This window comes from Mauremys mutica, chromosome 12 (genome assembly GCF_020497125.1).
Source record: "Mauremys mutica isolate MM-2020 ecotype Southern chromosome 12, ASM2049712v1, whole genome shotgun sequence".
Taxonomy (NCBI): Eukaryota; Metazoa; Chordata; order Testudines; family Geoemydidae; genus Mauremys; species Mauremys mutica.
This window is the reverse complement of record NC_059083.1, coordinates 28,647,396-28,718,068: the sequence shown is the minus strand read 5'-3', so window position 1 is coordinate 28,718,068 and position 70,673 is coordinate 28,647,396. Positions and strand designations below refer to the sequence as shown.

The window sequence follows — 70,673 nt, the reverse complement described above, 5'->3', positions numbered from 1 at the left end:
GCTGATTGTGTGAGCATGGGGCTATTGTGAGGGAAGAGACTCAGGTTACTCGCTTTTCAGACCAAGGAAATAAGCCATACCCAAACATGTGTTTGATTGCTCTTGCCACTTTTCTCCATTCATTGTCTTTGAGTAATTCATGATTCTCTCTCTAAGGGGCTAGCTCTTCTAAAATACTTACTGAATAATTAGGTTTTAATAAAGCCATAGGCAAACCCATACTTCCAGTCACAAAGGAGTCAGGCGCTACCCTACAGAATGGGGGACAGTCCGGTGGAAAGCAGTGACCCTGAAAAGGATTTTGGGGCCATAGTGGATGAGCTGCTCAACATAACCTGTCCATGTGAAACTGTGGTAAAAAAGATTAAAGCCATTCTTGGATGGATAGAGTGGTGAGTATGGAAAGGGAAGTGATCCAGCATTGGTGAGACTGATCTTGGAATGTTGAATCCAGTTCTTGTGTCCACATTTTGAAGATTATGTTAAAAAAATTGGAGAGGGTACAGAAAAGATTCATAATTGAGTGATGGGGATGATGCCTTGTAATGAGACATTGAAAATGCTCAGTCTGTTTAGTATGTACAAAAGAAGAATGAGAGGCGAGTTGCTTGAGTTCATGGAGAGAAAATGTTCAGTATAAAAGGGCTTTTATCTAGCAGAGACAGGCATGACAAGACCTCATGGATGGAAGCAGAAATCAGAAAAAATATAATGACAATCAGACACAGATTTGTAAGAGGGTGATTCATCACTGGAACAAACTACCAAGAGAAATGATGGCTTCTCCTTCTCCATCTCTTGATATCTTCTAATAAAGACTAGATGCCTTTCTGGAAAATGTTCGAGTAAAAGAAAAACCCAGCTCTTTTGACATATAGGAGACCTTAGGATACACAGAGGAATCAAATGCTCTAATGGTTCCTTCTGGCCATAAAGTCTACTAATTTATGAAAACCTGATTGCGGCCTGGGGAAGAGCCCCTCGTGTTCTACTGTGTAGTCGGTGTCATCCCCACAATGAAGAGTCATTGAGTGGGATGATCCAGGGGAAGCAGCTCAACCATTCAATGTGGCTGGACAGGGGCAGGACATCAGCACTGCAGGGGAGGGGTGGTGTGGCAGTGACATCACAAAGGCCTTTGGCAGGACGTCAGCCTATTGGACAAAGGTGGTAGGGAGGCGATGATCTCACAGAGAGATCTTGACATCAGCCAGGCAGGACAGGGGTGCAGGACAGGGGCAACCTTGGAGATCCCTGTGGCTTTGCTTCAGCACGTCTCCTTCTCGAGGTCTCTCCTTGAGGACAGAGAGAGAATTCACTTTCACGTACATGAGCGCAAGGAGGAGCCTCTTCGGAGTTTTCTCTTTTTCTTTTCTTGATTTTGTTAGAAAACAGATGTCCCTGTATAGAAGGTAAGAGCCTCTGAGAGGTTTGGAACCTGTTCAGTCTGATCCATCAGGTGCCGGCTGATTTTTAGGAAAAGAAAACACTAGATTGTGCGGGCAACATTTTATTTCTGACCTAGGACTTTGTCCCTTAGAATTATGGGGAACATTTGGGTTTCTCCTTTTTGTTTTCCCTTTTCCTCTGTCCCTCCTACCTTTCTCTTCTGGCTTCCTTTGTCCTTTTCCTCTATGCTATTGACAGGGAGGAAATGCTGGTCTTTGTCGCTCTCTTTTATGACCAAGCAAATAAGTCACAATCAGTGATATGTTTGACCAATGTTGATGCTGCTCTCCATTCATTGTCTCGGAGCAGTTCATGAGCCTCTCTAACATTCCAATTCTTCCAAAATATTTGCTGGACCAATAATTGTTGGTCTGTAGCTCATTTGAGAGCAACTCTGCTACTGACTGGCTGCATCAGCTAAGACAAGTCACTGCTCCTTAGTTTCTCCTTCTTTCAAGTATGAATAACAATCCTCTCCCACTTACCTCATGCTGGGTGGATGATGGGGATCCATTGAAGAGTGTCACTAGTAGCAGTGCAGAATAGGAGGTGTCCTATCACATTGAGCCATATCAGATTATGACATAATATTCTATTTGATTGGTATTTTATTCTTTTGAGACTGTTAAGAGCAGCAACTACTTAGCTCAGACTGAAGCATCTCATCTAACTTTCTAGATCACAGCATCTCCTCTTTGTGTACGACGAGACAGTTTAATGAACTGTGACAAACAGGAAATGCTCTTGTTTTGCAAACAAATATTTGTTTGCAAAGGTTTTTCATCCTACGTGTTATGATTTCAAGAAACAGTGGATTTTCTGACAGAAAAGGGTTTCCATGAAAATTTTCACCCCTTATTTCCTGGGCTCTATCCCTGCCTCCATGGGGGTTGTTGTCTGTTAGTTAGAACAGGAGTCAGGACTGTTGGCTTCTCTTTCTGGCTCTGTCACTGCTTTGCTGTGTGACACATTGGGTAGGTGCAATGGGAATAGGGTCAATTCTCTAACTCCAGGCAGCAGAGAGCCTGGGTGAGAAGGGAGGCTCAAGCTGTCTGTGATGGAGAAAGGGATGTTTCCAGGTGTTGAACGTCAAGAATTCTAAACTTTGCTAAAATGGCTGGTGGAGAGAAACAAGAAATAGTTGGGGCCAAACTTTAACCGTTGTCTTTTTTAAAGCCCATTCGGGGATGTGAGTCCCAGAGAGCCATAGAGAGGGGGAGCAACTTGCCCAGTCCCACAGATCAATAGGCAGCAATGGAAGCAGGAGTGACACTCCCTCTCAAAGGCAGGGGGACCGGACATTAGGGCCTGGTTGCAATTGCCAGCTGTGGGAGGGAGTGTGCAGCAGTGGTTAGTGAAGGGGCCCATCCTTGGCTCTGACACTCGGTGTGATCCTGAGCTGGTAGCTGATGCCCGTTTGCCATCAGTAGGGTTGGGGCTCCCATCGCTACAGCCCAGGGGAGTGGGGAGGCTCCAGGAAGGTGTGTAAAGTGCTGGGATGTCAGGATACTGGAGCCGCTGTCACCTCTGCACTAGGGCAGTGTTCTGCACCCCGCTGCTGCTAGCTGAGTTTCTCCATCCCTTGGCAATAAGACAGACTCTTGTTTTCACAGCCAGTCGATCGCCCTAGTATCATTACCCTGCCTGCTGGCTGGGCTGGGTAATTCCTCAGGTCACCACCCTCTCCAGCCTGCCTTGGGCTTGGGGAGTGAGGAGGCGGGTGAGGGACATCTGCTGACCCTGAACATCCACCATCCATCCTACCATCACCTACAGCAAGTGAGTGGCATTAGGGTTCCTCGGTGGCTTCCCCTGTCTGTCTGGAGAGAGGCAGAAAGAGGGGGAGAGAACATCTCCAAAGGGGGGATTTCATTTGCAAACAGCCCCCAAGAGCCCCTCACTCTCAGACTGGGCAGGGGCTTCTCCAGAGCCGTCTCCAGTGTGTTTGGAAAGGTCCCAGCAATGGGGCTCCCAGCCCTTCCCTTGTGGGACACTGTTCCCAGGCTGATAGTCTCTGAGCTGGGCCAGCCCCTGTGAGCTGCTGAGCATGGAAATCAATGGGGAATGAGGAGGGCCCTGGTCTTCCTGTGCCTCGGGTCTTTGTGACTTTGAGATGGGGAATGGTTTCCCTGGAGAGGTGCGGACTCCTGGGTTCTGTTCCTTCTCTAGCCTGGGCAGGGGAGTGTGGCCTGGGATGGCAGGAGGGGGCTGCTTGTCTAGAGTAACCGATGGTCTTTGGGACTGACCCCATTGTTCTAAAAGGATGAGACTTCCTGGATATTGCAGCAATAGCAGGGATTAGGAGGGGGAACTTTGGGAGCAGATCATGCAATGAACTCCTGCCAGTGTGTGTAGCTTGCACTCCCTGCACTCCTGTGGGGGGAGAAGGGGCTGCTCTAGTTGGAGCAGGGCTGAGGAGGGACCGAAAAGGCCCATGAGTGAAAGGCTCCCTTGACCCCAGACTCACACCTGCTCCCTGCTCGGTTCCAGGATGGCCGGGCTCCTGGGGATGTTCAGGAAGAAGGCTCTGCAGGTGGCCCCAGAGCCTGAGGGAAGCAGTTGCCATCTTCCCAAGGGGCAGAGCCACCTCTCCGTCCCCGCTGGCAGGGAAGCAGCTCCCGTCCAGGCCAGAAGGCGGAAGTGCCCAGCCTTCTGGTGAAAAAAAACCAGCTCCCGGCGCAGGCACCGAGCTGGGAAAGCCCCGACCAGGCCCAGATGGAGCTGGCTCAGGATGCGGTGTTGCAGACAGGACCCAGCCCAGGAGGGGCGCCAGGCAGGGAGGCTCTGGGGCTTGTTGTGTGGGCAGCAGCGGCCCCAGGAGCCCAGCCCTCATTCCCAGCAGGAGGCATCGCCCTGCCCAGCCACTGAGGATCTTCCAGCCCCCTCAGGCCAGAAGGGGAAGTGCCCAGCCTTCTGGTGAACAAACCCAGCTCCCGGCGCAGGCACCGAGCTGGGAGAGGCCCCAACCAGGCCCAGATGGAGCTGGCTCAGGATGTGATTTCGCAGACAGGACCCAGCCCAGGAGGGGCGGAGCCAGGGAGGCTCTGGGGCTTGTTGTGTGGGCAGCAGCAGCCCCAGGAGCCCAGCCCTCATTCCCAGCAGGAGGCATCGCCCTGCCCGGCCCTTGAGGATCTTCCAGCCCCCGCAGGCCAGGAGGTGGAAGATCCCTGTCCCAGCACCAGCAGCTCAGCATGGGACAGCAGCAGCACCTGGGACTCTGGCAGCAGCGACGCTGATGGATGCTGCTGTTTTGTTCCAGGTGAGGAGCCAGGCTGGGCTCGGGGAGGGGTGAGGACGGGGATGTGAACACCCTAGGCCCAGACAGTCTCCAAGTGACGTGGCGGGGGAGGGGTCCCCAGCCCAGGTGTCTGGCCTGAGCCACGTGAACCCCACTGACACCAGCAGCAGTCACACAGCTGCCCCTGCAGCAAGGGGAACTGGGGGTGGGGGCATCAAGAGCTGCTGCCACTTTGTCCCTTGGTGCTCCGGGGGTGGGGGAGTCGGCACCTCCCATGGAGTCCTGGACAGTGGAGGGGGGGCTCTGCTATGGGCTTCTGAAGCTGTTGGGGGCTGAAGGCATCCCTGAGAGGAAGGTGTGGGGCCTGATCTGCCCTGGGTGCCTGAGGTGGGAAGGGGGGGTCTTTAATCCTGCTCTCCCCATCACGCCCCTGTCCTTCCCCCAGTGGCAGCAGGCATCACCCTGTTCCCTTCTCTCCCTGGTGCAAGGACCCCCAGGGATTCAGAGGAGGAGGAATGGGTGTTCATGGCCACAGATGAAGCTGCTCTCAAGGTCATCAGAGAGCAGCTCCAGTGCAGAGAAAAGGTACAAATGTTCCCCACCTAGGCTGGAACCAAGATTGTCCTGTCCCTTCCCAGCATCCCCACCCCCTGCTGAGGGGCTTGTCCCTGATGATCCACCCCCCCTAATGGGGCCCTTTTACATCCATGATGTGGGACCCCCAAGATGGGGGTGTTTGTCCCACAACAGCCGAGGTCTCCTCCCCCCACAGGCACTGTCCCGATTCCTGATCCTGCTTGTGTAGGAGTCGTGGGGGATTTGGACACTAGGCGGGTCCCCACAATCTCCCATTGAGGCCTGAGCCCTGGAGCTGGTGTGGGTGGGGCAGGAAGGTCCCTAGCTAACAGGTTCTCTCTCACTATACCGCACTCCTGGTGGGTACAGGATGAGGGGCAGCAGCTCAGGTTCCTGCGTGTCTCACTGCACAGGACAGAGGGCAGGACACGCTGGAGCCGCGCTGCTGCAAGGCGGCTGTGGTGGAGAGGATTGTGGTGAGTGAGACCCGTCCTACGGCAGCTGGAGAGAGGAGACAGAGATGGGATTGGCAGGGGTGTCGCCGGGCTAATGGGTGGGGGCTGGGTGATGTTGGAGGGGGCAGCAGAGGGCAGGGATTGCTGGGGCTGAAGCCTGGGGAGAAGAGAAGGGAGAAATTGTGAGATTGGGCAGTGGGGGAATTGTGGGGCTGGAGGGCAGCTGAGACTGGGGGACGAGGAAGCACATGGTCCCAGCTCGGCAGTCGGGATGGCGCTGAATGGGGGCAGTTTTGACAGGGAGGAGGAAATAAGGGGATTGGGACTGAGCTGGGCAGGAATCCTGGAAGGGGGACAAGTTTGATGGGCAGGAAGAAATGGGAGGAGCAGGAAGTAGTGGGGGATCCTGCTGGCCATGTGGGACACTGGCTGTGTAATCTCCTCATTGGGAGGGGTCAGTAGGGCCCGAATCTCTCACGCTCCTTTGTCTCCTTCGCGTCTCACAGGAGCTCATTGAGGAGCCTTCTAAAGACTCTGCACCCAGCGCCATCCTCGCCAACTGCCTGGCTGCAGTGGGCAACCTCGGGTACCGAGACAGCCCCCTCCCCACGCTGGCTCCCCTAGCCCCAGTGCTGCTCAGGCCCAAGGCTGGGAGTCACTGTCCCTCCCACTCCCAGGTCACCTCCCAGGGGTGGCTCCTCTGGCAGAGCTGGTGGGGCAGGAAGGTTCACTCTCTCCTGGCTGGGCTCTTCTTTTCACTCCACTAACATTCCAGGGGCCTTGGGGAGGGGCTCACTCCCGGGCTCAGATACAGGAGGGCTGTGGTTGGGGCAAGAAGCCTGGGCTGATTGGGGAAAGTAGGCTCAGCTGTGGCCATGCCCCAATCAGGCCCAGCTGGCCCCTGTAACAGGCTGTCAGCCAGAATCCCAAACAGTCTCCTTCTGCTTGTAGAGGGAGAAGGCCTGGCTGCTTAGAAGCTAGGGACAAGGTACCTAGAGTGGAGCAGGGCTGGGGAAAGGCTGGGGAGCTCCTGTCTGGAAAGCCCCAGGCTGCAGCCTAGCATTAGGCTAAAAGGTACTGGGGGTTGCAGGGGGCAGCCCAGGGGTAGGCAAAGGCAGCGGGTCCAAACCCCTCCGCCTATGATGAGTGGCGGATACTGCAGTCTGCCCCAGTGAATAGGGGCAAGATGGAGACTGGGCAGTAGCCAATTCTGAGGCAAAGTGGGGATAGTGGGGGGGAGGGTTCCCCTGGGAGGGGGAGACCCAGTTGAAGGGGCACCGGGGTCCTGGGAGGGACACGGGGGGCCAGTAGCAGACAGATGGATCACCGGCCTGCAGAGGGCGCTCTGGGTAGTGAACTGAGCTAATTCCTGAGGCGGGACCAGTAGGAGGCACCACGGGGGTGAGTCACTCAGTCTACAGTCCCCCACATCCCACTCTGCAGGGAGCAGCTGCTGCAGACTTATCAGATGACATAGGCCACTTGGCAGCTGCATCAAATTTACTTGACCCTGTTCTCCTGCGCACACCCGTGTGAACCAGGAATAACAGGTTTAATTTCACGTCCTTGTTCCCATGAAAGTGCTGCCCTAACAGCAGCCGGCCATTTCCCTTCTGCCAGCTGCCTCCTGCTGTGGGCTGAGTTGGGAATAGTCATTAGGGACAAAGAGACACGTCCCATCCTCATGTCAGCCAGTTCCTGCAGCTTGGACTCTCCTCGGCTCCAGCCAGTCGCTCCATCTTCTCTTGGTGAGGACGCTGTACAGGGAACCATGGTGATATGTGAGCACAGTACATTGCTCTCCCTCAGACTGTGTCTACATTACAGTCTATGCCGGCACAACCCCGTTATGTAGATGCAGCCTGCAGCAACAGGGGTTTTTCCATTGGTGTAGAAACAGCACCTCTCTGAATGGTATTAGCCATGCCTACAAAAGCCCTCCTCCAGCCTTTACCCTCTAATATCTCCACAGAACTGGGGGCTGTGGCCCAGATCCACAAAGGGACTTAGATGTTGCAATGCCTAATTTTTAGGTGCTTGGAACAGCAATGGAACAGCCTTGTGGTCCACAAAGTCGGTGTTAGGTGCCTGGGCTCCTTATACAGTGCATGGGGAGAGAGATAGACACCTGAGAAGGGGATCCACAAAAGCCAGCATGTTGGGCCAGGAGCCTCCTGTGACTAAGTGGGAATTTTCTGTAATACTTTTATGAATCCGATGTGTGCCACAGTTTCCCCTATATGCTGCACTGTTACCCAGTGGGTGAGAAAGGACTGTTTGCTCTCAGGACAGGCTAAGAGGCATAGATGTGAATGTGATCTACATGTCTTGAGACTGAATGGGTCATTGGAAAAGGACTGACTGAGAGGCCAACCTCATATTAATGGAGAATCCTAGAAGACCATAGGAAACCATTACCTGGTGTGACAGGGTCCCTGGGGTGCAACCTGGACTGTGGGACCCCTGAGCCCTCCAAACCCACCAACTGGAGCTGCATCTCACACCGTGATACTGATGTGACGCTCCAAGCCTCTAGCAGGCACTGCACTTACACAGCCATGCACAGGCAGGGACACACCCAGCAGTGCTACATGAATGATCTCCCTGCCACTCATGAACCATCAATAGGGAGGCTCCAACCAATTCCCCCCAGGTCTGCAGTCTTGCACACCAGAACTGTACTATCTTGTGCTGGTCAGAAGCCTGGTCACTGCAAATTCATTACCTAGTTCGCCACTTCGTCAAAGGAAAGTGGACATGCACCAGCCTTTGTAACCTGAGCAGTTTCCCAAGCACTTTAGACAAACTTACTCAGGGCCGGCTCCAGGCACCAGCCTACCAAGTACGTGCTTGGGGCGGCACCTTGCAAGGGGGCGGCAATCGGGATTTGTTTTTGTTGTTTTTGGTTTGGCCAGGCGGCGCTGGGTGGGGGAGGGACTTGTACGCGATGCTGGGGGGGCGGGGACTTGGGCGGTGCGACGCGATGCTCAGGGAGGGGCGGGGAGGCAAAAATGTTAGAGCAGGTGTGGCACGTTGCTCGGAGGGGGAGCGGGGGCTTAGAGCAGCGCATCACTCGGAAGGGGGCGGGGGCTTGGCGCGTCACTCAGAGGGGTGGCGAGGGCTTAGAGCAGCGCGACGCTCGGAGGGGGGCGGGGGCTTGGTGCGGCGCTCGGGGGCTTGACACATCACTCGGGGGGGGAGGGGGCTTGGCACGGTGCCCAGGGGTGGGGGTTTAGAGCAGCGCGGCGCTCTGAAAGGGCGGAGGCTTGGCGTGGCGCAGTGCTCTGAGGGGGCGGGGCTTCGGGCGGCGTGATGCTCGGGAGGTGGGGTTTCGGCGATGTGGCGCTGGTCGGGAGGTACGGCGGGGCAGCGCTCTTCTTTTTTGCTTGGGGTGGCAAAAAAGTTAGAGCCAGCCCTGGTGTCAGTGATGCGGCCCTAGGGCCAATGCACTAGTCTTCATGCGAGCCTCGTGGTCATTTGAGTTTGCAACCCCTGTTTTAGAAGGTCTGTAGTCACCTAAAGATGTAGTTAGACTTAGACATCTAGTGGGATTTTCAAAAGCACCTAGGTGCCTAACTCCCATTGGAAGCGAGGTGCCCAGGCCAGCAGAATGACTCGGCCAGCAGAATGACTTTGAAAATTCCAGCAGAATGACTCGGCCAGCTCACCACAGGCTGCTTCCCCTGCACCCCACTCCCAACAGGGTCCCACATGGGCACTTACAATTTTTGGCCTCAACTTTTTTTATTATTGTATCAAATTCAGAAAATTGCAGCAGGATTTCAGAATGTTCTAGGGGAGGAGACCTAGGTCCCCTCATTTTAAAGCCTCCCCCACAGCCCCCCAGAGAGCCCCAGTGGGGTCAGCTCCAGGCCTGGCTTGGGGGGATTCCCAGGATTGTCCCCTCAGGGACAATAACTGCAGGGTCTGACTCCCAAAGAAAAGCCAAGCCCAGGACCCCAATGAGTGCGATGGGGCCAGTGAGCAACAGGGAATGTCCCGGCATTTACTTCCCTAGGGACTCATTGCTCATGGCGAGGAATGTAACAGCCACACGGGTTAAGAGTGAGAGTGTCAGGCCCTGCTGTATAAGCTGCTTTGTGCTGCCTACTCAGCTGTGTCAGGGAAACTGGTCCCAGTGCGATGGAGGGAGGGGTGGGGTTGGGGAGTGGGGAGAGCTGGGGAAGGGCAGTCGGTAGCTGGGCCATGGGAAGGGGAGGGAGAGCCCAGCCCCAGGGCTGTGTGAGTGAGGGGTCCAGGATGGGAGAATGGGACCTGGGAGCCCAGGAAGCTCTTCCCCCCTCTCCCCATGTGTTAGCTCCACCTCAGCCTCTTGCCTAGCCCACCCCCGTCCCATATCCTTGTATCTTTGCACCTGCCTCCATGCCTGGGACACCCACCCTGACCTACTGCCCAGGGCTTGCAGACTTCTCCTCCCATACACCCATTAGTGAGCCCCTGAGCCCAGCCCTGCGTGGGAGCTTCCAGGGCACTGAGGGAGCTACAGAAATAACCTGGAATAATAGTAACACCAGTAATTCTTCAGGCAGAGCAAAGGCATAAATAAAAGGCAAGAGACCGAGACCCAGGGTTGGGGGGAGGGGATGGCAGAGAGAGGACAGAAGGGCTGAAAGCAGAGCTGGGGGAATAATGTGCAGCATGTGATGTGTCCAGTGAGCTCAGCTTCTGTTCTAGTTGGTCAGCTGCCCACAAACTGATCACAATTTTCTCAGATTTATTTGTTGTTAAAAAATATTTGCTAAATACATTTGTCAAATACATTGATCTTTGAGGGGTTAGTTATGATTGGACACCCAGGTCACATGGGATTGTTTCTGTTTCTTGATTGGCTGAATTTAACTCTTAGAAACAGGGTTTTGGTGTAAGTATTTGTGATTAAGACTTTGGTGGGGTTGCTTGCATGCTCCAAGTTATACACATACTTAAGGACCTTGTTGGGTCAGGGCCTAAATGGTCAGACATTGCTTCCTAGGAATATTTTATAACATGCAGTAGAAATCCCTTGTTCGCATGGACATTCCTGCCAGCAAGCGCCTTCGATGGAACGTACACAGGATGAGTACAGAAGGTGCAGGAGCTAAAGGGAATTCATGGGGAGTCAGGCACCTAACTCATGCAGGCACTTTTGAAAATCCCACTAGGCTCCTGTCTGCATCTTTAAGAGCCTAAATAGCTTTTCAAATCTGGCACAGAGATTAAGGGGAAAATTTGTGAAGGTCTGTAGTCACCTAAAGATGTAGTTAGGCGTCTAGTGGGATTTTCAAAAGCACCTACGTGTCTAACTCCCATTGGAAGCTAAGTGCCCAAGCACCTTTGAAAATTCCACTAGGAGCCTATCTGCATCTTTAGACATCAAAACACCTTGGAAATTCTGGGCCTAAGTGACGTGCCTATGGCCACACAGCGAGTCTGTAGCAGAGCAGGGAATTATGCACCTTACCCTGGAACTCCCTTCAGAGCTGCACCTGAAGTGTCTAAGATCCCCTGAGCTCTCTCAGCACAGGCAGCGGAGTGTTTAATTATCATTCCCTATCAGTGTGTTCTGGGGCACACAGAGTCAGCATTGCTGTTACTCTGTTACCATCTTTCAGATAATAGTCCAATGGTGTGCAATAAAACAGGAGACTCTGCCCCCAGAGGCTTCCACTGGACACTGCTCCCCTCTGCAGCTCAATAAACTGCTGCTTATTGTTACCCTTTGTACCCCTCGCTCACCTCCTGCACCTTCCTGCTGCTGTTACGCAATGTCATCATCTCAGCAGGATCATAAACGATGAGGGAGGGGAGGTTTCATAGTGGTAGCTATGTTAGTCTGTAGCAGCAAAAACAACGAGTCCTTGTGGCACCTTAGAGACTAACAAATTTATTTGGGCATAAGCTTTTGTGGGCTTGAACCCACTTCATCAGATGCATGGAGTGGAAAATACAGGAGCGGGTATAAATACATGAAAAGATGGGAGTTGCCTTACCGAGTGTGAGGTCAGTCTAACGAGACAATTCAATTAACAGCAGGATACCAAGAGGAAAAATAACTTTTGTAGTGGTAATGAGTGGCCCATTTCAAATAGTTGACAAAAAGGTATGAGTAACAGTAAGGGGAAATTAGTAGGGGGGGAAATTAGGTTTAGGTTTTGTAATGACCCAACCAGCCCTAATTCAGTCTTTATTGAGGCCTAATTTGATGGTGTCCAGTTCGCAAACTAATTCCAGTTCTGCAGTTTCACACTGGAGTCCGTTTTTGAAGTTTTTTTGTTGAAGAATTGCCATTTAGGTCTGTTATCGAGTAACTAGGGAGATTGAAGTGCTCTCCTACTGGTTTTTGAATGTTACAATTCTTGATGTTTGATTTGTGTCCATTTATTCTTTTGAACGAGCCCCTGATGGTGTGGCTGATGTGGTTAGGTCCTATGATGGTATCCCTTGAATAGATATGTGGACAGAGTTGGCACTGGGGTTTGTTGTAGGGTTTGGTTCCTGGGTTGGTGTTTTTGTTGTGTGGTGTGTAGTTGCTGGTGAGTATTTGCTTCAGGCTGGGGGCGCTGTCTGTAAGCAAGGACTGGCCTATCTCCCAAGGTCTGTGAGAGTGAGGGATCGTCCTTCAGGATAGGTTGAAGATCCTTGATGATGCACTGGAGAGGTTTTTGTTGGGGGCTGAAGGTGATGGCTAGTGACATTCTGTTACTCTCTTTGTTGGGCCTGTCTTGTAGTAGGTGACTTCTGGGTACCCTTTTGGCTCTGACAGTCTGTTTCTTCACTTCACCAGGTGGGTATTGTAGTTTTAAGAATGCTTGATAGAGATCCTGTAGGTGTGTCTCTGTCTGAAGGATTGGAGCAAATGCGGTTGTATCTTAGAGCTTGGCTGTAGACAATGGATCGTGTGATGTGGTCTGGATGGAAGCTGGAGGCATGTAGGTAAGTATAGCAGTCAGTAGGTTTCCGGTATAGGGTGGTGTATATGTTGACCATCACTTATGAGCACTGTAGTGTCTAGGAAGTGGATCTCTTGTGAGGACTGGTCCAGGCTGAGGTTGATGGTGGGGTGGAAATTGTTGAAATCCCAATGGAATTCTTCAAGGGCCTCCTTCCCGTGGGTCCAGACGATGAAGATGTCATCAGTGTAGCGCAAGTAGAGGAGCGGCGCTAGGGGACAAGAACTGAGGAAGCGTTGTTCTAAGTCAGCCATAAAAATGTTGGCACACTGTGGGGCCTTGCAGGTACCCATAACGGTGCCGCTGACTTGAAGGTATAAATCATCCCCAAATCTGAAATGGTTGTGGGTGAGGACACAGTCACAAAGCTCACCCACCAGGTGTGCTGTGACATAATCGGGGATACTGTTCCTGACGGCTTGTAGTCCATCTTTGTGTGGAATGTTGGTGTAGAGAGCTTCTACATCCAGAGTGGCCAGGATGATGTTTTCAGGAAGATTACCAATGGATTGTAGTTTCCTCAGGAAGTCAGTGGTGTCTCAAAGATAGCTAGGAGTGCTGGTAGCGTAGGGCCTGAGGAGAGAGTCCACATAGCCAGACAATCCTGCTGTCAGGGTTCCAATGCCTGAGATGATGGGTTGTCCAGGTTTCCCAGGTTTATAGATCTTGGGAAGCAGATAGAATACCCCTGGTGTGTCAGTGTAGATTTGTTCCTGTGCTTCTTTAAGGAGTTTCTTGAGCACATGGTGTAGTTACTTTTGGTAATTCTCAGTAGGGTCAGAGGGTAATGGCCTGTAGAATGTGGTGTCGGAGTGTTGTCTAGCAGCCTCATGTTCATATTTCAACCTATTCACGATGACTACAGCACCTCCTTTGTCAGCCTTTTTTATTATAATGTCAGAGTTGTTTCTGAGGCTGTGGATGGCCTTGCGTTCTGCATGGCTGAGGTTAAGGGGCACGTGATGCTGCTTTTCCACAATTTCAGCCCGTGCACGTCGGCGGAAGCACTCTGTGTACAAGTCCAGTCTGTTGTTTTGACCTTCAGAAGGAGTCCATACAGAGTCCTTTTTGTAGTGTTGGTAGGAAGCTTTCTGTGGGTTAGTGTGTGGTTAAAATGCCCTGGGAATGGTGGGTAGAGCTAGACATTAACTAGGGTGTCTTGATAACTTTTCCCCCTAATTTTGAATTGCTATTTTTCTCCCTCGTCCTCACTGGACTGAGCCTATTTTCTTGGAAAAAAATAATGTGGCCACATGAAAGAACAGCCGATAAAATCACATTGCTAGTTTCCCTCTGCTCCTTCCTCTTCAGTTACCTGGGGTTTGCCACATTCAAACTGAAAGCTGCAGCCTGAGGCTTATCTGGCACCTGGCTTGGGCTGGGTTTGCACTTCAGCCTCTGGAGCAATAGAACTCGCGGTGTCTCTGCAGAGTCACTCAGAGCAGCCCCAGGGCTGTTGTTACTTTCTGACATTTTCATTCTCAGGGGCAGAATGGTGGGAACCCGGAGGAGATTTAATAGACAAGACAGAACTCTGTGAGCTCAGCTCAGTGCCCCCTGTAACAATAACCCAGGGGATTGCTAGGCCCTTAACAATGCACAGGGCAACACACAGGTGATGAGATGTGCGCTAAGCCAAGGTCCAATGGCCAATAGGAATCTGACCATTGACTGCAATGAGCACTGGCTCATTCTCCAAGGCCCGGAGAGTCTCAGACAGGCCAGAGGTAACTGACACAGAGGTAACTTATCTTTGAAAACTCTTGGTGATTGGGGGAGGTCCCAGATGACTAGAAAAAGGCTAATGTAGTGCCCTTCTTTTAAAAAGAGAAGAAGGAAGTTCCAGGGAACTACAGGTCAGTCAGCCTCACCTCAGTCCTGGAAAAATCATGGAGCAGGTCCTCAAGGAATCAATTCTAAAGCACTTAAAGGAGAGGAAAATGATCAGGAACAGTCAGCATGGATTCACCATTGACAAGTCATGACTGACTTACCTAATTGCCTTCTATGACGAGATAACTGGCTCTGTGGATCAGGGGAAAGCAGTGGACATGTTATTCCTTGACTTTAGCAAAGCTTTTGATATGGTCTCTCACAGTATTCTTGCCAGCAAGTTAAAGAAGTATGGGCTGGATGAATGGCCTATAAGGTGGATAGAAATCTGGCTAGATCGTCAGGCTCAACTGGTAGTGATCAACGGCTCCATGTCTAGTTGGCAGCCGGTATCAAGGGGAGTGCCCCAAGGGTTGGTCCGGGGGCTGGTTTTGTTCAATATCTTCATTAATGATCTGGAGGATGGCGTGGACTGCACTCTCAGCAAGTTTGGAGCTGACACTAAACTGGAAGGAGTGGTAGATATTCTGGAGGGAAGGGACAGAATACAGAGGGACCTAGACAAATTAGAGGATTGGGCCAAAAGAAATCTGATGAGGTTCAACAAGGACAAGTGCAGAATCCTGCACTTAGGATGGAAGAATCCCATGCACTGCTACAGACTAGGGACCGAATGGCTAGGCAGCAGTTCTGCAGAAAAGGACAGTGGATTAGAATCTGGATATGAGTCAACAATGTGTCCTTGTTGCCAGGAAGGCTAATGGCATTTTGGGATGTATAAGTAGGGGCATTGCCAGCAGATTGAGGGACGTGATCATTCCCCTCTCTTCGACATTGGTGAGGCCTCATCTGGAGCATTGTGTCCAGTTTTGGGCCCCGCACTAAAGAAGGATGTGGGTAAATTGGAAAGAGTCCAGCAGAGGGCAACAAAAATGATTAGGGAGCTGGAGCACATAAATACCATGCTCAAGTCACCTCTTGCTCTTCCTTTTGATACACTGAACAGATCGAGCTCTTTCATTCTGCCCCTAGAGGGCATTTTCTCCAGCCCTCGAATCACATTTGTGGCTCTTTTTTGCACCATCTGCTCTCATTTCGAACATCTTTTTCAAAATGTGGCCATTAGAACCGGGCGCAGTGTTCCAGGGTCTGTCTCACCAGTGCCAAAAACGGAGCTAAATCCCCTCCCTGCCCCTGCTCACTGGCGAGGGGGTGTCCAGCAGAGCTGCTTTCCCACCCTTTCTAACTGTCATTGCTCCTCCCCTCCCAGTCAGTTCCTCATCCCCTTTTTTCTGTTTCCCTTCTCCTCCTTCCCCTCCAGGCCACTCCCTTCTCTTCACCTCCCCCTGCCACCAAGCAGGGCAGAGGTCAGCAGCAGGCACCTCCCAGCAGTGACAGTAGAACACACCTTGCTGGGGAAGGAGAGACAGACAGACTGAGACTCCAGCAGCCATGGGGACACCTGGTCCACCAGGGAAGAGGAAACGTAAGGCTGAGGGTCAGGAACCTCCGACTCCAACATCTTTAGCTGGTAGAAAGCTAGATGATACCATTTGTCACATCTGTCGGGAGTATTTGACAGACCCAGTGACTATACAGTGTGGGCATGAATTCTGCCGGGTCTGCATCACCCAGCGCTGTGCGGGAGTGGAGACAGCCGCCTGTCCTCAGTGTGGAGAAACGTTCCAGAAAAGAGCCTTCAGGTCCAACATGCAGGTAGGCAGCATTCATCAAACAACTGGGGTTAAAGCCAGGACAAAGGGGAAGGGAAGGGAATGTCTGTGAGGAACATGGCAAAGAGCTCACATAGTTCTGTAGGGAGAATGTCAAAGCCCTTTGTGAGGATTGCAAAGAATCCCTGGCTCACTGCTCTCACACTGGGATTCCCATAGGAAGGGCTGCCCATGAGTCCCAGGTAGTAGTGTTTTTGTTTGCTAATTAAATCCCTTTTGGGCCCTGTGTCATCCCCTCTCTAGACAGTTACCAGTCTGTTGTGACCGGACCTAATCACAGAATCCCATATGCTTCTAAGACTTCAGCTCTGGGTCTCTCAACTGCACTCCCAGTTGCAGACCCCATGTCTGCCCCCCTTCTTTGGGATGTGGTTCTCTGCACCCTAGCTGTCTGAAACCCCAGACCCAGAGCCACAGCCCTGCCAAGCTCCCACTTGGTTACACACGCTCCGGCAGATTTCTAGCTCACTGTGGGTATGCTGAGTTCTCAATTGACCCCTGCAGGGACAATGTGTCAGGTGAGCCAGGAACACGGGCTTAACAAAGGGATTTCCTAACCACTGGCACTTGTATTTTTAAGAAAGCACAGAGAGAGTTACAGATCTACACAAAATAACAAACAGTCCTGAGACAAACTGCCCCCATCCTCTGTGTCTGGTGTCACCCCTTCTGTCACTATGGCTACACTACAGCCTATGTTGGCAAAACTTCTGTTGCTCAGGGGTGTGAATATTCCACCCCCATGAGCAAAGTAAGTTATGCCAACATAGGTACCGCAGCTCCCGAAGTTGGGTTTTTTATGCTAACAGGAGAGCTTTCTCCCATCGGCATAGAGCATCTTCACCACATGTGCTGCAGCAGCGCAGCTGTATCGGGAGAGCTGAGCGGCCGCAGCCCTTCTAGTGTAGATGTATGACTCTGAGATCTTGTGAGCATCTCAGGCAAGGCAGAGACCCTCCTGCTTTCTCTATCTCCAGCCTTGTCTTCTGGCATATGGTGGTTGATGGCCCCTCTTGCTCTGAGAGCATCCCTCCTTCAATATAGTCTCTGTCCCCTTTTGCCGCATGGAATTGTCTGAGCTCCACGGACCAATCTTAATTGTCAAATACATTCTTCACTAAGCTCCATCCCCATGCCAATAGCAGAGTCAGAGCTCCTTGGTTTAGTTACTAAAAGATGTTTTTTCTGCCTTTTAATCTTTTTAGCCTTGCAGGGGGAAGTCAGGTCTGGGAGAGGGCTCTTTAATCCAGCAGACAAAGGAAGTGAGATCTAATGGCTGGAAGTTAAAGTTGGACAGATTTAGGCTAGAAGTAAGGTGCCCATATTTTACCATGAGGGGGATTTACCACTGGAACAACTTACCAAGGGTTGTGGTGGGTCCCCAGGACTTTTGTCTTTAAATCATTACTGGGCATCTCTCAGAGGCCTGCTCTCGTTCTCAGCCACAAGCTGATGCTGCAGGAATCTCTGGGGGAGGTTCTTTAGCCTGTGCTCAAAAACAGGAGGTCAGACCAGATATTCAGAATGGCCCCTTCAGGCCTTATCAGCTGTGAATCTATCACTTATTCTAATTAATGCTGCTCCATACAAAAGCGTAACCCTTTGTGGTTGACAAAGGTGCATGGCGGTGTGTTTAGCAAACTGTAGCCATAGAGGGGTGAATAAGGTAGCTACATTATTTGCTCAGATGAATGAAATTAATAAATACCTAGGGAAGCAGGGATGGCTGGGAATTTACCCTTCTGAAATGGGATTGCTCTGATCAGGAGAAGGTTTTGTGCCTGAAAGTGTGTGGCACACCCATGGGGAATGGTCCCTGGATGTTTCTTCACCTGGTTTTATTAAATTATAGAATATTATTGACAGTTTCCTCGTTTCTCCTTTCAGGGGGAGGCAAGCACATCGAGCAGGTACTGTACATGCATTTGCCTTTGTTATTTTCCCGTGCGTTCCTGTTCGATGCACTGCAGCATTACTGCACTGAACAGCTGAGCTGAAAGATGACAGAGAATCTCTTCTCTTTAGGAGTGAAAATGTGAACGGTCAGGAACAGGAAGCCATTTCTACTCAACAGCAGGAGCTCAGAGGTAAATGAAAACCACTCTCATATTCAGCAGTGCCCACCCCAAGCGCTCACAACTCATCAGTCTGGTCCCAATACATGACAAGACTGGATAAAAAAAATCACAAGATTTTGAACAAAACCAATTGTATCACCTCATTTTTGAACATTTAAGAACATTCCAGCCACCCCATTCCCCACTCGCTGCCTCCACAGTTTGCGTGTGCTCTTTCAGGATGCACAGCCAGTCTCAAGAACACACTTACACATGTGAACATCTCCTGGAATTGGGGCATTAGCGCCAATGGTGGAGGTGATGGTGGTGTTACCGAAATGTCGGGTCTGCCTAGCTGAGCGCCAATGACAGCCAGACAGGGATAAGGAAAGGTTGCTTTATTCTGCAGAAGAAAGGAGAGCTTTGTACTAAGATACAAAAACTCTAACTCCATACAAAAAACAAGAATCTTTATACACACTCACATACAGGCTTCGGTCGTGTTAGCATTTGATTGGTGGTTAGCAAACCCTGCACTCCTGCAATCTGCTCAGCAAAAACCAGTTCAGGACTAGCTTCAACTGCCTCTAGACTGATAAGGGAAGACAGTTCAAAAGTTCAGGCTACTGTGTCCCTGAGGTGTCCAATTTCCCCTAATGGTTGCCAGCTATTATAAACTGCTTAACTAGCTATTGGGGGGCGGGGGAAACTCTACTGACTGTCTCAGTGGCTCTCCAGGTTTGTGTTCAGACTGCACAGGTGGGGGTTGGTCACATACCATCATGTGCACACGCTCAGGCTGAGATCATGAGATTAGAGAGGCAGGATGGTCCAGTGGTTACAGAACTAGCCTGCTGTGCCAAAGATGTGCTGTGGGACCTTGGGTGAGTCCCTTAGGGACTGATTATTAAAGCTCTGTAGGTGCCTAAAAATGCAGATTAGCACCTAGTGGGATTTTTGGACATGCCCATTTGTCGAACTCCCACTGATTTCAATAGGAGTTAGGTGCCTAGTTGCTTTTGAAAATCCTTCTAGGCACCTATCAGAATCTTTGGATGCCTCAATCCAGGGGTGAAAGTAACTTAAAGGACTTGCCGGTACTCCAGAGTCCTGCAGAGGGGGAGGGGCTCAACCGGAAGAGGCGTGGCCTCTATCAGAAGAGGTGGGGCCTTTAAATCCCCGGGCTTTTAAATCAGGATTTAAAGGGCTCAGGGATTCGGCTGAAGCTAGGAGCCGGGCCCTTTAAATCACCCCCAGAGCTACCAGCTGCAGAGGTGGCTGGGACCCTTGGGGTTTGGGCAGGGGTGAAAGTAATTTACATTTCTTACCCATATGGTCCAATCACAAGCAACCCACCTCTCCTATGTACTTCATTGATTCCTCCCACTGCATGACATAGATAGAGAAAATAAAGCTCCTATTACTACTACCAGTACTGTCTGTAATAAAACTTTACTATTGGAATAAGCCTGAAAAAGTGAAAACTCACTGTCACATTTTTCTCTGTGTCTTCCCTCCTCCTCCAGCCAGGCTGTGGACACTAGGCTCTGTGCTTCCTCCCTGCCTGGCACTGAGCAGCAGCTGCAGGGGCTTCCCTCTAGCTTGCAGCAGGGAGCAGGGAGACTGGCTGAGGGAGGGAGAAGCCTGCCTCCTGCATAAGATCAGTTTAAACTCTGCTGTTCCCTGCACAGTTCAGTAACATTTCAAAGAGGATTTGTAAGCAGTTTGGACATCACAACCATGATCCTATGCTGGGGAGGGAATGTGATAGATTTTAACTTGGAAATGGTTCCTGATTTTGATTGTGTTTTTTGTGTATAAGAGATCCCCTCATCCCGGGGGCAGAAAAGAACTGCCTCTGCCATGGTCACACACACCCTCCCCACTCCCCCCAGCTACTGTGAGTGAAATTAACAAGGATGCCAGAAACCACTTCTAAGCCGGAGAGCTGAACCACTCAGGGAACAGCTGAGTTTAAACTATTCTTATGCAGGGGGCAGGCTTCTCCCTCCCTCAGGCAGTCTCCTTTTCTTACCGGTCCTCTGTACCGGCCCGTACCAGCTTACTTTCACCTCTGCCTCAATCCCTTGAGGAAACCTGTCCCTCCATGACTGTGGTCCCCATCTGTACAATGGGGATAGTAGTCAGGCTCTACCTCCCAGATGGGTTGTGCGGATAGATACACTAAAGATTGTGAGGAGCCCAGAGGGGATGGTAATGAGGGCCAGATCGGTACCAAAACAGATTATGGCACCAACACCAGAAGAGTTCAGTCTCCTGTCAGAGTATTCTGCTCAGTACCAGAGATGTGTGTTTAATCCTAAAGAGATGTGGGCGACATTTTCAATACTGTTGTGATCAAGTTACATTGGTTTGGGTGACCCAAAATGTGGTTTGCAATAGTTTAACTTCTGGGTGATTTTAGTTAAAGCTGAATCTTAACTTTTAATTTCCATGGTTTTAAATGTTTGATTTCTTAAAATCTAAAATTGATTTTAATGCTCTTTTGAAAAAAAAAAGTCTGGCACCTCTGCTCAGCCTTCTCTGACACTGAGAGAAATGGTCTGTGTATAATAATTAGCTATGCTGGTTTTAGCACTGGTTCTAAACAGGGACCTATAGAACTGACAGGCACATGGCCACATTTTCTGTGATGAACTAGATAAACCCAAAGTAGACTGGAGAAGCTCCGTGGGAAATGTACATCCATTTGGAAGGCCGTCATGAGACCTAGACCCAACTGAAATCCTGCTTAAGTCCCATTTTTAGGCTCTAAATGGGATGTAAGTGGCTAGGCCTTGTGCTGGTCCCCATGTGAAGAGGAGAATTTCATCCTTCCTGAATGCTTCTGAAATGAAATATAACTGCAGATCCAGTGGGGCACTTAGAAAGTTGTTCTTTCTTCCATGACTAAACTTTTTGTGTCCTGCTCTAAACATTGAGTGCTCACCCGCAGCAAATGTCATATGTAAGGATATAATTCTGTCACAGAGACACGGAGCAGCAGCAGCGGCCCCTGCCGGCAGCCAGTCTCTGACAGTGCTCACAGTGTTAGTCCCCCTCCTCCCAGTAAAAGTCACGGACAAGTTGTGGGCTTGCATGGATTTTTGTTTATTGGCGTGACCTGTCCTTAACTTTTACTAAAAATACTAGGGCTTCGATTAATGGCACTTAACTCACGCGATTAACTCAAAAAAATTAATTGCAATTCAAAAAATCATTGTACTTTTAATCACATTGTTAAACAATAATAGAATACCAATTGAAATGTATTAAATATTTATGGATGTTTTTTCTACATTTTCAAATATATTGATTTCAATTACAACACAGAATACAAAGAGTCCAGTGTTTACTTTATATTATTTCTGATTACAAATATTTTGCACTGTAAACATAAGCAAAAGAAATAGTATTTTTCAATTCACCTCATGCAAGTACCAGAGAGCAATCTCTTTATCGTGAAAGTGCAATTTACAAATGTAGATTGTTTTTGTTACATAACTGTGCTCAAAAACAAAACAATATAAAACTTTAGAGCCTACAAGTCCACTCAGTCCTACTTCTTTGCTAAGACAAACAAGTTTGTTTACATTTATGGGAGATAATGCTGCCCGCTTGTTATTTACAATGTCACCTGAAAGTGAGAGCAGGCATTGCAAGGTATTTATGTGTCAGATATGCTAAACATTCATATGTCTCCCAAGTCCCCTCCCCCTCCCCGAGCGCCGCGGTGCAGCGCCCAAGTCCCCGCCCCCTCCCTGAGCGCCGCGGTGCAGCACCCAAGTCCCCGTCCCCTCCCCGAGCGCCGCGCCTCCCAAGTCCCCACCACCCAAGCGCCGTGCCTCCCAAGTCCCCGCCCCCCCGAGTGCCGCCCAAGTCCCCACCTCCCCGAGCGCCGCGTCATGCCGCCGAAGTCCCCGCCCCCCAGCGCCGCATCGCCTAAGTCCCCGCCCCTTCCCGAGCACCGCGGTGCAGCGCCCAAGTCCCCGCCCCTCCCCGAGCGCCGCGGTGCAGCGCCCAAGTCCCCGCCCCTCCCCGAGCGCCGCGGTGCAGCGCCCAAGTTCCCGCCCCCCAAGCGCCGCCTGTCCAAACCAAAAACAACAAAACCAAACCCCGATTGCCGCCCCCTCCCAAGGTGCCGCCCCAAGCACGTGCTTGGTAGGCTGGTGCCTAGAGCCAGCCCTGTGCCCTGAAGGGCAGGCTCAGCTGTGGCCATGCCCCAATCAGGCCCAGCTGGCCCCTATTAGAGGCAGTGAGCCAGGAGCCCAGGAAGTCTCTCTCTGTCTGTAGAGGGAGAAGGGCCTGGCTGCAGGGGGCTAGAGACAGGGTACCTGAGTGGGGCAGGGCTGGGGAAAGGCAGAGGAGCCGGGGAGCTCCTGCCTGGAAAGCCCCAGGCTGCGGCCTAGCACAAGGCCAACATGTACTGGGGGTTGCAGGGGGCAGCCCAGGGATAGGCAAAGGCAGCAGGTCCAAACCCAACCTTGCCAGTGATGAGTAGGTTGATACTGCAGTCTGCCCCAGGGCATGGGGGCTAGCTGATGACTGGCAGTAGCCTGATACTGAGGCGAGGTGGGGATAGTGGGTTGGGGGTTCCCCTGGGAGGGGAGATCCTAAGACTGGGGGAGTTCCTGCCGGGGGCAGCACCCCAGATAAAGGGGCACTGGGGTCCTGGGAGGGACACGGGGGCCAAGAGGCAGTGGATCACTGGTCTGCAGAGGGCGCTCTGGGCTGGAAATTGAGCTAATTCCCTGAGAGACCAGCAGGAGGTGCTGCAGGGGTGAGTCTGCTCGTCTACAGGCAGCTTAAGCACACTCCGGGGGGGAAGAGGAGCAGAAATGTGGTGTGCTCAGGGGAGGTGGTGGGGAATAGGCAGGGCCAGGGTGGGGATTTAGGATAAGGAGTCGGAATAGGGGCAGGGACTTTGGGGAAGGGGTTGTAATGGGGGCAGGGCCTCATGGAAGGGGTGGAGTGGGGGCGGGGCTGGGGGCAGAGGCGGGGTCGAGCACCAAGGGGAAAGAGAAGTCAGTGCATATGGCACTGACCAAGGACAGCAACTGTGAGTGGGGTGCAGAGAAGGGTCGGGTATGTGAAAGAGACTTTTTGGTTGCTGGACTTAAGAACCTGAGGGGAAAAGGACACTGCCCAACCTACTTGGGGTGGGTCTTTTGCTCATGGTTTATGTTTATGATCCCTGTTTGTGGTGTTTTCCCAAATTAACACCGAATTACTTCCCTCCTTTTATTAAACGTTTCTTTTCTATACTCAGACTCTGTGTTTGTGAATGAGGAAGTATTGCCTCTTAGAGGTGCCCAGGGGTGGTGTGTAAATTTCTCAGGTTACTGATTGGGGGCTCAAGTTGGTTCTGTGTTGTATCGATGGAAAGGAACCCCTAGATATTGAACCCGGCCCTAGTTGCTGTTGGCTCCACCTGGCAGAAGGGTTACAGTAGTATTAGTGCTCAACTGTAGATTTTTTTCTCTGCTCACAAAGGGCAGAAATTGGCCTTTAGTGATCTGTGCGTTTATAGGGAGCTGGGGTTTTCAAAGCTGCCATGGGGTCTGAATACTCAATTTTTATTTAAATTAATGGGCACCAAATGTGCAAACGCGCAAAGCACCTGCAGTGCTGTAAACTTTATGTAGAAATTTGTACGTGTCAGAAGAATTGGGAAGGGGAAATGTCTGTTACAATGATTTCCCAGTGGGGCTGGAAGCAGGTAATTCAGAGAAGCAGAAAGGAGCTGAACTTTGTACTTGTGAAAGTTGGAACTAAATTCTGTACCTTTAGAACTGTCAGCTACACACTCTGTCACCACCAGGTGTGAACTGGTTTGGTTTGTGGTTTCAACACATACATTATGTGGGTTGAGTCCATGTGTAGGTGCTGGGGATTAACTCGTTTTGAGCTGTATGGAAAATTTGTGAATGTGTGCAGGGAGAGCTATGTTGGGCTCATTTCCAACCTCTAAAAAATCAAGAACAATTAACTGTCACTGTCTTGTTCCCGGGGCCTTTCAGAGAATTCTCTGCATCAGCTGCACTGGTGAGCTGTGGCTAGGATGCTGTAATAACACAAACACACTCGGGATTTGCACGGCTGCTCTGAGACGCTGCTCACACTGGGCACAAGATGCTCTCGCTCAGGCTGTGCTCAGCAGTGACAGGTAGACATGACACGACCTCCATTTCCTGCAGTGTTGGTAACCCAGGGCTGACGCACCAAGGGGACGAGCGCCACGTGGGGAAACAGCTGATCTTAGAGGCAATGCCTGTAGTGGCCCATCCATACACCCCTCCTTGGCCCATGCTGACCTGAGCATCTAGCTAAAGAAAGGCCTCTCCACCCCATTCTTAGCTGTGGCACCTCCCATCTACCCAAGCCCTAGGGGGAATTGTTCCCAGGTATTATTTTCCCAGGGGACAGGCACCACCCCTAGTTGGCCTAGGATGGGGGTGCAGGGACCTCCACAGACAGACCTTTCTGTGTCTCTCCATTTGTTTCCATATTTTGTAACTACTGCAGAGCTGCTTTAAGCTTCACCATAAACATGTAAACCCAGTTCTGACCCCACTGATTTTAAAATGAGTAAAGGACGGACTTTTCTATTTGATTCTGAATATAATCAGACGTTTTTCCCCCTTGGAGGCCCATGGGAAGTGAGTGCTGCAGTGCCTGAAGTGGGGGCACCACAGAGCAATGGGGAGATGGGTGGGAAATGAGCAGAGCCCCCATTTCAGCAGGGTTTGTGGGGGGGAAGGTATTGCCACAGAGACAGTTCTGATGGGGCCAGAGGGGTCTACACGTGTGTTGTGGAGAAAGTGTAAAACACACGTGGGATGGAACAATTACAAATAATGTGCTGGTGTTTGAACGAGTGATGGGGAATGTCGCCATATCAGCATCAGAGCCCAAGCAGTGAGCTCAGGGCTGCTCGCGCTGACACAGACGGGCTCTGAAGGGGAAGGGGCCAATTGTCCTAAAACCCCTTGGAAATTACAGACACAGCACCCTGAGTAGCCCTAGACCAGTTGGGCCAGAGTCATTGTTGGGGACTGAGACTTGTCCAGTGTTTAACAGCATCCCTCACATGGGATCCCCGCCACTCCCATGTCCTGGCCTTTCCACAGCCATGTAAAGAGGGAAGGGGCAGGATTTCACCCTCAGTGACCATGTGCTCCATGTGTGTGTGTGTGTGTGTTTGTGTTTGTTCTGGTATCCAGGACCAGGAGGCATTTCATACTTGGAGGAAGGGAGGGAGAATGTATCTCCCCTCTCCCCTCCCTATTTTAGCAGGCACAGAGCTCACATTGTATTTGGGTGGTGCAGGGAGGAGCCTGTATTCACTGTTCCTCACCGCAGCAACCTTTGATGACAGGTAGCTGCCTCAGTGCCCGCTGCCCTTGCCCCACTGCCACCCTCCCCAGTACCTGTCCTCATCCAGCTGTGAGGGAGAAGCACAGAAGTTGGATGTTTCTGCTAAAATGATCAGTAGTGAGATAATTGCAAATGGTGATAATTAAATTGTAATTGATCAGGCCTTAGTGTCAGCCTCCCAATCCCACTGTGCTGAGTGTGAGCAGCAAACAGCACTGCCTGCAGACTCAGGCAGATCTCCGTGGGCTGGAGCACTGCTTACACCAAGGTCACTTGCTCAATTATATCTTCATACCCATAAAAGCTGGGCACATTTTAATAAATGGAGGGTGAGTTTTTCACCCACACTTCAACCCCTTTATGGTCAGTAAAAAGACCAGAGCAGCATAAAAGGGCTCCAGAAGGCCTGGGTGCAGCTAGGGGAGGATTCCTCCAGTGCAAGCAGTGCAGAGAACACCTGCAGGCTGCCCCCTGAGGACCCACTCACAAGCCCTATTGTAGGGGTGTGGGAGATGGACCTGGGAAAAAGAGGAGGGTGTCAGGAGAGGGGGCCAGGGCACAGTGCAGCAGAGATCATGGGCCGTGCTGCTGCCCTTCACCCAGGATTTGGCTACACTTGCAGGTGTGCAGCGCTGGGAGTTAAAGCTGTCTTCATACAGCTGTGTAGGGAAAGCGCTGCAGTGTGGCCACATTTGCAGCATTTGCAGCGGTGTTGGGAGTGGTGCATTATGGGCAGCTATCCCACAGAGCACCTCTTCCCATTCTGGCGCCGTGGGTTGTGGGAAGGGGGCGGAGGGTGCGGGTCATTCTGCTTCCTGTCCCAATGCCCCTTGATGCGTCGCTTCACATCCCAGCAAACCCTGTGTTTCCCTCAACGTTTGACGCCATCTTGCATCTTTCAATGGTTTCTGTGCAGTACGATTCTGTGTTCCATTTCGGTCTGCAGGAAATGGAGCCCAAACTGCTGAGAAATATGCTGACGAGTCTCGCCAGCACATCACGTTTGGCAGTTGAGCTATTCCTTCAGCTCCAAAGTGACAATGAGGAGTTCCGACAATGATAGCGAGTCGCGTAATGTGTACAACACGAAATTGCTTGTGGCATTCACAGACATGCTCAGCACCGTGGAACGCCGCTTTTGGGCTCGGGAAACAAGCACTGAGTGGTGGGATCACATCGTCATGAAAGTCTGGGATGACAATCAGTGGCTGCAGAACTTTTGGAAAAGCCTTTCATGAGACTGTGTGCTGAGCTCGCCCCCACCCTGCGGCGCAAAGACACGAGATTGAGAGCTGCCCTGCCAGAGGAGAAGTGGGTGGCTATTGCAATCTGGAAGCTGGAAACTCCAGACAGCTACCGATTGGTCAACCAGTTTGGAGTGGGAAAGTCGACCATTGGAATCGTGTTGATGTAAGTTTGCAGGGCCATTAATCGCATCCTGCTAAGAAGAACCGTGACTCTGGGGAACGTGCAGGACATTGTGTCTGGCTTTGCACAAATGGGTTTCCCTAACTGTGGAGGGACGATAGATGGGATGCATATTTCTATTCTGACACCACCCCACCTAGCATCTGAGTACGTTAATCGGAAAGGGTATTTCTCTATGGTCCTCCAGGCGCTTGTGAATCACCATGGGCATTTCATTGACATTAACGCAGGCTGGCCCGGAAAGGTGCATGACACACACATCTTTCGGAACAGTGACCTGTTCAGGAAGATGCAGCCCGGGATTTTTTTCCCAGACTGGAAGATCCCAGTAGGGGACATCGAAATGCCCATTGTGATCCTTGGAGACCCCGCTTACCCATTAATGCAGTGGCTCATGAAACCGTACACAGGGAGCCTTGACAGCAGCAAGGAACGGTTCAACTACAGGCTGAGCCGGTGCCGAATGACTGTGGAGTGTGCTTTTGGCCGTTTAAAGGGGCGCTGGCGATCTCTGTATGGGAAGTTGGACTTGGGGGAAAGCAGCATCCCCGCGGTTATATCCGCATGCTGTACCCTCCATAATATTTGTGAAGGGAAGGGTGAAAGATTCAGTCAGGCATGGATCTCCAAGGTTCAATGTCTGGAGGCTGAATTTGCACAGCCAGAGAGCAGGGCTACTAGAGAGGCCCAGCACAGGGCTGCAAGGATTAGGGATGCCTTGAGGGAGGAATTGGAGGCTGAAAACCAACAGTAATGTTTGGTGCCTTGCACATGAGTGAAGTGCAGTGGCTACAATGTAAGTAGGAATCTTATTTCCTAAGCTGATTTGCAGTGCCTGTTTCTTTCCTGGGCTAAGGTATCTTTGACTTTCTGCAATAATAAAGACTGTTTTCAAAGCCAAGAATTCATTTATTGAAAAGAAAATTACTTTATTGACAGACACACAACTTTTTGGGAACCTAAAAGGGCAGGGGGGTGGGGTGGGGAACTGTACGGTCACAGGCTTGAATATGTCCTGTCTGGAGTGCTGTGCAATGACTGCTGCACTTCAGGGTGCATATACGGCATGGTGATGGGGGTTGAGTGCAGAGGGTAAGGGTCGTAGTTCTCAGGGCTGGTTGGTGAAGGTACAGGTGTTGGAGGCAGCTGGTGGTGGTAAGAACATGGATGCTGGGGAAGGGGGTTTTGAGCTGACATGGGGGCACAATGGAAAGAGCTTTGGGACAAGGGCAGCGGGGGTGGGGTGGTGGGGTGGGGTGGGCGCGGTATTGCTCTGCCTGCATGGTTACCAGCACCTGGATAGAGTCTGCTTGGCCCTCCAGGATCCTTATCAGCTGCGTCGTGCTTTTCTTCCTCTGCGCTATGTTTTTCTGGCGGATCCTGCTTTCCCTTTCCCTCCAGTCCTGCGCTTTTTGATTCTCCGTGAGAGATTGCTGCATAACTTTTTGCAGCATGTCTTCTTTGCTTTTTTGCGGCTTCTTCTGGAGGTTTTGTAGTCTCTCAGCAGGGACAGCCGAGATCTCAAAGTTGCATCTGTAAAGCCAAAATGCAACACTTAACAGAGGCCGCATTGTTTATACCAGACAGAGTTATTCCTCCACAGTAACAGTCTTCACAATAGCATAAATTTCCCATGCCAAAGAGAACGCACATAACCCACTGGATCCCCGAAATGGTGAGTAAGGGGGACTGGTTCAGGGCTGTACTGGGGTTTCTGTGAGTTGGGGAAAACAAACAGCTGCAGAGGGCACCTACACTGAACGCTTTCCCAACATTTTCCACAGGAAGTTATCCTGGAAGATATCTCGCTGCTTCGGGTCACCTGGGAAGCATGGGAGGGTCTTCTACTTCAATGCGGATTCCGCCCTGGCCCCTATGCAGCTTGCCTGTGTCTTGCAATGGTCCCCCCACCCCTCGTGGCACAGTGGCACGGCCGCATTAGCCTGACTGGGACAAAGGACCACAGTGGCTCTCCCAATAAACTTGCGCAAGTGCATTGCCCACGCTCTGGCTGAAACTTTTGAAGAGATTACCGAGGCCGATTACCCCGACGTGATAGACCAAATCAATGCGCTGTTCTGCATCTAGGCATGCATGCATGCAGCCCTAACCCTCTCTCCTCTCCCGAAAAATTTCCATCCTGAAAATAAAAGCCGCTTACCGGGAACCCACTCCTGTGCTTGTCCTCCACCAAGTATTGGCTGCTGCAACTGGCTACCTTCCTCCTGGCTTGAGAAGAGCTCCTGGCTGCATGCCTCCTGGGACTCCAGGGTGTCTCCCCCACCCCATTACCCTCACTCTCGCTTTCCTCCTCCTCCTCCTCCCGCCTCCGCTCTGAAGTGTCCATGGTGGTTCTCGGAGTGGAGGTGGGGTCACCCCCAAGTATCGCGTCCAGCTCTTTGTAAAAACGGCAGGTTGTGGGGGCAGCACCGGAGTGGCGGCTTCCCTCACGGGCTTTGCAGTAGGCACTCCGCAGCTCCTTCACTTTAACTCTGCACTGCAGCATGTCTCGGTCATGGCCCCTTTCCAGCATTGCCTTTGATACCTGGCCAAAGGTATCGTAATTCCTACAGCTGGAGCACAGCTGGGACTGCACAGCTTCCTCCCCCCAAACACTGATGAGGTCCAGCAACTCACCATTGCTCCATGCTGGGGCTCGTTTGCCACGTGGATTCATGGTCACCTGGAAAGATTCACTGATTGCACTCCACACCTGTCTGAGCAAACAGGAAGGGGATTTTTAAAATTCCGGGGGCATTTACAGGGCGGGTCTGACAGTTGGTCACCTGAGGACAGGGCAGTAGAGTTCGAACTGATGAGCAGAGTGGCTAGAACAGGCATTCTGGGATACCTCCGAATACCTCTGGAGGCCAATAACAGCGCTTTTGGTAGCCACACTGGCGGAGCAGCGCTGCATCAGCAACGCTATAGTCATTATTCCCTAGGTCGAGGTGGAGTACAACCAGCGCTGTAGCCAGGGAGATAGAGTGCTGTATGTGTCTTGCAAGTGTGGACGGTGAGTGAGTTGCAATGCTGTAAAACCATCACCAGCGCTGCAACTCTCCAGTGTAGCCAAGCCCCCAGGGAAAAGCTGCCATAACTAAAGGCACAAGCTAAACCAGAAAAACTCACTCCCATTACGGGATAACAGCGCTGACATGGGGTGTTATACCCGTGTAACAAGAGCAGTTTAAGGACTTGTCTATACTTAAATTTTATAGTGCTCTACTTTCTGGCTCAGGGGTGTGAAAAATCCCCTCTCCAAATCTGTCCGGCAGGGATCTACGCTGCTCTTGGTAGCTGCTGGATCTTTAGTTTGTCCGTTTGTTCCAATATCTCCTCTTCATTCCTCAATCCTTGATATTTATTTCCTGAACAGAGCAGCTCCAGGGCAGGTTACTCCCCAGCAACCTCTGTGGTGAAAACTGATGCAAAGAAACCAGTCAGTCTCTCAGCATTGTCCTTACTCTCCCCAGTTGCTCCCTTTCCCTTCTGCTGATCCAGGGGACCCATTGATTCTCTCACAGGCTTCCTGATTCTGATGGACTGAAATATGTCCCTGGTATTTGTTTTATACCTCTGGCTGTTCACTCTGCTAATTGCATATAGGGCTTGGCTACACTTGCAAGTTGCAGCGCTGGTAGAGGCTTTCCAGCGCTGCAATTAGTAACCGTCCACACCTGCAAGGCACATCCAGCACTGCAACTCCCTGGCTGCAGCGCTGGCTGCACACCTGGCCAGGTTGGGGTGTAGCGATTGCAGCGCTGGTGATCCAGCGCTGCTCATCAAGTGTGGACACACACCAGCGCTTTTATTGGCCTCCAGGGAATAAGGAGATATCCCAGAAAGCTTTTAACTAAATTACTCTCTTTGTTTTGTTATGCAGCCTCTCTTTGTTTTGTTGTGAACTCCGATCGGAGCTCCGTTGAACTGCTTATCTAAAAAACAAACACTGATCACAGCAAACAGGAGCTATCTGTACCTGGCTGTGAACGATCAAATGAGAGGCAGGGAGAGAATGTTTGCTTGACAGAGAAACAGCGTTGGAGGCAGGCTGTTTGCAATTAAGACCAAGGGTTCCCGAACATTTTGTGATTTTTCAATCCAGGAAGCTAAAGTGTTGGCTCCAAAAATCCACTCTCTCTCTCTTCCCCGCTCCCTGTCACAGTACACAACAGGGAGTGAGTGAAACAGCGGGGAGTCCGTGTTGGAGGCAGGCTGTTTGCAATTAAGAGTTAAGACTAAGGGCTCGTGAACATTTTGTGATTTTTCAATCCAGGAAACTTAACACACAGTGTTGGCTCCAAAAATCCACTCTCTCTCTCTCTTCCCCGCTCCCTGTCACAGTACACCCCCCACCACCCCCCTCTTTTGAAAAGCACGTTGTTGCCAGTTGAATGCTGGGATAGCTACCCATAATGCAGCACTCCCAACAGCACTGCAAATGTTGCAAATGTGGCCACACACCAGCGCTGGTAGCTGTGAGTGTGGCCACACACCAGCGCTGCTCCTACACAGCTGGATGACCAGCGCTGCAAACTACCAGTGCTGCAAACCGTAAGTGTAGCCAAGCCCTTAGCCTCTTAATTCTCATCATCCATTTCACCTGATGTACTGCATGCTCTTTTCTGCTGGCTTCACAGGGTTAATATTTTCCATTTGCAGAGGAATCCCTGTTTGGCTCTAACAACTCCTTGCACCTGGCCAGGTGGGGTTACTGTATTTCTCCCCTTGCTGATTCCTTTGTTGCTCGGGGGTTCAGGTAGGGTGACCAGATGTCCCAATTTTAAAGAGACAGTCCCAATTTTGGGGTCATTTTCTTATATAGGTTCCTATTACCCCTCACCACCATCCCGATTTTTCACATTTGCTGCCTGGTCAGCCTAGGTTCAGGTGTCTGGCTGCTGCTGTAGCCTCCAGGCTGAGTCTAAGGCCATGGCTACACTTGCAGATGTGCAGCGCTGGGAGTTACTGCTGTGTTCGTACAGCTGTGTAGGGAAAGCACTGGTGTGTGACTACACTGACAGTTACCAGCGCTTCAGTGTGGCCACATTTGCAGCATTTGCAGCGCTGTTGGGAATGCAAACTGCTCGGTGCATTATGGGCAGCTATCCCAGCGTTCAAGTGGCTGCAACGTGCTTTTCAAAAGAGGGGGGTGGGGTGGAGTGTGACAGGGAGCGGGGGAGAGAGAGAGAGAGTGGATTTTTGGAGCCGACACTGTGTGTCAGCTCCCTGCCTTGCAAATTCTGTGTCAGCTTCCTGCCTTGCAAAATCTGACCATTTCCTCGACCCCTCATTCACTCTTAAATGCAAATAGCCTGCAGACCAGATAAGCAGCTGCTCCAACAGACTCCCTTTCTCCCCACCCCCCGCCGTGCTGTTTCTCTCCTCAAGCAAACACTAGCTGTAGACATTCATCCCCCTGCCTGCCTCATTCACAGCAAACAGGAGCTGTGTTTGTTTTTTAGATAAGCAGCTACCGGAGCCCCAAGTTCACAACAAAACAGAGAGGCATCATAACAAAACAAAGAGATTAAATTAGTTAAAAGCATTATGGGAAAATTCCAGAGGTCAGTTACAGCGTAGTAAGATTAATCACTGTTTACACTTGCACTCCAGCGCTGCATCACCAGCGCTGCAATAGTTATACCCGAGGCAGAGCAGGAGTACAGCCAGCGCTGCAGCCAGGGAGATGCAGCACTGTATGTGCCTTGCAAGTGTGGACGGTGACTAAGTTGCAGCACTGTAAAGCCTCCACCAGCGCTGCAACTCTCCACTGTAGCCAAGCCCCAGGATTGTAACTTCCTTGCTTTAAGGTCTTTTTGACTCGCTTCTCTTTTGCAAGATAATGTGATATTGCCTCATTTCTCTTTGTTTTATTTTTAGACAAACTCCAGGCTGAGCTCAGTAAGTTCCATTCCCCCCAGTATCACCCTGTGTGACATTGTCTCCTGCTCAGTGTGTCTGTGTTCAGGGGCATTCTCACCCCTCTCTCTGTGCTTGGTTGCAGGGTGGAGACGCGCCCAGCTCTACGCAGGTACTGTACATTCCCCTGATGTTTTATCCATGGCGAGGCCCCATCTCCCCCTGGGAGCTCTCTGCGCCTTTCCCTGCATGCTATCCTGGTGCCAACCCTTTCCCTCCCTCCCCCTGGCCCCCAACACTTGACCCTCCCCTTTTCCCCTTTCTTCCTGGTGCCCACCACCCTGTGCCCCACTGACCCTGCTCTCCTCTCGCCCCTCTGCCACCATCACCCATGCCACCTTCTCTGTATTTCTCACCCCTGCCCCTCTCCTCCCCCTCTGGCTCTGTGACACCTGCACCCCTCACCACCCCTCCAGTCCCCTGGTGCCAGCTCCTCCTCTGCCCCAAGTCCCAGCTCTACCCTGGCCCCATCTGCATCCCTGGTGCCTGCTGTTTCCTTTGTCTCCTCTGCCTGCCTGGTGCAAGTCCCTTCCCTCACCCCCTTTGGGACCCCTGGTCTCAGCCCTTCCCCTCACTTCAGCACTGCCCCACCCCACCCCTCCCCTCCCCTAACCTCTGGACCCCTGGTGCCCACATCTCCCTGCACACGCCTCTGCCCCCGTAGGGCCTGCCCTTCTCCACACCCCTCTCTCTGCCCCCTTCTGCTCACCTGCTCCCTCACCCCCCATTCTGCCCCTTTGTTACCAATGCCTGTTCATTCGCTCCCCCCCATGGTTCCACCTCCCCCACTCCTCATCATTTCACCCCGTGGCAGCTCACCCAACCCTGCCCCATTGGAGCTCCCCCATTCCCTCACACCCCTCTGCCCCCTGGTGCCTGCCCCTTCCCTTGCTTCCCTGTGCCCCCTGGGGTCCATCCCCTTCTTCTGCCCTGGTGCCCACCCCTCCCTCAACCCCTGCAGCCCCCTGGAACTTGCCCTTCACCCCCCTCTGCTGCCTGGTGCCCCTCCCTTCCCTTATCCCCCCCATAGCCCTTGTGCCTGCCCCTCTCTCTGCCCCTCCCTCCACCCCCGCTCCTGTCACCTCCCCCTCCCCTTTCCTCTCCCAGCATCAACTTCTCCCCTCCCCTGTCATCTTCCCACCCCTCCCCCGCTCCTCCTGCCCTTTCCCCTCATTGTCTCCTCACAGGCAGAGGGGCCCTGACTCCCCTCAGGCAACAACCCCCCCCCAGTGATTAACGGGGACGCAGGTTAATTTCCCTTTGATCCCAGTGACCAGCCCCTACCCCCGGCCCTGACTCTGTGACTCTCTCCCCAGAGGATGTGACTCTGGATCCAGACACGGCTCATCCCAGACTCATCCTGTCTGAGGATCGGAAACATGTGAGATTCGGAGACACTTGGCAGGATCTGCCCGACAACCCTGAGAGATTTGATCTTTGTGTCTGTGTCCTGGGCGCTGAGCGGTTTACAGGAGGGAGGCGTTACTGGGAGGTGGAGGTGGGAGACAAGACTGAGTGGACGCTGGGGGTTTGCAGGGAATCTGTGAACAGGAAGGGGAAGATTATATGGACACCTGAGGATGGATACTGGGCCGTGTGGCTGAGGGATGGGGGATACAAGGCCCTCACCTCCCCACCGACCTCCCTCCGCGTGAGCGTCAGGCCCAGCCAGGTGGGGATTTTCCTGGACTATGAGGCGGGCGAGGTCTCGTTTTACAATGTGACTGACAGGTCCCATCTCTTCACTTTCACTGGCACCTTCTCTGAGATGCTTCGTCCTTATATCAATCCTGGTGTCGGTTCTGGGGGTACAAACACGGCTCCCCTGATCATCTCCCCGGTCCCAGCTCAGGCCAGAGGGAATCTCTGTCCCTGACAGTGACCCTGCGGCACAGACTGGCCCCTCCCAGCCCTGCTGCTCTCCCCTCCACAGTGCTGGGGGCCAATTACTGCAGCAACTGGACTTTCTGTGCTGACCGGACGCTGCCAGTTTCCCTGTTCAACTGGAGGTTCCAGTTGAAAACCAGACACCTGGGAACCCCCAGCTCCCACCTTTCCTGTCCCCTGCCCCAGGGGTAGCAGATGGTGGTGGATGGGGGTGATTCACACCTGTCAGAATTTTCTACCCCTGTAAAATCTCAATGTAAAATACGAAAGAAAAAAAGATTATTCTAATTTAGAAAATATTATTGTAACAAGGTGTAAATAAAAGAATATTTTAATTTACATTCCAACAGTACTTCAGAAACAAGCATCTAAACATATTTTTAGAAATTGAATTGACATTTATTTTTTGATTCTTCCCTCAAATCTATATTGAAGTTTAACTTCTCTAAATAATGTCATTTGAATTTCAACTGTGGAATTTCAAGAAATCCAAAATATTTATCTTAACAAAATAAAGTATTAATTCTCAGACTGGGTTGTTCAGTTTACAATGTACATGTGTTATAAACATCACAACTACACACATGTGCAGCTCCTCTCTCTCTCTTTCTCTCTCTCTCTCTCTCTCTCCCCCTGTCTTTATTGTCTTGACTGGTTCTCTCTGGAAGACAGGGCACATGCACTCACCTCCTGCACTACACCTTTAACAATTAATAGGTGAAATAATGATAGAATTAATTAAGCAATATATTTAACTTAACTCACACAAGATTATATAATGTTCTTTGAACTTTTGTCAGCATTAATTCATGTGATTATTAACTTTCTAGCTACATATAATTAGTAATCAAGATATGACCCTTCCTTTCTTTTTCTCACATCAATTAACAAAACACAGTCCCCAGCCTCAAACACTATCTTCCTATAAATAGAAATCTCTTCTACAATAAACATTTTTTAGTTTATTTTTTCTTTTAAAATATTATTTGCAGGCAATGGACTGTCAGTGTCCACTGTTGATTCCAATGAATTGCCAGGTTCTTCATGTTTTTGGTTATAAGGACACAACAAATGTAGTTTGATAAAGAAATAGAGAAGGGGTTGTGTTCCTTTACTGAATCATCACAAATAAACTTAATTGTATTATAGACACTGGCACTTAGTGACACATAACATGAAATTTGGTGAAGCTTTATTGGGAAACCTTTCTTCTCAGTCATAAATCAGTTGAAAGGGTGATATTTTTGTTGTCATGTGAGGTTTAGAGTACAAAAAAAATAAAAGCAGCAAAGAGTCCTGTGGCACCTTATAGACTAACAGATGTATTGGAGCATGAGCTTTCGTGGGTGATGCATGTAGTGGAAATTTCCAGGGGCAGGTATATATATGCAAGCAAGAAGCAGGCTAGAGATAATGAGGTTAGTTCAATCAGAGAGGATGAGGCCCTCTTCTAGCAGCTGAGGTGTGAAAATCAAGGGAGGAGAAACTGCTTTTGTGGTTGGCAAGCCATTCACAGTCTTTGTTTAATCCTGAGCTGATGGTGTCAAATTTGCAGATGAACTGAAGCTCAGCAGTTTCTCTTTGAAGTCTGGTCTTGAAGTTTTTTTGCTGCAGGATGGCTACCTTTAGATCTGCTATTGTGTGTCCAGGGAGACTGAAGTGTTCTCCTACAGGTTTTTGTATATTGCCGTTCCTAATATCTGATTTGTGTCCATTTATCCTTTTCTGTAGGGACTGTCCAGTTTGGCCGATGTACATAGAAGAGGGGCATTGCTGGCATATGATGGTGTATATTACATTGGTGGATGTGCAGGTGAATGAACCGGTGATGGTGTGGCTGATCTGGTTAGGTCCTGTGATGGTGTCGCTGGTATAGATATGTGGGCAGAGTTGGCATTGAGGTTTGTTGCATGGATTGGTTCCTGAGTTAGAGTTACTATGGTGTGGTGTGCAGTTACTGGTGAGAATATGCTTCAGGTTGGCAGGTTGTTTGTAGGCGAGGACTGGCCTGTCACCTAAGGCCTGTGAACGTGTGGGATCATTGTCCAGGATGGGTTGTAGATCCCTGATGATGCATTGGAGGGGTTTTAGCTGGGGACTGTATGTGATGGCCAGTGGAGTCTTGTTGGTTTCTTTCTTGGGCTTGTCTTGCAGTAGGAGGCTTCTGGGTACACGTCTGGCTCTGTTGATCTGTTTCCTTATTTCCTCATGCGGGTATTGTAGTTTTGAGAATGCTTGGTGAAGATTTTGTAGGTGTTGGTCTCTGTCTGAGGGGTTGGAGCAGATGCGGTTGTACCTCAGTGCTTGGCTGTAGACAATGGATCATGTGGTGTGTTCGGGATGGAAGCTGGAGGCATGAAGGTAGGCATAGCCAATGGTAGGTTTTCGGTATAGGGTGGTGTTAATGTGACCATCACTTATTTGCACTGTGGTATCTAGGAAGTGGACCTCCCGTGTAGATTGGTCCAGGCTGAGGTTGATGTTGGGGTGGAAGCTGTTGAAATCGTGGAGGAATTTTTCCAGAGTCTCCTTCCCATGGGTCCAGATGATGAAGATATCATCAATGTAGCATAGGTAGAGGAGGGGCGTGAGTGGACGAGAGCTGAGGAAGCGTTGTTCCAGGTCAGCCGTAAAAATGTTGGCATATTGTGGGGCCATGCGGGTGCCCATAGCGGTGCCACTGACTTGGAGATATATATTGTCATCAAATTTGAAATAGTTGTGTGTGAGGATAAAGGCACAGAGCTCAGCAACCAGTTGTGCTGTGGCATCATCAGGGATACTGTTCCTGATAGCTTGTATTCCATCTGTGTCTGGGATGTTTGTGTAGAGAGCTTCTACATCCATGGTGGCTAGGATGGTGTTTTCTGGAAGGTCACCAATAAAGGTTCCCTAGGAAATTCATCACAATTCCTCTGGATTCTCTGTCCACCACCTTCTGGAATGCTCTGTAAAAATAGTGACTGGTCTAATTGCTTGAAATTAGCTGTTGACCCGAATTTCTTGAAGAGCTAGCTGAGCAGAGTCTGAGGAGAGGCACATCACATGGCATTGCTAGGACTACTTTTTATTTTAAATGTAACCCTTCTGCCAGGCCGAATTGATAGCAGCAAGGGCCGGGTTCAATACATAGGGGTCCCTCCCCTACAACGTAATGCGAAACCAGCTCGAGCCCCCACCCAGCGACCTGGGAAAATCTTACACACACCCCTGGGCGCCTCGAGGAGGCAATACTTCCCCTCTCGCAAGCACAGAGTCTCGGTGTAGCAGAAAAGGTTTAATTACATGAGATAAACACAAGCATTAAATTGGAAAAACACCTCAATTAGCGTTCAAAGATTAAACCGTGAGCAAAGATCCACCCCAGGAAATTGGGCCGTGTACTTCTCCCTGGGCTCTTGAGTCCAGCAACCCCCAAATCACCCCAAGACTCCAGAGTCCAATATCCCAAATGTCCCTAGAATCCAGCAACCCAAAGATCACCCACAGTCCCAACCAGTGATGAGCTGCCAAAATCTTAGGAACCGGTTCCCTACTGGGTCTTCGGCAGCACGGCTCCGGTGGCTGAAGGACCCACCACCGAAGACCCGGTAGGGAACCGCCCAGTGAGTACACCCCCCACCCACGTCCTGCCCCCCCCTCAGAAACCACAACCCATAACTCCCCCTGCCCTGCTCCTTGTCCCCTGACCACTCCTTCCCAAGACCCCCAACCCTAACTCCCCCCAGGACCCCACCCCCTGCCAAACTTGCCCTGCTCCCTGTCCCCTGACTGCCCCGACTCCATCCACCACCATTCCAACAGACCCCAGGAACTCCCACGCGGCGCCTACCCAACCCCCCCTTCCCCATCCCCTGTCTGCCCCCCCCAGAACCTCTGCCCGATCTAACCCCTCCTCCCCCGCCCCAGTCCCGGCCCTGGCCCTGGCCTCTTACCCCTGCCGGGGTTGGGGCCAGGGTCGGAGCCGCGCTGTGCAGCCGGAGTTGGGGCCGGGGCCGGGGTTGGGGCCAGGCAGTGACTGGAGCAGGGCTGGGCGGCGCCTGGAGTCCTCATCACGCCCCACCCTGCCGCAGCTCACCTGCAGGAACCGCGCCGCCGGGGCCGGACCCGGGCGGCCAGGAACCGTGCCGCGCGGTCAGGAACCACGCCGCCCGGACCCGGGCGGCCCGGACCCGGCCAGGAACCACGCCGCCCAGACCCGGGCGGCCCAGACCTGGCCAGGAACCACGCCGCCCGGCCGGACCCGGGGAGGAGCCGTGCTGCCCGGCCGAGGTCGCAGCTGGATCCTGGGGGCAGGAGCCCAGCCGCCCAACCCCAGAGTCTACGACCTCCGTAGCTGCGCGCCGCCTGGAGCCCTCCTCCTGCTGGCACCTCCGCCCCCCCCTGCCCCAGCTCACCTGGTGGAAGCACTGCTTGCTTCTCAGCCCTCCCAGCTTCCCACGCAAACAGCTGATTCGCGGGAAGCTGGGGACAGGGAGGAGACGCTGGAGGAGCTTCAGCAGAGAAGGCGGAATGAGGTGAGTTGGGGCTGGGGGAAGGGTAGGGAGCTGCTAGAGCTTTAGTTAAATTTGAAAGCCCTTTTGGAACTAGTTGTCCCTCCAGGAACAACCGGTTCTAAAGGGGGCTTCTAAATTTAACAACCGGTTCGCGCGATCCGGTGCGAACTGGCTGCAGCTCACCACTGGTCCCAACAATCCCACAATCCAAAAGTCTCTGTCCCGGGTCAGTGCAGCCCCAGAGTTCGAGAGTCTATCTGCAGATGTCCCTGTCCCCACCCCCAGCCTGGGTAGAAAGGGGCACCTTACGTGGTCCATGGGGTTCTGCTCCCGCCTTCTCCACGAACTGCTCCTCCAGCCGTCCTCACAAACTGCTCCACTCCGCCGCTGCTTTGCTCCACCAGCCGTCCCGTGATCCGCTCCAGCCGTCCCCACAAACTGCTCGGCTCCATTCACTCCGTGGCTCCACGAACTGCTCCACTCCGCTCTGCAGTATAGCTTCAGGCTCCCCCACTAGTTAGCACAGTACTCAGTGCTCTCAGCTCAGCAATTCCAGCTCTTTAGTGATTTCGGCTCATAGTAGGGGAGCCCCAGTGCTAGTGCACCATTAGCCCAAAGTGAGTTCAGCTCAGTAACCTGTATCTAGATTCTTAAGGGAATCAAAAATCAACTCTGATATTCCACAATGGAGAGAGGCATAGGTGGGGCTGGTGCTCCCAGCTCACACAAGGCACCTGCACCACCAGGTACAGATATCTGTCCCCAGCCTCTCTCAATTAACTGGATTTTGGAACCCATGTCCCTTGTCTAGCAAGTACTATTTAGTTGATAATGAAACCCTTTATCATAAGACAGTTTTGTAGTTCCTCATTTACTTAATCAGGGTGACAACATTTTATTCCTCCTGCCCCAATAACAAAGAAATTGGGGATCCCAAAGCTGTGAAAATAACCATCCCAGGCTGCTGTGTGCTATACTAAGTGGAGTGGGTTTGCCAATGCAAATGCACATTCCTGAAATTCCTTTCCCCACTCCAATGCGGATTCTTGAAATTCCTTTGCCCACTCCTCATAATTTACCACCAGATGTCAGGGTAGAGCTCATCCTGACTCTGCTTACATAAACGTGATGTGTTATGAACATTTTCAATGCAATAATTCAGTTTTGAAGATTTATTCACAATATGCCATTCATGGCAGTGTGCCCTAAACTTACCTTAATTATTTGAAAATAAATACTCTAAAATTATCCTGTGATGGATTCATTTGTGTTTTTATCCAGTCTGCTGGTGTCTAGGGCTGCTGAAGCTATCTTTTTTTTTTTCTAGTTTTTTAACACAGGGAAATTTTAATCTACAAATAGATAATTTTCCCCTAAAATTTCCTTCAGAAATATCTGTGTTCCTTTCCCTATTTCTCACTGAATTATGTGTAATTACTGTGGTTTCTTATCTAATCTTATTGTGTTATTGCATGGGAAAATATATTGGAAAAAATGTTAATATACAACATGGTTTTTACTCTCTGACAAGATATAAAAATGTGTTGTCACTCACAATTTACAGCATGAAGTGTCATGAAGAGATTGCAGGAAATGTTCATTTTAAAGTTTCTAACTCTGAATGGGCTCCCCCATCAGTTCCTGCAAGCCCTGGCTGGCAGAGCTCTGTGTGAATTAAGCAGCCTGCAGTCTGCCAGGGAACCTCCACCAAGTGTCTTTATTATTTTTTATGGTGCATCACAACGTAACAGCAGTAACGAGGTGCCCCTTCCTGCTCCCTGGTTCAGCCTTTTATACTGCTGCTTTCTTCTCAGCACTGAGTTAGGCCTGGTCTACACTAAGAATGGGGGTCGAACTAGGGTACGCAAATTCAGCTACGTGAATAGCGTAGCTGAATTCGAACTACCCTAGTTCGAACTACGTACCCGTCCAGACGCCGCGGAACCGAACTCCGCGGCTCCAAGGTCGACTCTGCTAACTCCAGCTGCCGAGGTGGAGTACCGGAGTTCGAACTAGCGCTTCCGGAGTTCGAACTATCGCGTCTAGATCAGACGCGATAGTTCGAACTCCGGAAAGTCGAACTCACCGCGTCGACCCGCGCGGTAAGTGTAGACTAGCCCTTAGTGACCTCATCAGGCTCCCTACAGTTGCAAGTGATCCCCTCTGCCCTTCCAAAACTACACAGTCAGGGCCATCTCTGGCTTTTTTGCTGCCCCAAGCAAAAAAAAAAAAAACCTGCGGGGCAGCCGGAGCCAGGGTGTGGGGGACTCCCTGCGCTGCAGATGTGCCCCGGGCAGCAGAGTGCCCACTCGGGCAGCAGGGTGGAGAGGGAGGGGAAGGGACTGGGGGGAGAGAGAAGGGAGTTGGCAGGGCTTCCTTCAGCGAGGTGCTCGCCATGCGGCCCCTCCCGCCATGCCACCTACCGGGAGGTCTCTGCGCCGCTCCGGTCAGCGGGAAGGGAAGGATGCAGGCTGCCGGGCTTGCTGCAGACCTGGACCAGCTGGGGCAGATGGAGCACGCAGCCCGCTCCCAGCAGGGTGCTCCCCTCCTCCGCACTGCCTCCCCCTACAGGGTGGCCGGAACGCAGAATAAAAAAAAAAAGGGTGGACGTGCTGCCCTAGAATTGGGCGGAATGCCGCCCCAAGCTCAAGCTTGCTCGGCTGGTGCCTGGAGCCGGCCCTGTACACAGTCCATCCTACTCTAATTGCACCTAGTGGCCACGGCCGTCCTTACCCATATGCAAACTATTCAGCTACATAGGGCACCAGGAAAATTTGAGGCACCAAAATGCCGCAAATTTCCTGGTGCCTTACGCAGCTTCATGCTGCTCCAGCAGCCAGCACGATCCAGTGCTTCTATATCGTGATGCCAACTTTTCCCAACCTAGCCCTAAAAATTTCCCAAATCTGTTGAAAAATTCCCAGATACAGTTTTTTATTTCAAAATCTCAAAGGAATATAATATGTGTGTTTTTAATAACTATATAATATATATTATATCCAAATTATTCTTATTCGTTCAAGATATTTCACATTTATTATAATTTTATACGCATAGACATGTTTTTCAATTTTAAACTTATGTTACTTATACAGTACATAAAATATTTAACACATGAGGAGTAGGATTGAAATTATAGAAAACAATGTATTTTACACAAATTTCACTAAGGTATTACAATACAAAAGTATTAATACAAAAGTATTAATAAGGACAGCATGTGCCCTGCAATGTACTGTACATCAAAGTTACTTTGAAAAAATAAAAAGTAAACATATGATTATAAAATAAGATAAAAAAGCAAACAGAAAGAACAAATAACACTCTTTTATATAATTTTCCTTATTATTATAATCTCTGAGTTTTATCCATTTTCTGACTCATGGTCTCAGTTGTCACTAGGAACACCATTACTATCATTAATATTTTTATTAGTTTTATCACTGTCATTTTTACTCTTCATATTTTTATAATGTAAATACAAGTGCTTAATAGTAATTATAAAATTAGCACATTTCTCTTGTTTTGCTTTCAAAGCTGACCTTATAACTACACTAGAATTGAGTGTTTAATGTGTTTTGGTTGTCATACAGTTTCTTTTTTTGGTTTTTATGTCTGTTACTATGGAAAAAATTCTTTCACATGCTGCATTTGAATGCAGTAATGTGAAAACCTTTTTAGCCAGTTCAGATATATTTGCAAACATGAATTGACCCGAATAATCTAAATTCATGTTCAATTTTTCTACAAGTTCCTCAGTCTCACTTTGCATCAAAACATTGCTAATTATAGCAGTACATTTATCTTTCTTTACTGTTACAGCCTCAGCAATTTTGGAATCAGGGAAACATTTTTTAACTACTTCAGTCAAGTGTTCTACAGATTGAATACTGACATTGTGTTCAGCAAAGTAACAGGCCATTCTGATCTCTGCATTTTTAACTTGCTCTTCACATTTTTGTGCTGTTTTAATTTCACAGTCTTGTTTATTAAACATATCATCAAGTTTCTTTGTATTAGATACTGTCTCCACCTTTTGTTTATGCTTTTACCATTAGCCTGCTTATCTAACTCACTAGTACCTGCCTGGATTTTTACATCACAACATTTGCAATAAGCTAAAAAACAATGGGTTTCTACTTTCTGCAACCAATTTTTGTATTTACCTTCTTGAAGCCACGAGTCTTGAAAGGCTTTTTTTTGAAAGTAGATGACTTCTCTTTTGGTGGAAGTTCACCCCAAGTCTTCAATACTCTGTCGGGGGTGTTATCCCGTTGTTTTCATTTCAACGTGGATGGATCTTTGTCTCCTCCTGCAGTCCTCTTCCTCTTCTCACCAGCCGTACCGGTCTCTTTATTCATTTTTTACGTTAGATAAAAATGGAAAGAGATCTCTGAAATAATGGAATATGATACTTAGTATAATGTATATTTCAATTTATATTAAAATCCAAGAAGGGAACATATTATATTTTATTACCTAACGCAGTAGACGAAGATATTTAATATTTGCCTGGAGGAAGGTGCTGTTTATGAACAGTCAAACGCTCTGGTCCACATTCTCTGTGCAACTGCAAGCACGAAACACAAAATTTTAGAGATTTAATTACAGATCAAGAAACTAATCAGTAAGTATTGCAATATATTTAATTATTGGAAGAAACCTTACCTAGAAGATAAAGTTGATAACCATCTCCTCATTACCCACCAGCCAGCTGTTGCTGAGGTTGGTTTGTTGTGAGTGCATGTGTGCACTTGTCACTTCACTTGTGCCGTCATGATACAGTACATTGATATAGTACGTTGAAGCACCACCAATAGGAGAGCAGCACAGCCCGATTATGAAAATCACGTGACAAATATTCACCAATGGAAGAACGCATTTTGAGGGAAATTTAAAAGAAGCACAAATATTTTACTTTTTATGAAAACTTCCCAGGATTTTTGAGATTTGGAAAGTCTTTTTCTTTTTATGAAAATTTCCCAGGATTATTTAGGTTTTGAATGAAAATTCCCAATTTCTCAAGTTGAAACATTTTACTCAAAAATTCCCAGATTTGGGGAAATTTCCTAGGATATAGAAGCACTGCCATGATCCTCCAGCTAGCTGAGCCGACCAGGAAAGCTGCTCCTGCCCCTGCCCCTGCCCCTGCTCTGCTCCCACCCCGCCTCTTCCCCAAAGCTCCCGCCCCCACCCCGCCTCTTCCCACCTCTGCTCTGCCCCAGCCCCGCCCTCACTCCACCCCTTCTCCTGAGCTACATCCCAGGGCACTGCAGCAGGGGTCGGGCCTGCCCTGCACTCACCAGGCAGCAGGAAGTGGAGTGACATGGTCCCAACCTGCTCTGCTCCGCAAACTCCCAGCTATGCCGCCGGTGAATGCTTGGGGGCTGTTCCCCCACCCCCCAACTCCAAAGGCTGGGAGTCAGGGGAGCAGAGAGGAGGGGTCATGGGCCAGGTCAATCCACTTCCTGCCGCCCCATGAGTGTGGGGTGGTGTCTGCCCTGCAATCACCAGGCGGCGGGAAGTGGAGCGACCCAGCCCCAATCTGCTGCACTCTGCCAGCACGTGCTGGGGGGTGGTTTGCCCTCTCCCACCCAAGCCCGCTCCTGCCTCACAGACATTGGGCCTGGCCCCCCCGCAGAGGCCTGGGGACACTCCCCACACAGAGGCCTGGAGTCACCCCCCCACAGGGGGGCTGCTTAGGGCACCCCAATGTCTAGGGACAGCCCTGCTGGTAGCCTGGGTGTTCTCAGTGACCAGCGTGCTGGCTTCCAAAGGGCTCAGTTTACAAAAAGCTAACAGCCCCCTGTCACACGGCCATGATTGTATAGTGGAAATAACACCAAATGTAAACTATTACCTCATTATTCCATTCAGAACCTAGATCTGCCAGTATCTGCTCTGGACAGCCATGTTGATGTATAATTTTACATGTTTTCTTCATCTCATGTGCTGTCATAATTCTAAGTGGAAATTCTTCTGCCTCTTTTGAAAAATCATCAGTAGCTGTATCCCTTCTGTGGTACTGAATATAACCCATTTAAATCTGCTCCCAGCAATTCCCAGGATTTCACAACCTATGTGCAAGAACACAGGCTAGAGTTTTCATTTGGATCTTTCCTATGACATTTTAATTATAATCCCATCTATAGTAAGCAAAGTAAATGTTATAATGTGGTTTCTATAATAGTTGATGTCTCCACACAGTCAGAATCTAACTTTTGGTGTTTTTCAGAGGTAAATAGATACAGGCCAAACTTCTGCAACTGAAAACTTGCATAAATACGCTGTCACTGTGCCAGCACAGCGGGCAATAGAAGTCGTTGCTGTACCATGTCACCCATTAGTTCACAGGGGCACTTGTTATAGCTGATTAGAGGCTTTATTGTGCAGCAATAATAAATACAGATCATGATAAACAATTAGATTGGCTAATTTTAAAAAACTCTTCAGATGTATTTAACATGGGGAAAGATGCAAAGTGTTTGATTTAACCAGGAGCCATCTGCTCAGGTCCACTTCATTGCAGGGGTTGTAAAGTTAAGTCCAATCAAGCAGGACATTTGCCTGGCATGAGATTCTGTATGAACTCCTGCAAAGCATATGACAGAGACAGCAGGGTGACCAGAACCTTCTGTAACTCCCTGGGTTCTCTGCTGGCTTTCCAATGAAACCAGAGAACATTACCCAGAGCACTCAACAGTCTCCTTGGAGATCTAAGAGAGACTCAGACCAAGCAGTGGAAACACAAACTGCCTGATGGAACCAGCACAGGATAATTGAAAGGGCCTCAAATGCCACAGCTCTGGACAGTTTCTTGTCCCTGAAGAAGTCAACCCTATTTTAATCTACAGTCTGTGCACTAAGAATTTCTGACTTACCCAGCAAGGCAGAAATAGACTCCAGGTCTCCTGATTCTTAGTCCAGTGCCATAATCATGAGACCATTCTGACTCCCCTGGAACATGGTTTCTTTACACCCTCCGTGCTGGGCCAAGGGGCAGTCCCTCCGGATGTGTCCCATCTCCCGGCAGAGGTAGCACCGGGCCTCCCCCATGGAATAATGCACCCGGCAGTGGGCTCCATGGTAAGGGACGAGGAAGAACCCCTCGAGTGCCTCTCCATCACACGCCGCTGGTGGCAGTTGAAGTTGCACCTGCCGGCAGAACGAGAGGATGTGATGGAGGGTGGGGTCTTTGCAGCCAAATGGAAGACCAATATAAAATCACTGCCGCTAACATTGGTGGGTGATAAAATACTAGCAGAGTGGTAATTAATGCTGAGGACAGGGCAGTGACACAGAGCAATCGGATCCCTTGATAAGCTGGATCCATTCAAAGGAAACAAGTTTGAAAAGGACCAAATGAAAGATCCTATCCCTAGCAGCAAAGCATGCAGGCCACACCTACAGCATGGGGAAGTGTATCCAGGAAAGCACTAACTGTGAAGAGGATTTAGGGGCCATGCTGGGCAAGCCATTCAACATGAGCACCCAGTGTGATGCTGTGATGAACCGGTCTAATGCCAGGCTTTTGCGACCAGGGGCTGCTAACAGGGAGTTTCACAAGGGAGTTCTCCAGGTGAAGGAGGAGCAAATACAGCATCTGTGAGGTAAATGACTGTCTGTAGTGTGTGTGTGTTTGTGTTTGGGAGTTACTTGCTGTGAGCTGTGTGCTGAGCTTGTGTTTGTCAGTCTGTTTGTTTGGTTGGTTGTTTGAAGGACTGTGTGCTCTGGCTGGCAGTTGGAGGCCGTGAACTTCAAAGGAAAGTTTGAAAGCTCGAAGCCTCTGGTAATTGGCTGAACCTTAATCAGTGGGAGGGGTGTTAACTCAGGCCAGGGCTCTATAAAGCCAAGCACAAGCGACCAGGGGCTGCTAACAGGGAGTTTCGCAAGGGAGTTTGGAAGGGAAGTGGGAAGGGAGGCGGGGGTCCCTTGTTGGTCCTACCTGTTCCCCTGTAGTCCCCTTAAAATCTATAATCCAAACCATATTCCAAAACCATTTTCTTTAAACCACCCTTTCATTAACTAGGAGACAATGCAGGCAGAAGCCCAGCAGCAGAGTGGAGGCTGGCCAGTTTATTGCACTGAGTATTGCATGTATGATTACCTGCCCTGTGGGTGGGTGGCGTATGTGTGCAGTCGGTGCAAGGAGCTCCTGGCCCTCAGAGACCGCGTACGGGCTTTGGAGACCAGGGTGGGGGATCTGGAGGAGCTAAGAGAGGCAGAGAGGTATGTTGATGAGGCTTTCCGGGACACTGTAGAATTGTCCCACCTCGGCTCAGACAGCCCCTGTGCTGTTGAGGAGGAAGAAAGGCCCAGGGAAGCAGAGCAGTCAATGGGAGCAGAGGGAAACCTTCCCGTAGTTGGGACCCTCCTTCCAGATGGTGCTGGGGTTGCCTCTCGCACTGAGGTTGCCTCTCCGGGGGAGGGAACTCCAGTTTCTAGGAAAAGGCAGGTGTTAGTAATGGCAGATTCGATTATTAGGAACATAGATAGCTGGGTTTGTGATGACCGGGAGAACCATATGGTGACTTGCCTGCCTGGTGCGAAGGTTGCGGATCTCTCGAGGCATCTAGACAGACTTATGTGTAGTGCTGGGGAGGAGCCGGTGGTCGTGGTACATGTAGGTACCAATGACATAGGGAAGGGTAGAAGAGATGTCCTGGAAGCAAAATTTAGGCTACTAGGGAAGAGACTGAAATCCAGGACCTCTATGGTGGCATTCTCAGAAATGCTCCCAGTTCCACACGCAGGGCCAGGTAGGCAGGCAGAGCTTCGGAGTCTCAATGCGTGGATGAGATGATGGTGTAGAGAGGAGGGGTTTACGTTCATTAGGAACTGGGGAAACTTTTGGGATGGGGGGAGCCTATACAGGAGCGATGAGCTCCACCTAAACCAAAGTAGAACCAGACTGCTGGCACTAAACATTAAAAAGGTTGTAGAGCAGTTTTTAAACTAGGAGATGGGGGAAAGCCGACTGCTGCAGAGGAGCATGTGGATCGGACACAGACTTCGCTTAGGGGAGAGTCTGATGACAGGGAATCTCCAGGTTATAGTCAGGAACAGAGGACGGAAGAGGATAATGTAAGGGCCGGATCAGATGATAATCAGTACATAAAAAAGAATCTGGCACATCAGAAAAAGGCAGACAAATAAACAGGGACAAGTTTTTAAAGTGCTTGTACACAAATGCTAGAAGTCTAAATAATAAGATGGGTGAACTGCAGTGCCTTGTAGTAAAGGAGGATATTGATATAATAGGCATCACAGAAACCTGGTGGATTGAGAGCAATCAATGGGACACAATCATTCCGGGTTACAAAATATATCGGAAGGACAGAACAGGTCGTGCAGGGGGAGGAGTGGCACTATATGTGAAAGAAAATGTAGATTCAAATGAAGTAAAAATCTTAAGCGAATCCACATATTCCATAGAACCTCTATGGATAGAAATTTCATGCTCTAATAAAAATATAACATTAGGGATCTATTATCGACCACCTGACCAGGACAATAATAGTGAAGATGAAGTGCTAAGGGAAATTAGAGAGGCTATCAAAATTAAGAAGCCAATAATATTGGGGGATTTCAATTATCCCCATATTGACTGGGAACATTTCACTTCAGGGAGAAATGCAGAGATAAAATTTCTCGATACTTTAAATGACTGCTTCATGGAGCAGCTGGTACGGGAACCCACAAGAGGAGAGGCAACTCTAGATTTAGTCCTGAGTGGAGCACAGGAGCTGGTCCAAGAGGTAACTATAGCAGGGCCGCTTGGAAATAGTGACCATAATACAATAGCATTCAACATCCCTGTGGGGGGAAGAACACCTCAACAGCCCAACACTGTGGCATTTAATTTCAAAAGAGGGAACTATACAAAAATGAGGGGGTTAGTTAAACAAAAATTAAAAGGTACAGTGACTAAAGTGAAATCCCTACAAACTGCATGGGCGCTTTTTAAAGACACCGTAATAGAGGCCCAACTTCAATGTATACCCCAAATTAAGAAACACAGTAAAAGAACTAAAAAAGAGTCACCGTGGCTCAACAACCATGTAAAAGAAGCAGTGAGAGATAAAAAGACTTCCTTTAAAAAGTGGAAGTCAAATCTTAGTGAGGCAAATAGAAAGGAGCACAAACACTGCCAACTTAAGTGCAAGAGTGTAATAAGAAAAGCCAAAGAGGAGTTTGAAGAACGGCTAGCCAAAAACTCCAAAGGTAATAACAAAATGTTTTTAAATACATCAGAAGCAGGAAGCCTGCTAAACAACCAGTGGGGCCCCTTGACGATCGTAATACAAAAGGAGCGCTTAAAGACGTTAAAGTCATTGCGGAGAAACTAAATGGATTCTTTGCTTCAGTCTTCATGGATGAGGATGTTAGGGAGATACCCAAACCTGAGCCAGCTTTGTAGGTGACAAATCTGAGGAACTGTCACAGATTGAAGTGTCTCTAGAGGAGGTTTTGGAATTAATTGATAAACTCAACATTAACAAGTCACCGGGACCAGATGGCATTCACCCAAGAGTTCTGAAAGAACTCAAATGTGAAGTTGCGGAACTATTAACTAAGATTTGTAACCTGTCCTTTAAATCGGCTTCTGTACCCAATGACTGGAAGTTAGCTAATGTAACGCCAATATTTAAAAAGGGCTCTAGAGGTGATCCCGGCAATTACAGACCGGTAAGTCTAACATCGGTACCGGGCAAATTAGTCGAAACAATTGTTAAGAATAAAATTGTCAGACACATAGAAAAACATGTTGAGCAATAGTCAACATGGTTTCTGTAAAGGGAAATCATGTCTTACTAATCTATTAGAGTTCTTTGAAGGGGTCAACAAACATGTGGACAAGGGGGATCCAGTGGACATAGTGTACTTAGATTTCCAGAAAGCCTTTGACAAGGTCCCTCACCAAAGGATCTTATGTAAATTAAGCTGGCATGGGATAAAAGGGAAGGTCCTTTCATGGACTGAGAACTGGTTAAAAGACAGGGAACAAAGGGTAGGAAATAATGGTAAATTCTCAGAATGGAGAGGGGTAACTAGTGGTGTTCCCCAAGGGTCAGTCCTAGGACCAATCCTAATCAACTTATTCATAAATGATCTGGAGAAAGGGGTAAACAGTGAGGTGGCAAAGTTTGCAGATGATACTAAACTGCTCAAGATAGTAAGACCAAAGCAGACTGTGACGAACTTCAAAAAGATCTCACAAAACTAAGTGATTGGGCAACAAAATGGCAAATGAAATTTAATGTGGATAAATGTAAAGTAATGCAAATTGGAAAAAATAACTTCAACTATACATACAATATGATGGGGGCTAATTTAGCTACAACGAGTCAGGAAAAAGATCTTGGTGTCATCGTGGATAGTTCTCTGAAGATGTCCATGCAGTGCGCAGAGGTGGTCAAAAAAGCAAACAGGATGTTAGGAATCATTGAAAAAGGGACAGAAAATAAGACTGAGAATATATTATTGCCCTTATATAAATCCATGGTACGCCCACATCTCGAATACTGTGTACAGATGTGGTCTCCTCACCTCAAAAAAGATATTCTAGCACTAGAAAAGGTTCAGAAAAGAGCAACTAAAATGATTAGGGGTTTGGAGAGGGTCCCATACGAGGAAAGATTAAAGAGGCTAGGACTCTTCAGCTTGGAAAAGAGGAGACTAAGGGGAGATATGATAGAGGTATATAAAATCATGAGTGATGTGGAGAAAGTGGATAAGAAAAAGTTATTTACGTATTCCCATAATACAAGAACTAGGGGTCACCAAATGAAATTAATAGGTAGCAAGTTTAAAACAAATAAAAGGAAGTTCTTCTTCACACAGCGCACAGTCAACTTGTTGAACTCCTTACCTGAGGCGGTTGTGAAGGCTGGGACTATAACAATGTGTTGCCGGCTCAAAGAGCCCGAGGAGGAGCAACAGCGGAGGTTCGTTGCCCGGTGTGCGTCGCACTAATTATCACACCAGGGTGGAGAAGCAAAACCAGGTTTATTTGGGCCCAAAGAAAGGTGCCAGGGAGAAAAGCCTTCTCAAATCCTGCACGCCCGCGCGCAGGCGGGGTCCCAGCATTTATACCCCACTTGTTTGTGTAAGCCTTTTGTTCGGTTTTCCCCCTCACCCCTCCCTTCCCAGCAGCAGCTACATTAGGCATTACATTTCAGCGTGTTAGAAAAGGTTCTCATGCACAAGCTTATCTATGGCCTTCACAGAACAAACGCATACAGATTTTCCTTCCCCCTCTCCCCCTCCTCCCCACCGCTTCTGCTGTTTCAAACTCCTACATTTGCAAGCGGAGATTGCTGACAGCTACACATTTTGCTTGCAGTCTGTTAGCATCTTAGGCTGGTTAAAGTTCACAGCATGTAAGAACTTTGGTTCACTTCAGGCCCAAAGTCACAACTTTGGTTTACTCAGGCCTAGTGGCACCAACAATTCCCCCCTTTGAGAATACTCAACAAACTTTTGGCGAGTTTTCTCAAACTTTAAAAACAAAAAACAATGAAGCTTTACAGATATATGTACAACTGCTCTTTTGAGCTTAGTTACCCCAACCCAGGAATGAATGCATGGACAAAAGAGTGGAATGTTCATTTAACAACTAAGGGATTGGGACACTGACTATAAATCAGGTAGGTATACCAAGTGGTTTAATTTTCCCAGATGTCTCGGTGAATAATTGAGTCCCATATGCATGCTCCCCATGGACCCAGCAGGATTCGGTATGTGGGAACCACACCCACCCTAACCGATCCATATGCTTGGAAGGAGCACTGTGAATGTCCCCACTTCCATCCAGAAAGTGTCCAAGTATGTCTTCATGACCACAGATCAGATGGTACTCCTGATGCATCTGTAAGGGCAGTGGGCCAAGTCTGGTCTAGATCCCACTGCAATACCTTCCCAGCCTCAGTGATATGCAATACCATCTCTGTCAGTAACTTCTGGGTTATAGAACTAAGGGCTGAAATGACATGTAACTCACCAACTCCAGCCTGTATTTAAGATAGCTGAGTTTCAAAAATAAGGCTAGTTTCCTTTTCTAGTTGGCCCAATTTCTTATTATGTTCTTGTCTTTTAAGATATTGGCCCTAGCCCACAGGGATCTGCTCAATTCTTTTTCTTTCCAGAGGAAATAACCCAGGCCCTCTGTTGTGCTAATCTAATGGCAGCCCCTTGTGAGCAATCTGGGTATGTAGAAGTGATTTGAAAACTGGATAAGGGCAATGTCATTACATACTGAAGGATTTATCCAAAACACAGGGCACAGCCTGTAGATTAAACCCCAAAAGTCAATTAATACCACATTCCCAATCATGGGTCCCATAAATTTCTTCCTGCCAGTGTACAATTCTTTGTTTCTTCACCAGGGTCAGTTCTCAATGTCCTTTTAGTCAGGAATTCCTGGACTTTGGCAATGTCAGTGGAGTGAGTGTTTCTTCTTCTTTCCCAAAACAATTGTGGTTTAGCATCCTACAGGGGAGAGGTTTCCAGCACATATCACCCTGTAATAGCTGTGCTTTTTCTATAAAAGTCTAAAGGCACAGTTGGTCTGTCAGTGGACAAGGGAAAGGTTGTCCAGAAGCTGTCCAGAAGCACAGTAGAACTAGAAGAAAGAATAGGCTAATCATCAATAGGAAAATTCTTCTGATGTGGAGGGGTCTTTTTGTAGTGAGAATCCTGGGTCCAAGCAGTCAGTCTTTGGCACTTCACAGCAGTGTTGGTAGACAGCAGGACTTGGAAAGGGCCTTTCCAGCGTGGAGCCAAGGCAGTCTTTCGTTGATGGATCTTTATGTAGACCCAGTCTTCTGGTTCCTAGGAGTGGTAGGACTGCTAGGATCTTTGGGTTGTTTCTTCTTTACCTGTGAGAAAAAAACCTAACACATTGCATTAGTGTCTTTGCAGATTTTACATCTGCTTGGGTATATTCAAGCCCCCCCCCCCTTTTCTTGGTTGTTTGCTCACAGCTAAAACTTGGCTGTGTCCTTGAACGGAGTCAGTGTCTTATCTTGAAACTGAGTATGTTAACTATTTACTTTCTCAGTTAACTCATTCTTTTTCCTTTTCCCCTTTTTGGCTTCTTTTAACCTACAAAGGAAACTTTTACTTTTCATTTATACACCTTTTGTTAACAATGAACACATACACAGTACATTAGTCTTATTTAATGTATGCCACATATACCCTTTTACTAAAATAACCTTATTACAGAGCTTTAGAACAACAGGCCAGGACAAGCACACCCACTTTGATGAGTTCACTTAATATAACCTCTAATCCAATAGCTTTCCACCATCCCAGCCCTCTGGCTAGAAGTCTGAGGTAGCCAGAAGGATCCCATGTACAATATGGGGAGTGGGTTAACTTTCCATGTCCTTGCTTTTAAAGACTGTTAGTATGCAAATTTTAATAACCATTCTCAATTAAAAGATTTGGCTAATAAAGTTTTTCTCTTACTTAAGAAAATGTTTTAGACTTTAGTATATCACATTTTTCTGATATATCCAAACACTTTGTATTCTAAATTAAACAAAACAAGTATCTGCATTTCAATTTAACACTGCCACTTGATTTTAAATTAGACCATCCCATAAAAATATTAAACACAACAATTTTGGCCACGGGACAAACACCACAAGACAGAACATAGAACACAAAACATAATTGTTACTCTGTCAGTAAATGCATGATATGTTGAATGCTGTTCAGCTGGCATTAGTTTTCTTTGATTATCTGAAAGACAAAACAGAAGTCTACCCCCTTCTGGGCAGTCAATCATTACTTAAAATATACGAATACTCTTGTTAATTCAGGAGAATTACCCCATATTTTCTTTGCCTGAATTTATTTACAAACATTTTAAAGACACCAAAAACTTTTCTCTTTAGCATTTTTACAAAGTTCAACTGCTGTTCTCTCCAACAACTAAAGAGTTAACTTTTCACTTTCCCTTAAAAATCACATGCTCTTCCCTTAAATCACTTGCTTTTTCCTTCAGCAGCCACTTACCAATTCAAATCACCATTTCAAATATCCTCCTGAGTATTTGAAATTTCCATGCTTATACTCACTTACTCCTTTTCACTACACCCTCAAAAGTTTCCAACCTGTTTTCCAATCTCTCTGCTGCCTGTCCGCCTGGGCCCGATCCTGCTTTTCTCGCTGAACTGTTCCTATCCTGGACACAAACTTATTCCATAACCAGTTTAGCTAGGAGGGTGGGCTTCACAACTAGCCCCCACCCTTCTGGTCTTTTCCCTAAAACATTTTTACTCCCAAAACTACTCAAGTCCTCCCTAGTAAGGCTTGCCACCTGGCAAAAATACATGGCCATTGGGTAGAGGCCATTTACTTAACACACAATCCAAACTCCTAAAGGGGGTCTACCCAGAGACCCACCCATTTGTCTGCTGACACTTAAACAGAAAAGAAAATTACACAGAGAGCAGAGAAAATTACAGTCTAAGCCAGATTTTTCCACTTCTATTACATTGTCCGTTACAGGGGGGCGGGACAGAATTATCTCAATACAACCTCAGAGCTTCATCGCACACATGGCTTCCACCCTGAGGAATTACGAACGAGAAGTTCAGTTCCGCCCACACACCCAACGCCCAAATAAACAGAGCAGAAAAACAGTAACCGGTTAAACAGAACAGAGCTAAAACTAGATAGTGCACCAAAACCAGATAGTGTTTCCTTATTCTATTAGGGCTCACCTTTAATCATACAATCCTTATCATATAATACCAAACAATACCAAACACAGCAAACATAAAATAACAAGGGTAAAACAGATGGTGTAAATTCTGCAGGGCTTCCCAATTCTCTATTGCTCACCAAACTGACAAATTTCTGTTACCAATTATCCCTTATGTCAGGTGATCAAACTGGCATTGCAGGACTGGGGGGGGTAGATAGAGAAATCACACCATATATCCAAATTTTAAAGCTTCATTAAAAATAATAAAACAACAATGGAAAGTATTGGGAACACTCCCACATCACTCAGGAAAAAAATATGAATGCTCCAAGCCTTAAGCCACTTTAATACTTACACATATCCAGACTGGCATGTCTGTGTATAATGTTCAGAGAAGGGAAATAGGTGGACGGGAGATTATCCTGTATACAGCTTGTCCAGCATTTCCAACATGCTTCCACTCTTGGGATGGCTGTTCTTTTACACCCTGGACTCTCCTGCGGCGTCTCTTTCAGAGATTCCAGTTCAGGTCAGCTGCCTGTGGCTTTTCCAGTGTCACCGAGCCATACCAGCTACAGGGTTGCAGAAGCACACTCTTGGATCTCACTGGAGAATTAAGCTTTGCAAATGCAATCTCAGTTCTGTAATTTATACTGCCCTTGGTTTGCCTCTGTTTATTTTCCACAACCAGCTGGAGCTGAAAGTAGTTTTACTTAGCATAGTCTGTGTGCTGGCTCTTGACCTTGTAGGCAGAGCAGCTCTCTCTTTATCTCTGGGGTTAGCCGAGTTTCAAATTAACCCGTTCCTAGACAAATTGCTCACACTGTGTCAGAGGCTTTTCTTTGTGATTAAAAGCTCCTCTGAGATATATGATCTTATCTAGATTGAAGATACCTTCTAATGGGCACTGTTTAGATGGATTTTTACACATGTGAAGATTCCAATTCTCTGAATACCTGCAGGTTTTAGGACCATAATGTACGTACATGTACTATGCTGGGGTACCCTTAGGGGGTGAGGTAGAATTTTTAGACTGTCCCTTACCCATTTTCCACTTACACACACAGAGAGGGTACCCTGTCCGCACTAGCGGCTCATAAACTAAGAATCTCTCCCTACAGAACATTCACACAGGGGAGACTAACGAGGATGACTGACTCTCCTACATCCCCTTTCAGCAAAGAGCGTCGGCTAGTCTCTGGGAGACACAGCGCCGTATACTCTAATTGCATCCAATTAGATGATCAGACTGTCAGTAGCCCACACGGAAAGGAAGGGGGGGGAGGGAAGATGGGTTCACACATTCCTAGACCCAGGCAGCTTCCTCGCCGGACGATGCCAGGCTGAGTCAGCCCACCGTGGGTCGGATCTCCTAAAGATCCACTAGTTACTGGGCTTGCGTTAGACTACTCCTGATCATTAGCAATCGCTTCACAGGGCAATCTGGGCGTCTTCCAGCAATGAACACTCACATAGGTATACACACACACACACACCAAGGCCATTGTTTCCTATTGCCACGATGCATCTTATCTTGCTGCACAGTCAATAAATTCAAATGGCATGAGCCCAGCAGAGACAGACATTCCCACGGACAGTTCTCCTCCCAGTGCAGCTCTGGGGCATATGATGAGGGATTTTTACAAGAGCTCTACATACAAACAGCTTCAGAAGCTACCCATTCGCTGACAAAACAGAAATAATTGAAGGATCATGTTGGAATTAAGTGATCCTTCTGGTGCCCACCTTTCCTGCCTCTCTAACTGATACTGAGGCCAGTCTACTGTATAAAATCTTTTCAGTTTACTTTTAGTCATTGGATCCAAACCAAATACCTTCCAGTTTGCTAGAATGCATTCTAGGGGCGTACACCTTGCCCTACTAACCTTACCCTGTCCTTGCCCCATACCATGGGCTTGCCCTTGACCCACTATAGGACGCTCTCTTGTCTAGTGGGAATTACAACGGCTGGGCGTCCCCAGCCTCAGGCAAAAGTCCACACCACTGGACTGTTCCTACCTTATCCACAGGACCGGTTCCTCACCGTCGCCAACAACTGCTTCTCCACTATCTGAGTGCGTTGCACCGTTGTGTCCTCCAAGGTCAGCCTGACGCGTCTCTGCCGAGGCCCCCGGTAAAGACACCAGTGCGCGCTGGGCGTTGGCTGTGACCATCGTCCACCGGCCATTGGAGGAGTCCGGGCAAGGCACAATTTTGCCTCGAGCCCACCCAGGGACGCCAAAACTGTTGCCGGCTCAAAGAGCCTGAGGCGGAGCAACAGCAGGGTTCGTTGCCCGGTGTGCGTCGCACTAATTATCACACCAGGGTGGAGAAGCAAAACCAGGTTTATTTGGGCCCAAAGAAAGGTGCCAGGGAGAAAAGCCTTCTCAAATCCTGCACGCCCGCGCGCAGGCGGGGTCCCAGCATTTATACCCCACTTGTTTGTGTGAGCCTTTTGTTCGGTTTTCCCCCTCACCCCTCCCTTCCCAGCAGCAGCTACATTAGGCATTACATTTCAGCGTGTTAGAAAAGGTTCTCATGCACAAGCTTATCTATGGCCTTCACAGAACAAACGCATACAGATTTTCCTTCCCCCTCTCCCCCTCCTCCCTGCCGCTTCTGCTGTTTCAAACTCCTACATTTGCAAGCGGAGATTGCTGACAGCTACACATTTTGCTTGCAGTCTGTTAGCATCTTAGGCTGGTTAAAGTTCACAGCATGTAAGAACTTTGGTTCACTTCAGGCCCAAAGTCACAACTTTGGTTTACTCAGGCCTAGTGGCACCAACAAATGTTTAAAAGGGAACTAGAGAAATTCATGGTGGCTAAGTCCATAAATGGCTATTAGCCAGGATGGGTAAGGAATGGTGTCCCTAGCCTCTGTTCATCAGAGGATGGAGATGGATGGCAGGAGAGAGATCATTTGATCATTGCCTGTTAGGTTCACTCCCTCTGGGGCACCTGGCATTGGCCACTGTCGGTAGACAGATACTGGGCTAGATGGACCTTTTGGCTGACCCAGTATGGCCGTTATTATGTTCTTATGCCATCATTAGATGTAGGAAAAGAGCATGAATAGCATAGGGAGGTGACACACCGTCAGTAAGACTGATCCTGTAATACTTCATCCAGTTTTGGCGTCCACCTTTGAAAAAGATTTTAAAATTTTGGAAATGGGGCAGCAAAAAGCAATGAAACATTTTGAGGGCTGGAGAAAAATGCCTGATAGCGAACTATTGAAAGAACTCAGCCTGTTTAGATTATCAAGAAGATCGAGAAGTGACGTCATTGAAGTGTTGAAGTGACTTCATGGAGAGAAAATATTAGGTATTAAACGGCTCATAAATCTAGGAGAGAAAAGCATAACAAGACCCAGTGGCTGGAAACTCAAAAGAGACCAATTCATATTAGAAATAGGAAACAAATATTCAACAGTGAGGATGAATCACCAAATAACAAACTAGAAAGAGAAGTGATGGGAATTGCCCATTTCTTGATGTCTTCTAGTGAAGACTAGATGTCTTTCTGGAACGTGTTTAGTGAAAAACTAGCTACTATGCTATTCAGAAAGCATGTGATATGCAGCGTGTCAGATTACATGCTCTAATTGTCTCTTCTGTCCATAAAGTCTGCTAATTTACGAAAAACTGTGTGTAGCCTGGGGAAAAGTGTCTCATGTTCTACTTTGTAGTCGGTGTCATCCCCACAATGAAGAGTCGTCGAGTGGGATGATCCAGGGGAAGCAGCTCAAACATCCAATGTGGCTGGATAGGGGCAGGACATCAGCACTGCAGGGGAGGGGTGGGTGTGGCAGTGACATCACAAGGGCCTTTGGCAGGACCTCAGCCTATTGGACAAAGGTGGTGGGGAGGTGATGATCTCACAGAGAGATCTTGACATCAGCCAGGCAGGACAGGGGTGCAGGACAGGGGCAACCTTGGAGATCCCTGTGGCTTTGCTTCAGCATGTCTCATTCTCGAGGTCTCTCCTTGAGGACTGAGAGAGAATTCACTTTCACGTACGTGAGCGCAAGAAGGATCCTCTTTGGAGTTTTCTCCTTTTCTTTTCTTCATTTTGCTAGAAAACAGATGTCCCTGTATAGAAGGTAAGAGCCTCCGAGAGGTTTGGAACCTGTTCAGTCTGATCCATCAGGTGCCGGCTGATTTTTAGGAAAGGAAAACACTAGATTGTGGGGGCAGCATTTTATTTCCGACCTAGGACTTTGTCCCAGAGAATTACTGAGGACATTGGGGTTTCTCTTTTTTGTTTTCCCTTTTCCTGTCTCTCCCACCTTTCTCTTCTTTTGCATCTTTGGCCTTTTCCCCTGCTCTCCTTTCACCACCAGGACCTGTCTGTGCATGTGGAGTGTGTGTGGGGGAGGGGTTGCGCTCCAACTCTCATTGCGGGAGGCCCTCCCAAAGACATGTGGCTGGAATAGTGCTCTAATAGTGACTCCCTCCAGTGGTGACCTGGGACAGCTGGTGAGAACTCTCAGCTTTCTGATTCTCAGAGTTCTCAGTGCTGATTGGGCGAGCATGGGGCTATTCTGAGGGAGGAGACCAGGTCCTTGTTACTCTCTTTTAAGACCAAGGAAATAAGCCATAACCAAACATGTGTTTGATCGCTCTTGCTGCTTTTATCCATTCATTGTCTTTGAGTAATTCATCATTCTCTCTCTAATGGGCTAGTTCTTCTAAAAGACTTACTGAATAATTAGGTTTTAATAAAGCCATAGGCAAACCCATACTTCCAGTCACAAAGGAGTCAGGCACCATCCTACACAATGGGGGACAGTCCGCTGGAAAGCAGTGACTGTGAAAAGGATTTCAGGGTCATAGTGGACGAGCTGCTCAACACAATCTGTTCATGTGAAACTGTGGTAAAAAAGGTTAACGCCATTCTTGGGTGGATAGAGCAGTGAGTATGGAAAGGGAAGTGATCCAGCATTGGTGAGACTGATATTGGAATGTTGAATCCAGTTCTTGTGTCCACAGTTTGAATATTATGTTAAAAAAATTGGAGAGGGTACAGAAAAGATTCATAATTGAGTGATGGGGATGATGCCTTGTAATGAGACATTGAAAAAGCTCAATCTGTTTAGTATGTACAAAAGAAGAATGAGAGGTGTGTTGCTTGAGTTCATGGAGAGAAAATGTTGATTATAAAAGGGCTCTTTTATCTAACAGAGACAGGCATGACAAGACCCCATGGACGGAAGCAGAAATCAGAAAAAGTATAATGACAATAAGACCCAGATTTGTAAGAGGGTGATTCATCACTGGAACAAACTACCAAGAGAAATGATGGCTTCTCCATCTCTTGATATCTTCTAATAAAGAATAGATGCCTTTCTGGAAACTGTTTGAGTAAAAGAAAAACACAGCTCTTCTGACATACACGAGGCCTTAGGATACGCAGGGGATCAGATTAAATGCTCTAATGATTCTTTCTGTCCATAAAGTCTACTAACTTATGAAAAGCTGATTGCGGCCTGGGGAAGAGCCCCTCGTGTTCTACTGTATAGTCGGTGTCATCCCTGCAATCAAGAGTCATTGAGTGGAGTGATCCAGGGGAAGAAGCTCAAACATACAATGTGGCTGGACATGGGCAAGGACATCAGCACTGCAGGGGAGCGGTGGGTGTGGCAGTGACATCACAAGGGCCTTTGGCAGGACCTCAGCCTATTGGACAAAGGTGGTGGGGAGGTGATGATCTCACAGAAAGATCTTGACATCAGCCAGGCAGGACAGGGGTGCAGGACAGGGGCAACCTTGGAGATCCCTGTGGCTTTGCTTCAGCACGTCTCCTTCTCGAGGTGTCTCCTTGAGGACTGAGAGAGAATTCACTTTCATGTACGTGAGCGCAAGGAGGAGCCTCTTTGGAGTTTTCTCCTTTTCTTTTCTTGATTTTGTCAGAAAACAGATGTCCCTGTATAGAAGGTAAGAGCCTCCGAGAGGTTTGGAACCTGTTCAGTCTGATCCATCAGGTGCCGGCTGAATTCTAGGAATGGAAAACACTAGATTGAGGTGGCAGCATTGTATTCCCAACGTAGGACTTGTCCCTTAGAATCACTGGGGACATTGGGGTTTCTCCTTTTTGTTTTTCCTTTTCCTCTGTCCCTCCTACCTTTCTCTTCTGGCTTCCTTTGTCCTTTTCCTCTGCTCTCCTCCCACCACCAGGAGCTCTGTGTGTGCAGCGAGGGCCAGGGGGGTTGTGGAAGGCCCTCACAGAGAGGTGAGACTGGAATAGTGCTCCGAGAGTGAACCCCTCGGTGGTGACCTGCGCCATTCTTTGGGCTATTTGATGAGAACCCTTAGCCTCCCACCCCTCAAAGTCTCAACTTTGATTGGCGGAAAAGGGGGCTATTGACGGGGAGGAAACTCTGGTCTTTCTTGTTCTCTTTTATGACGAAGCAAATAAGTCACAACCAGTGATATGTTTGACCCATGTTGATGCTGCTCTCCATTCATTGTCTGGGAGCAGTTCATGATCCTTTCTAACATTCCAATTCTTCTAAAATACTTGCTGAATAATTACTATGAACAATTGTTGGTCTCTAGCTCATTTGAGAGCAACTCTGCTACTAACTGGCTGCGTCAGCTAAGTCAAGTCACTGCTCCTTTCTCAGTCTTAGTTTCTCCTTCTGTTAAGTATGAATAACAATCCTCTCCCACCTACCTCGCGCTGGGTGGCTGATAGGGATCCATCGAAGAGTCTCACTAGTAGCAGTGCAGAATAGGAGGTGTCCTATCACATTGAGCCATATCAGATTATGACATAATATTCTATTTTATTGGTATTTTATTCTTTTGAAATTGTTAAGAACAGCAACTACTTAGCTCAGACTGAAGCATCTCATCTAATTTTCTAGATCACAGTGTCTCCTCTGAAAGGAGACTTGAGGTGCTCGGTTTGTTTTCCTTAACCAAAAGAAGGATAAGAGGAGATATGATTGCACTCTTTAAATATATCAGAGGGATAAATACCAGGGAAGGAGAGGAATTATTTCAGCTCAGTGCTAATGTGGACACGAGGACAAACGGATATAAATTGTCAGTCAGGAAATTTAGGCTTGAAATTAGACGAAGGTTTCTAACCATCAGAGGAGTGCAATTCTGGAACAGCCTTCCGAAGGAAACAGTGGGGGCGAATGACCTCCATGACTTTAAGATTAAGCTAGATAAGTTTATGGAGGAGATAGTATGATAGGATAACGGGCTTAGTCAATAGGTCAATTAAGTGCCACACTGGTAATTAGTACAATGGGTCAATGATAGGATATTGTTAGCCTTTTTCCAGAGGGTCTGGCTGGAGAGTCTTGCCCGCATGCTCGGGGTTCAGCTGACCGTCATATTTGGGGTCGGGAAGGAATTTTCCTCCAGGGTAGATTTGCAGTGGCCCTGGAGGTTTTTCGCCTTCCTCCGAAGCATGGGGCAGGGGTCGCTTGCTTAAGGAGTGGGTGGATTGGCTTATGTGGCCTGCATCTTGCAGGAGGTCAGACTAGATGATCATAATGGTCCCTTCTGATCTTGAATTCTATGATTCTATGATTCTGTGATTCTTTGTGTATGACGAGACAGTTTAATGCACTGTGACAAACAGAAGATGCTCTTGTTTTGCAAACAGATATTTTTGCAAAGAATTTTCATCCTAAGTGTTACGATTTTAAGAAACAAAGTGTTTTAGTCTGAATGGATTTTCTGACAGAAAACGGTTTCCATGAAAATTTTCACCCCTTATTTCCTGGGCTCTATCCTTGCCTCCGTGGGGGTTGTTTTCTCTTAGTTAGAACAGGAGTCAGGACTGTCGGCTTCTCTTTCTGGCTCTGTCACCGCTTTGCTGTGTCACACCTTGGGTAGGGGCAATGGGAATAGGGTCAATTCTCTAACTCCAGGCAGCAGAGAGCCTGGGTGAGAAGGGAGGCTCAAGCTGTCTGCAAAGGAGAAAGGGACGTTTCCAGGTGTTGAACATCAAGAATTCTAAACTTTGCTAAAATGGCTAGGGTCTTTGTGACTTTGAGGTGGGGAATGGTTTCCCAGGAGAAGTCCGGACTCCTGGATTCTGTTCCTTCTCTAGCCTGACCAGGCCCAGATGGAGCTGGCTCAGGATGCGGTTTCACAGACAAGACCCAGCCCAGGAGGGGCGCCAGGCATGGAGGCTCTGGGGCTTGTTGTGTGGGCAGCAGCAGCCCCAGGAGCCCAGCTCTCACTCCCAGCAGGAGGCATCACCCTGCCCTGTCACTGAGGATCTTCCAGCCCCCTCAGGCCAGGAGGTGGAAGATCCCTGTCTCAGCACCAGCAGCTCAGCATGGGACAGCAGCAGCGCATGGAACTCTGGCAGCAGCGACACCGATGGACGCTGCTGCTTTGTTCCAGGTGAGGAGCCAGGCTGGGCTCGGGGAGGGGTGAGGACGGGGATGTGAACACCCTGGGGCCAGACACTCTCCCAGGGATATGGCGGCGGGGGGGTCCCCAGCCCAGGTGTCTGTCCTGAGCCACGTGAACCCCACTGACACCAGCAGCAGTCACACAGCTGCCCCTGCAGCAAGGGGAACTGGGGGTGGGGGCATCAAGAGCTGCTGCCACTTTGGTCCTTTATGCTCTGGGGCTGGGGGAGTAGGCACCTCCCGTGGAGTCCTGGAATGGGAGGGGAGGAGGGCTCTCTGCTATGGGCTTCCGAAGCTGTTGGGGGCTGAAGGCATCCCTGAGAGGGAGGTGTGGGGCCTGATTTGCCCTGGGTGCCTGCGGTGGGAAGGGGGGGGGTCTTTAATCCTGCTCTCCCCACCATGCCCCTGTCCTTCCCCCAAGTAGCAGCAGGCATCACCCTGTTACCTTCTCTCCCTGGTGCAGGGACCCCCAGGGATTCAGAGGAGGAGGAATGGGTGGACATGTCCAGAGATGAAGCTGCTCTCAAGGTCATCAGAGAGCAGCTCCAGTGCAGAGAAAAGGTACAAATGTTCCCCACCTGGGTTGGAACCAAGATTGTCCTGTCCCTTCCCAGCATCCCCACCCCCTGCCGAGGGGATTGTCCCTGATGATCCACCACCCCTAATGGGGCCCTTTTACATCCATGATGTGGGACCCCCCAGATGGGGGTGTTTGTCCCACAACAGCCGAGGTCTCCTCCCCCCACAGGCACTGTCCCAGTTCCTGATCCTGCTTGTGTAGGAGTCGTGGGGGATTTGGGCACTAGGAGGGTCACCACAATCCCCCATTGAGACCTGAGCCCTGGAGCTGGTGTGGGTGGGGCAGGAAGATCCCTAGCTAACAGGTTCTCTCTCACTATCCCCCACTCCTGTTGGGTACAGGATGAGGGGCAGCAGCTCAGGTTCCTGCAGGCCATCTACACCGCATGTCTCGCTGCACAGGACAGAGGGCAGGACACGGTGGAGCCGCGCTGCTGCAAGGCGTCTGTGGTGGAGAGGATTGTGGTGAGTGAGACACATCATATGGCAGCTGGAGGGAGGAGAGAGACATGGGATCGGCAGGGGTATCGCCGCGCTAATGGGTGGGGGCTGGGTGGTGTTGGAGGGGGCAGCAGAGGGCAGGGATTGCTGGGGCTGAAGGCAGGGGAGAAGAGAAGGGAGAAATTGTGAGATTGGGCAGTGGGGGAATTGTGGGGCCGGAGGGCAGCTGAGACCGGAGGACAAGGAATCACATGGTCCCAGCTCAGTAGTTGGGATGGTGCTGAATGGGGGCAGTTTTGACAGGGAGGAGTAAAGAAGGGGATTGGGACTGAGCTGGGCAGGAATCCTGGAAGGAGACAAGTTTGATGGGCAGGAAGAAATGGGAGGAGCAGGAGGTAGTGGGGGATCCTGCTGGCCATGTGGGGCACTGGCTGTGTAATCTCCTCATTGGAAGGTGTCACTAGGGCCCGAATCTCTCATGCTCCTTTGTCTCCTTTGCGTCTCACAGGAGCTCGTTGAGGAGCTTCCTAAAGACTCTGCACCCAGCGCCATCCTCGCCAACTCCCTGGCTGCAGTGGGCAACCTCAGGTACCGAGAAAGCCCCCCCGCTCGCTGGCTCCCCTAACCCCAGTGCTGCTCAGGCCCAAGGCTGGGAGTCACTGTCCCTCCCACTCCCAGGTCACCTCCCAGGAGTGGCTCCTCTGGCAGAGCTGGTGGGGTGGGGAGGTTCACTCTCTCCTGGCTGGGCTCTTCTTTTCACTCCACTAACATTCCAGGGGCCTTGGGGAGGGGCTCACTCCCGGGCTCAGATACAGGAGGGGCAGCAGGCTCCAGGGAACAGGCGCTATTCCTGTCCTGCCACTGTCTGTCTGTGACGCCTCGGCCTTGTCATTCCCTAGCTCAGTGCCTCAGTTTCCATTCTCTCCAGCCTGTGCCTATATCTCTGCGGCTTCGTGTCCGTGTTGGTGACAGTCCCACCCCCATACTGCACAGTCTAATACCAGCTCCTCTCTCTTGCCAGCACCATGAAACCTGCCCTTGAGCCTGACCTAGAGACCCACCTCTTGCGAGCTGCCCTTGGCTCCGTCTTCACCCTGGGCACGGAGATGGAGACCATCAACATCCAGGTACATCCTCATCCTCCATCCTCCTCCTCTTCCAGAGTGGTCATTGGTCCCTGCTCCCTTGATTTGCTGGAGCTCCAGATTTAGGGGTGGGGTAAGCAGAGATGGAACAAGCTGCAGGGTTGGATCCTTCTCTCCAGAGGATTACCCCTCCCTGGGGGATTCTTTCTTTCTTTCTTTCTTTCTTTCTTTCTTTCTTTCTTTCTTTCTTTCTTTCATATGCCATGTTTTGCCCAGCAGCCCAGCTTCGATCCATAGCAACTTGGCTGTTTCATCCTCTTCTGCCTACAAGGACCTCTGCAGAGACCTGCTAAGCTCATGGATCAAAGATCCAGGTGTCATCAATCCTTGCTAATTGCCTGCAGTGGGATGTGAATGAGAGAGGCCAGGATATGTGTTTGGGAGTCTCAGCAGTGCTTCCCAGAGACCCCTCTTCCCATCCTGTGGCAGGCGTAGGCCCAGTTTCCCTAACTCTGACCCATGCTTTGCAGGCTCTGCACAAAGTCATGCCAGAGCTCCTGGATGCCATGCTGGGGAACCTGCTGGCAGAGTCCCCAGACGCAGACAGGCTCCACTTCATCTTTGAGGTGAGCCCCATAAGGAGGGGTGGGAACCAATTTTACCTTAAGTCTTTGGGGGACAGGTAAGGAGAGACTGGAAGATCCATTTTCTACTCTGTCCTCCTAGTTGGGTCCTCAGTGGGGCGTCCTTGGTTGGGGAGGTCAGTGCAATGCAGTGTCAGGTCCTGCTTTCTTGAGGGACAGAGGAAGGAGCTGGGACTTCAAGCCAGAGCTCTGCCTGGTTCTGTTGAGCACTAACTACAGGTCCCCTGGCTGTCTTGGTGAATAAGAGTCTGAAACATCCCCCCACCCCCCAAGACACAGAGCCCATGAGATTCCGGAGCTGGTTCTCAGAGAAGAGGCACATGCTCCTTCCTAGAGAAACAGGAGGACCCCAGGGAATCAGCCCTTCTCTCTGGTATGCTCTGAAATTCCTGGGGGGATTGTGCTCTCAGTGACTCCCTACATCCCACCAAGGATTTTAGTAGCAGGGAAGGGCGAAGGGTTTCAGTCTCCTTTCTGGTGAACTGTTCAGGAATCAGGAGTTCTGGGAGGATGGGACCAGCCCCGACACCGAACCTTGTCCCAAGCTAGAGAGACCCTGACACATTGTGACCTGCAGGATAGAAGCTGCGTCCTGGGGGGAAGAATCCCCTTCTAAAGCTCTGTGATCAATGACTCAGCTATTCCCCCCTGAGCATAATGTCTCGGGTCCCTGGGGCTGGGGGTTGGGGGGGCTCATTTGCAAAGCACCCCCTGCCCATTGATCCTGACCTGCCTCCTTTCCCCACAGCATGTCAACCTCTGGATCGTGTCCAGGGTGTCCCAGGAGAGAGCCAGGGCCATTAGGAGCAGCATGGCCCTTCTCACATACGCAGTCACCCTCCCTGAGTTTGACGTAAGTGACCTCTGACCCCAGCTTGCAGCTTCCTGACTCCAGGCATAGGCAGGCTGGCTCCAATGGGCTGTAGGATCTGCTGCTGCAGGGGCTGTGGTTTCGGAGTGTTCCTCAGGGGGAGGCAGAGTCAGAGCAGGGAACAAGACAGGCTTGAGTCAAGTTCTTCTTGTCTTGGTTAAGTGCTGTCCCTGGGCCTTTAAGGGGACCATGCTCCAGCCCCTGCTTGGCAGCCCAAAGCAGCTCCTGGCTCCCTTGGCAGCAGAGCAAATGAAGGGTCTATCCCAGGCTCCTCTCCCCCAGCATCTCCTGCAGAGGGGCTAAGGGGAAGGAGCCTTCTGGCCCAGGAGGGGACAGGGAGCTGACAGGAAAATGCTGATGGAGTCCCCTCTCCTCTCCCTTCCATTAGATCTCAGCAGAGTTCCCTAGGATGGGTCACCACGTGGCACAGCTGGCTCTGTTTGTCAGTGACCCAGACAAGGACATCAGCCGGCAGGCCAGGGAGGGGACTTACCGGCTCTACCAGCTGCTGCTCCAACAGAGGGGTAAGGAACCCGCTGGCACACAGAACCCAGTAGGGGACTGAGAGTGACCCCAGGTGGATAATGGGACCCCAGACAATTTCTCTCAGCCTGACCCCAGCTGGAGGACAAGTCTCGCTCTGCCTCTGTTCTTCTCCACTCCACTGTGCAGCCACCAATGGGATTGGAAGGACACGGAAACTGCAACCAGAATGATCAAAGTGTGTCTTTCTCTCTCTCTCTTCCAGCGCTGACCATACACAAGGCAGAAGATCTGTGGTGCCACGACTGGCACAAGGACAGCAGGCTCCTGGGCTATAAGAACACAGCCAGGGTGGGGGAGGTAAGGACACCGTGGCAGGGTAGGACACAACTCAGGGAGTGGGGCTGGCTGGGGTCCCTGCAGTGGATGCCTCCTGGAGACAGGACAAGAGCCCACTCCTTATTTCCAGCTCAGAGTTCCTCACCCAGCACCCAGTGGGACAGGCTGGTGGTAAAGGTCCTACATTGGAACCTCGCTAGTTGCCGTGATTTGAGTGTCTTACATGGAGCCATTGCTACGTGGCATAAGGAGAATCCCCGGGTGGGTGAGTTAATAGATGATTATGGCTCTGGGTGTCTCTCTGCTCCTTGTCCCCCTGGCTGATCCCCAAGTGTCTGAGAGGAGAGCACTGGGTCAGTCAGTCACTATTGCTTCATCAGACCCTTGTTCAATTCCTTGCACCCTGTAGAAGCAGAGAAAGGAGTTGGGGGTTTGCCCAATTCCATTGCCAGTCAGGAAGCAGAATGCCCCAACCTGGGAACTGGGTAGGGGACACTGCGAGCTCCAGAGCCAATATGGACCACATGCGCCCCCTCATGTCTCCAGACCCGGCCAGGAATCCCAGCCACTGTTCCAAAGAAGCACATTATCACTGACCCAAGTTGCGGCTACTTGCTGCACAAGTAGAAAATCAAAGACCCTCCCCTCACCCCTCCCCCTGTCTCACAACTGTGGTGAGAACATCCAAACCTTGGAACACACCATAACTCAGTGCTCCCAGATTGGAGCCAAAGGTGAAATGGGTGATTTCCACAACATCACAGAGGAGGCCTTGGAATGGCTCCTGGATCTACAACTGCATCTACAGAATGCTGCTCTATAGATGCCATGTGAGAGAGACTGTGTGAGCTTGTCCTGCCTCCCACAAGCTGAACTGCTGCAGCAGAAGAAAAGTTTCCGAGGAGTGTGTGTGATGAGGCAGGGACATGAGCCTCCGTATCCTGGTCAGGTTCCAGACTGGATTCCCTTTGGAAGAAACCCAGGAGCTGCAGAGGCCTTACCCAGCTACTAGAGAAATCAATAATTTGGGGAGGAATAGACCTTTGGTCTGTCAGCTCCAAACCCCCGCCTCCCACGCACACTCCTCTAGCCACTGAGGTGCAGGAGATCTCTCTGCTGGAAGCAATACAGGGTCCCCTATCATCTCTGTGCGCTGCACAGCAGAGTGGGCCCTGCTCACCCACATTAGAGATCCATTTCCAGCCCATCATGGCCCCTGCGATAAATTGCCCTCCAGAAAGAGCCACTGGAGGCTTTGGTCTCTAAGCATCTGCCACCTTTTAATAAAGGGGCTTCCCTGAGCCATGGGACCCTGAAAGCCTCCTGGGGAATGAACTGCCTTGGCTACAGCAACTTTCTTACCCTCCCTTTGGGGCACCAGATGCTGAGGCCATTCTATCTCCAGGACTTGGAAGCTGGCTCTGGGCAATCTGCTACAGCCTCGTGTCCTACTGGTTTTAGGTCTTTGGAAAATTCTTCTCTGAGGGGCAGAGAAGATCCTTCCTCCAGACAACAATGCTGGCGATCCACGACCCCCTGCTGCATGTCAGCCAGGCTGGGCTGCTCCTCACATACTCCATCCTGGGGGAAGCCCAGAAGCTGCTGGGGGACAAGGTGAGCAGCTACATTAGACTCAGGAGATTGGGGCGGGGCCCAGGGCTCATTCCCATCCTATCACCATTCACTGGCCTGGGAGCAAGGAGCCTAGTGGGGACTTGTGGACTTCATGGACTTGTGTTCTTCGGATGTGATGCTCTGCTATCACTCCTGGGAAGGGCAGGAGAGTCCCCTAAGTGCCCTTTGTGAACCTTTCCTTCCTCACAGAGCTGCACCCATTTCCCCATGGCCTAGTGTCCATGTCACCCGAGCCACCACCCGGAGCTGCTCCCATCATTGGCCGCCTGGGAGGCCCAGGACTGATGGGTGATGGCGACTGGCCAGGCAGGTCTGAGGCACATGGGTTGGGGAAGCTTGTCCTGCCTCTGGCAGGGCTGGACCCGCTCCAGAGAGAACGGGAGGATTCAGTCAGCAGGGGCTGCTGACCTGCCCCATTCACCAGGGCTGCCATCCTGTGGCGTCAGCATTTGTCACTGGGGTGACTTGGGGAAAGGTCTCAACCTCCCCCCATCTCACTTCACTGCTGCCAGAATCCCTACTGCCCCCCTTCCTGCCCTACCTGGGTGGGGATGGAGGCCGGGGTGGAGGAGAGGGTTCTACGAACTTGAGCGGTGACCCCAGGTGGGTTGGAGGTGGAACAGCTGTCAGGGGCACTGAGGGGAGGTGGCAGGAGCTAACCCTACAAGGAGGGGGGTTGGCACTGGAGCTCACTAGAGAGGACAACAAGCCTCCATCCTGGGGATCAGGAGGGTGAATCCACCTCTCAGACATGAGCAGCTGCTGGGGGAAATGGTGCTGGTTCCAGGTGCCCTTAATCCTCCCTCATTCCTGGGCAGTGTCTCAGTCTCTGACATGTTCTCGTTCCCCTGCAGCTGGAGGATGTCACAGCCAAGGTGATGTGCCAGCTTCGCATCATCCGGCACTTGTACCAAGTGCCCGAGACGCTGCAAGGGCTGCGCCTCATCTGATGCCCTTAAAGGTTCCCTTCCAATGTTCAGCAACTCCCGCTCCCTGCTGCAGGTACTGCTCTGTCTCACTGTAAATGGGGGCTAGTGGAAGGGGAAATGGAGGCCCCTGTCACTGACAGAAACTCTCTCCCCTCTT

General features: G+C 49.8%; 2 protein-coding genes across 2 annotated transcripts; both read left to right on the top strand.

The window, feature by feature from the left end:
- Positions 1-15,872: 15,872 nt before the first annotated feature.
- LOC123346657 (tripartite motif-containing protein 10-like) lies at positions 15,873-18,329 on the top strand. The gene is made up of 3 exons (XM_044984134.1): positions 15,873-16,217; positions 18,122-18,144; positions 18,260-18,329. The coding sequence occupies exons 1-3, from the start codon at positions 15,954-15,956 to the stop codon at positions 18,327-18,329; spliced, it is 357 nt and encodes a 118-aa protein (XP_044840069.1). The 5' UTR covers positions 15,873-15,953.
- Positions 18,330-28,729: 10,400 nt separating this feature from the next.
- LOC123346656 (E3 ubiquitin-protein ligase TRIM39-like) lies at positions 28,730-47,205 on the top strand. The gene is made up of 5 exons (XM_044984133.1): positions 28,730-28,771; positions 30,042-30,112; positions 33,107-33,133; positions 34,345-34,873; positions 47,146-47,205. The coding sequence occupies exons 1-5, from the start codon at positions 28,730-28,732 to the stop codon at positions 47,203-47,205; spliced, it is 729 nt and encodes a 242-aa protein (XP_044840068.1).
- Positions 47,206-70,673: the final 23,468 nt, after the last annotated feature.

Excerpts from the sequence above, each read along its gene's own strand:
- LOC123346657 (XM_044984134.1), top strand. The coding sequence starts at position 15,954 with ATGGGGACACCTGGTCCACCAGGGAAGAGGAAACGTAAGGCTGAGGGT. Across the intron at positions 16,218-18,121 it reads CCTTCAGGTCCAACATGCAG|GGGGAGGCAAGCACATCGAG; the intron begins GTAGGCAGCATT and ends TTCTCCTTTCAG. Across the intron at positions 18,145-18,259 it reads GAGGCAAGCACATCGAGCAG|GAGTGAAAATGTGAACGGTC; the intron begins GTACTGTACATG and ends TCTTCTCTTTAG.
- LOC123346656 (XM_044984133.1), top strand. The coding sequence starts at position 28,730 with ATGCCAAAGAGAACGCACATAACCCACTGGATCCCCGAAATG. Across the intron at positions 28,772-30,041 it reads CCCACTGGATCCCCGAAATG|GTCGAGGTGGAGTACAACCA; the intron begins GTGAGTAAGGGG and ends ATTATTCCCTAG. Across the intron at positions 34,874-47,145 it reads TCTCCCCGGTCCCAGCTCAG|TTGGAGGCCGTGAACTTCAA; the intron begins GCCAGAGGGAAT and ends TCTGGCTGGCAG.